The sequence below is a fragment of the Pongo pygmaeus genome, chromosome 5 (genome assembly GCF_028885625.2).
Source record: "Pongo pygmaeus isolate AG05252 chromosome 5, NHGRI_mPonPyg2-v2.0_pri, whole genome shotgun sequence".
NCBI classification, from domain to species: domain Eukaryota; kingdom Metazoa; phylum Chordata; class Mammalia; order Primates; family Hominidae; genus Pongo; species Pongo pygmaeus.
Genome location: NC_072378.2, coordinates 169,643,258 through 169,715,346, shown reverse-complemented (window position 1 = coordinate 169,715,346; position 72,089 = coordinate 169,643,258). Strand labels below are relative to the sequence as shown.

General features: G+C 42.2%; 1 long non-coding RNA gene across 1 annotated transcript; it reads left to right on the top strand.

Moving 5' to 3' along the window:
* Positions 1–16,635: 16,635 nt before the first annotated feature.
* On the top strand, positions 16,636–68,852 carry LOC129038933 (uncharacterized). The gene is made up of 4 exons (XR_008503258.1): positions 16,636–16,760; positions 23,157–23,276; positions 27,709–27,853; positions 68,749–68,852. It is a non-coding gene; the product is annotated as an uncharacterized LOC129038933 (long non-coding RNA).
* The last annotated feature ends 3,237 nt before the right edge of the window (positions 68,853–72,089 follow it).

The following is a 72,089-nucleotide window of genomic DNA, read 5'->3' as shown; positions in this document are numbered from 1 at the left end:
GTTTTAGCTTTATTGAGGCATAATTGACAACATTTATATATACTTAATACATACAAGGTGATAATTTAATACATGTATGCATTGTGAAATGATTACCACAATCAAGCTAATTAACACACCCATCACATCACATAGTTGTCATTGTGTGTGTGTGTGTGTGTGTGTGGCAAGAACACCTAAAATCTTCTAAGCAAACCTCAAATATATAATACACTATTATTAACTATAGTCACCATGCTATATATTAGATCCCCAAAATGAATCTGTCTTATAACTGAAAGTGTACCTTTTACCAACATCCTCCCAGTACGCAGCCCCCAACAACCAGCATTATACTCTTCATTTCTACGAGTCTGACATTTTTACATTCCACACATAAATGAGATGATACAGTATTTGTCTTTCTGTATCTGGCTTATTTCACTTAGCAAATTGTCTTCTGGATCTAGTCATGTTATTGCAAATGGCAATATTTTATTTTATTTTGAGGCTAAATAATATTTCATTATATAAATCGGGTTTGTTTGGTGTTTTTTTTTCTTTGGTTGTGAGCATGGCCAGGCTGGCTGGAGTACAGTGGTACAAACATGGCTCACTGCAGCTTTGACCTCTCAGGCTCAAGTCATCCTCCTGCTTCAGCCTCCTAAGTAGCTGGAACCACAGGTGCACGTCACTATTAGGTCCTGGGCTTTTCTTTGATGAGAGACTTTTATTACAGCTTCGATTTTGTTACTTCTTGTTTGTTTGTTGAGGTTTTCTATTTCTTTATGGTTCAATTTTGGTAGGTTGTGTGTTTCTAGGAATTTATTCATTTCCTCAAGATTTTTCCATTTTGTTGGCATATAGTTGTTCAAAATAGTCTCTAATGATTGTATTTCGGTGGTCTCAGAAAGGGCTCCTTTCTTGTTTCTAATGTTATTTGAATCTTCTGTGTTTTATTTAAGTCCAGCCAAAGGTTTGTCAATTTTGTTTATCTTTTCAAAAAACCAACTTTCTATTATGTTGAACTTTTGTATTTTACTTTAGTCTCAACTTCAGTTATTTCTGCTCTGATTTTCATTATGTCTTTCCCTCTATTAATTTTGGATTTGGTCTGTTCTAGCTTCTCTATCTCCTTGAGGTGCATTATTAGGTTGTTTATTTGAAGCATTGCTAGTTTTTGATATAAGCTTTTATTGCTATAAACTTCCTTGTTAGTACTGCTTTTGCTGTATCCCAGAGGCTTTGGTATGTTGTATGTCCATTTTCATTTGCTTCAAGAAATTTTAAAATTTTCTTCTTATGTTCTTCATTGACTCATTGGTCATTCAGGAGGACATTGTTTAATTTCCACGTGTTTGCAAAGTTTCCAACAAGCTCCTCTTGTTATTGATTGCCAGTTTTATTCTGTTGTGGTTGGAAATGATTTTTAATATTATTTCTCCTTTTAAAATGTGTTCAGACTTGTTTTGTGATCAAAGATATAGTCTATTCTGGGAATGTTCTATGTGCTGATGAAAATGTTCCATGTGCAGATTTGGGTACAGCCTTGCTTGTGTATTTTGTTTGCGATGCCTGTGTTCTTCGTGACATATCTAAATTCATTGCCACAATCAGTGTCAAGAAGATTTTTCCCTATGTTTTTGCCTAAGAGTTTTATTATTCCAGGTCTTACATTTAAGTCTGAAATTCATTTCCTTTTGAGTTATTTTGTGTGTGTGTGGTGTAAGACAAGGGCTTAATTTGTTTTTGCTTTTGTTTTGCATGTGGATATTCACTTTTCCAAACACCATTTATTTGAAGAGACTATCCTTTCCACACTGTGTATGCTTGGCACCCTGACCAAAAATTACTTAGTAGAATATGTGTGTGGGTTTATTTCAGTTCTCTCTATTCTGTTCCATTAGTCTGTGTGTCTGTTTTTATGACAGTATCATATTGCTTTGTAATGCTGTATCATATTCAGGCTTTGCTGTCAGGAACCCTAATGCCTCGGGCTTTGTTCTTCATTCCCCAGAGTGTCTTGGCTATATATTTATATACTTAAGTGTTCCAACGTTGAGTGCATATGTACTTGTAGTTGTTATAACCTCTTAATGAATTGACCTCTTTATTATTATATGATGACGACTTTGTGTCTTGCGATACATTTTACTTAAGGTCTATTCTGTTTTGTACAAGTATAGCCACTCCTGCTCTCTTTTGGTTACCACATGCATGGAATATCTTTTTGCATTTTTTCACTTCCAACTAATATGTGTCATCAAAGTTAAAGTAAGTCTCTTGGAGGTACCGTATAGTTGAATTTTTTAAAAAGTACTCATTTAGCCATTTATGTTTTTGATTGGAGAATTCAATCCATGTACATTTAAAGTAGTTATTGACATGTAAGGATTTACTACTGCCACTTTGTTAATTGTTTTCTGTTTATCCTAAAGAACTTTGTTTCACTTCTCCCCTCTTGCTGTTTTTCTTTATGATTTGATGATTTTTTGTAGTGATATGTTTGCATCTCTTCTCTTTTTCTTTTGTGTATCTACTGTGATTTTTTTTAATTGTGTGATTAGTGTGAGGTAAATAAAACAACTTATAAATAGTCTACATATAAAAACTCTACATTTTAACCTCTCCGTTCACAGTTAATGCTGTTGATATCACAATTTACATGTTTTATATATTGTATGTTCATTAACAATTATAGTTATAGTTATTTTAATACTTTTATCTTAAACATTTTTATTATAGTAAAAGTAATTATACACCCCCATTACACTAACAGAGTATTCTGATTTGACTGTATTCTTTCCATTAAAGTGAGTTTTATACTTCCATATGTTTTCACGTTGTTACTTGGCATCCTTCCAAATCAACTTGAAGAAGGTTTTTTGCATTTCCTGTAAGCATGTTTAGTAGCGATTATCTCCCTCATCTTTAGTTTGTCTGGGAATGTTTTTATGTCTCCTTCATTTCTGAAGGTCAGTTTTTTTCAGGTAAAGTATTTTTGGTTGGCAGTTTTTTCTTTAAGTCCAACACACTAAAACGATTATGTGTTATCCCTTTCCCCCTCACCTGCAAAATTTTGTCTGAAAAATTTGCTGATAACCTTGTGACAGTTCTCTTGTATGTGATGAGTAGCCTTTCTCTTGCTTCTTTCTAAGTTATTTTCGTCTTTGAGTTTTGACAGTTTATATATAAAGTGTCTCAGAGTAATTTTCTTTGGATTTTTTTATTGGCAATAATTGAGACTCATGAATTTGGATGTCCATATCTCTTCCAAAATTTGGGAACTTTTCACCAATAATTTCTTTAAATAAGTTTCCTGTCCCTTTCTCTCTCTTATTTCCTTCTGAAACCTCCATAATGTTTATATTTGTTGGTTTGATGGTGTCCCATAGGCTTTATATGCTTTCTCCAATTTTTTTCTATTGTTTCCTCTAACTGGCTAATGTTAAAGAAGCTGTCTTCAAGTATACTGAGTCTTTCCTCTATATGATTGAGTCTGCTGTTGAAGTTCTCCATTAAATTTTCAGTCTGTCATTGAATTCTTCAGTTCCAGGATTTCTAATTTGTTCTTTTTATGGTTTTAGTTTATTTATTCTCATTTTATCCATGCATTGTTTTTCTGATTTTTGTTTAGTTGTATATATGTGTTTTTTATACCTCATTAAGCTTCATTAAGGTGATTATTTTGAACTTATTGTCAAGTAATTTCTAGGTCTCTATTTCTTTGGGATAGGTTACTGGAGCTTTATTAGATTCCTTTCATGGTGTCTTGTTTGCATGATTTTTTGAGATTCGTAGAGCCTCTATTGGTTACTGTGCTTTTGAAAGAATAAACACCTCTACCAGTCTTTAAAGATTGGTTTTGGCAAGTAAAGACCTTTCTCTGCCAGTTTCTTGGGCTGATGGAATTACTTCTAGGATTGTAGTAAAGTGGAGTTTGAGGCAGGTTTGGTGACCACTGCTGGGTCTGAAGTGGGTTCTGCGGTTGGCAGACCTGTTATCAGGGACTCTGGCAAGCATGGATCCTGCTTGGTTTATGGATGAATCGAACTGCTTCTGGAAACTTGGTCCATAGGGCTGGTGGACAAAGGTTCATTTCAAGGTCCACAGTTAGGTCTGTAGATTACCTGCCACCAAGTGCACAGGTAGATGTAGTTCCCACTGGGTTACTGGGCAGATCTCTGGGTGGGAAGGTCTTGCCCTGGACTATAGCTGAGTAGGACTGAAATTGGGTGACAGTTACTTTAAGATCCACAGTGGGACTAAGTTTGATGAGCCTGTCTTCCAGAGTACAGAGAGGCACGTTTCCTGCTGGGTCACTGGGCAGGGCAATGCACTTCTTTTCTTTGATAATTGTCCTTGTTCTAAAGTCTGTTTTGTCTCTATTTAATGTAGCTACTCCAACTTCCTTTTGACTAGTGTTAGCATAATGGATCTTTCTCTATCACTTTACTTGTGCTCTATGTAAGTGGCTGTATTTAAAATTGGGTTTCTTGTAGACAACATATAGTTGGATCTTGCTATTTTCATATACTGTGACCATCTCTGCCTTTTAATTTTATCTGGCTAGAAGTCAGAATACATTAAATATTTTATCTAATTGTAGGTGTCTAATTGTTTCTAGTTTTCATGTTTTGGTCTGCAGCATATACTATAAGCTTCTGTAAGTGCTCCTTCACAGAGAGAATCTGTTCCTTGACACTCTTTCTGCTGTAACCCACTGTTATTATATCAAATCCCTGTTAATGTGGTGGTAGAGTATGGGCAGGTACTCTAAAATAATCTAGAATAAACTATTTTATTCTAAAGTAACTGTTTCAGAAGTCCTCTGTTCCTGGACTGTGACTTTTCAAGTGTTTATTTGCTTCCTTTCTTCCTTAAGTGAAACATAAAAACTAAAATGAGCTGAAGTTGAATAACTGTCCTTCCTTTAGCTCTGGAAAGGCTCTTGCAAAGGCCTTACCCTTTCGTTATGTAGAAGGCTCTAGTTGTGTTTATAATTGTTACTCTTTCCATCCCCCTGTCTGAGCCAACAGGAGGTCTTTCCTGAGAAGACTTTTTTTTCAGATCTTCACCAGGAGAAACTGGTTTTCTTCCTGGCTGTAAAGCCCAGGAAAATTTTGAGGTCTCCATAAGAATACGGTTCCTAGAGTCTCTCAGTCTCACGTTTGTCCAAACTCAGCCTCTGATAATTCACCAAAATGCCATTTAAGTTTTGCTATCACTGATAGCACCTGCAGCTTCTGCTGTAGGTAAGTTTATCTCAGCTGTGACACTCTGTATTCATCTCTCTTGAGAGAGATTTGAAGATAGCAATTTGCTCTGCAAATTTAATTCTCTGATTCATCCAAGGGAAGTCAGTGATTTTTAGATTTTTTTTTTCTGTAAAAATATGAGTGACAGTGTCCAAGTTCTTTACATGTTGTGGCTGACATGTTATATTTTTCTTTTTCTTTTTAAGGAAAAAATTACATTTTAAATCTTTGACTTCTTTTATGCAGTATGTTGGAGCTCTGTTTTATGACCTGTCATGATAAAAATGTATTAGCCCATTGTCCAGTTATGAACAATTCCTTTCTAGCTGTTTTGTATGCTTCGTTCTATTTCCACAAAAGTCTCGTTATTGAAATAGTTAAGTTTATGCTAAATTGAGAGTAAAAGTGATGAAATATTTGAGGATGCATTTCCTAAAAAGGCTGAAATAGAATTTAAATAGTCAAATGACTGCACCAAATCTAATGAGGTATTTCTATCTAATGGAAGAATAAAATATTGTATGTATTTCTTTCATGCTGTTTGCTTTGCTAAGTGCTTTTCATGCATTTTCTTCTTTAATACTGAAATGTCCTTGAGTTTTAAACTCTTATTAGCTCATTGTATAGAAGATTATTATCTCTAAATCAGCTAATTGAATATTTAGAGGAAACTTCAGTGAGATTTATGACATTTGTTCTCCAACAACCCTTCAACAATCAAGTTGTTTAAAAGTCGATTTGGCTATTAAAAACAAATATAACAAACCATGAATCTCCATATGGGTTGTTTAAACATGTAGAGAATATATATATGTGTGTGTGTGTGTGTGTGTGTGTGTGTGTGTGTGTGTGTGTGTGTGTGTATGCTTTGGGGGATATAGATTTGGGAGATTCAATTACAGGTTATAACTGAGATCATGGGAATACATGAAATCAAGTTGTGTAGAGATTGCAGAGTGAGAAAATGTGTTAGGTTTGGAATCCTCAGATGTACCTACATTAAACATGAAATTTCTATAGACCTCTTGCAGTGAAAGGCCTAGGATTGGGATTAAAAAAAATATTAAAGAAACAAGAGTCTCCACCTCTATCAAACATGTGTGACCTGAGCCAGAAAAGCAGAATTTTTATAAAGGACAAAGTTAGGTGCATCACACTATCGTTTTGAGGTTCACCAATGATTTGTATTTATCATTTAAGAAAATAATGCCATTTATCTTACTTTCATCCAAAACATGCAAAATAAATTATGCCATATATTCTGCATTGAACACATTTCTTGATTCAATTCAGTAGACACAGTACTAATTTCCATTTTCTTAAAATTAGAAAAAAATAGATAGTTTCATTTGATCAGGCTTGGATATTCCTAAAGGGGATGAGTGGTATCTCTATATCCCTTCCATCACTAGTCTTTATACCTTCATTCTCCAACTTTCACCATTTGATTATGGCAGCCAGTATTACAGAGTGTGTATTAAATGGCCAGTTCTTGTCTTATGAACAAAACAGATAATGAAAGTTGCCCATGAAAAAGTTGTACTTTATCAATTATCTTTAATTAATCATGGGCAGGGAAAATATTCAGAAGAGGCTGAGAGATGAGCAGGGTAGGGCAAATGTCCATGGCAGCCTTGTTCAAATTTAGGTCCTGTTCTTATAAATTGAATGCCAATTAGGAATGTTTAAGGAATGCCATTTGTTCCAGAGACTTAGTGACACCTCAAGAAAAATCTGGTCATTTTCCTAAATGCTCAGTGCAATGATCTAAATTCCTGTAAAATGTTTCACTAGACTGTGTCCTGAAAAGGCTCTTGAATATTCTAACATATTACAACACTAGGTAGGCTTTGACGTTCCTTTAGGAGTGGAAAAAATGATGATACTCGTTTTTCTGGTTAAGCAAAAAGAAACCAAAATTTATTTATGGGAGTTAATTGAAGATAAAATTGTTAAGCAAAATGGAACCATATACATATACGTATACGTGTGTGTGTGTGTGTGTGTGTGTGTGTGTGTGTGTATGGAGAGAGAAAAAGGGAGGAAATGTTTGTGTTTGTACATATATGTGTGTGTGTGTGTGTGTATGGAGAAAAAAAGGAGGAAATGTTTGTGTTTTTATACACATATGTGTATATATGTGTATGTATATGTGTGTGTTTGTGTGTGTGTATGGAGAAAGGGAGGAAATGTTTGTGTTTGTATATACATACGTGTGTGTATGTGTGTGTGTGTGTGTGTGTATGGAGAGAGAGAAAGGGAGGAAATGTTTGTGTTTGTATATACATATGTGTGTGTGTATATATGTGTATGTGTGTGTGTATGTATGTGTATGTGTTTGTGTGTGTGTATGGAGAGAGAAAGGGAGGAAATATTTGTGTTTGTATATACATATGTGTGTGTGTGTGTGTGTGTGTGTATGGAGAAAAAAGGGAGGAAATGTTTGTGTTTGTATACACATGTGTATGTGTATATATGTGTATGTATATATGTGTGTGTTTGTGTGTGTATGGAGAAAGGGAGGAAATGTTTATGTTTGTGTATACATATGTGTGTGTATATGTGTGTGTGTGTGTATGGAGAGAAAGGGAGGAAATGTTTGTGTTTGTATATACATATGTGTGTGTGTATACATGTGTATGTGTGTGTATATATGTGTATGTGTTTGTGTATGTGTATGGAGAGAGAAAGGGAGGAAATATTTGTGTTTGTATATACATATGTGTGTGTATGTGTGTGTGTATGTGTGTGTGTGTATGGAGAGAGAGAAAGGGAGGAAATGTTTGTGTTTGTATATACATATGTGTATGTGTATATATGTGTGTGTGTGTGTGTATATATGGGTATGTGTTTGTGTGTGTGTATGGAGAGAGAAAGGGAGGAAATGTTTGTGTTTGTATATACATATATATGTGTGCATATATATGTGTGAATGTGTGTGTATATATGTGTGCATGTGTGTGTGTGTGTGCACACGTATGGAGAGAGAGTGAGAAAGGGAGGAAATGTTTGTGTCTGTGTACCCTTCAAAATCTATATGTTGGTTGAGGTCCAAATCCTCAGTACCCCAATATGATAATATTTGGAGGTAGGACCTTTGGGAGGTGATTAGGGTTAGATGAGATCATGAAAGTGGAGCCTCCCTCATGGGATTAGTACCTTTACAAGGGGATAAAGAGATCAGAGCTCCTCTCTCTCTCTGTCTGCTATGTGAGGCTAGAGCAAAAGGCAGCTGTCTGCACACCTGAAAGAAGGCACTCACCAGAACCTTATCATGTTGGTGCCCTGATCTCAGACCTCCAGCCTTTAGAAGTGTGAGAAATAAATTTATATTGTATAAGCCAACAGTCTATGGCATTTTTTGTTACTGCAGCCCAAATTGATTAAAACAGAAATTGGTATCAGATGAGAGTTCTGCTGTAACAAATATCTAAAAATGTGGAAGCAGCTTTGGAACTGGGTAATGGGTGGAGGCTGGAAAAGTTTTAAGGCCCATGCTAGAAAAAGCTGATGCTGCTCTGAAGGGATTGCTAAAGGCAATTCTGGTAAGAGCTAAGGAAGAAAAGAAGGCTGCAGATAAAACTTCCCTCTTCTTAGAGATAAAATGTAATCACGTGTAGGATGTTGTTAGAAATATTGTTAATAAACACTCTTCTGATGAGTTCTCAGGAGGAAAATGAAGAACACGTTATAAAGGGGATCTTTGTTACAAAGTGGCAAAGAAATTTGCTGGGTTGTGTTCATGTTCTAATATTTTGTGGAAGGTAGAACTTCTGAGTGTTGGAATTGCATATTTAGCTGAGTGGATTTCTAAGAAAAGTGTTGAAGGAGTGGCTTAGTTCCTCCTGACTGATTATAGTAAAATGCAAGAAGACAGAAATAAAGATTGAATTGTTAAGCAAAAAGGAACCAGAATTTAAAGATTTGGAAATTCTAAACCTGTACATATTACAAAAAATAAAAAAGCATGTCAGGAAGAGAACACTCGAGATGTGGCAGGCTGAGTATTTGATACGAGATTAGTGTGGATATGAGCCCTGGACCTAGTCAAACACACTACCAGGACAATTGCCAATTTTTAACTGAAGGGGACAGAAATGGAACAGAATGCAGGAAGACTGCTGAACTTGCAATCACAGGATAGGGCTATAGAGCTGTTTAGCTGCCTATGTGCACTATCCGTCAAGCAAAGGAAAGAATGACCCAAATAGTAATTCAGAGATGACCAGGGCTGCCTCTTCAGTTTTAAAAGAGTGGGGATATTACCTGGGTCTTAAGAAACAAAATAGCCTACACCCAATGCTGTGGAGATTAGGTCACCTGCAGCCCAGGGGCAGGGCCACCACACATCGGAGTCCTGGGGGCATGGCCCCTGCCCAGCAGAGCTATGTAGACGAGTCTGCTGCCCCAGTGGACCAAAAGTTGGGCCTCTACTTCACCAGGTCCTGCTTGGTACACATCACTCCATTTTTGTCTGCTGTTTGTCCCTTTTGGAAGGGCAGTATCCATGCTATGCCTGTTCCACCGTTGTGTTTTGTAAGCACATAGCTTATTTGGTTTCACATGTTCATAGTTGGAAAGAAATTTCGCCTAGGATAAATTCTACCTCATGTCTCACCTAAATCTGATTTAGAGGTAATTTTGTTGAAGCTTTGGACTTTGGAATTTAGAGTTTCTGATACAACAAGTTCAGATTTTTAAAGCAGTTGAGGTGAAATGAATATATTTTGCATGTGAGAAGAAGTAAAATTTGGAGGGACAGGGTGAAATGCTATAAACTGAAGGATTGTGTCCCCCTAGAATACAGATGTTGAAGGTCTAATCCCCAATGTACTGGCATTTGGAAATGCAGCCTTTAGGAGGTAATTAGGTTTAGATGAGGGCATAAGACTGCAGCCAAGCCCCCATGATGGGATCAGTGCATTTGGAAGGCAATGAAGAGATCAGAGCTGTCTCTCTCTTTCTCTCCACCATGTAAGGTTACAGAAAAAGGCATCCCTTTGCAAGCCAGAAAGAAGGCCCTCGACAGACCCTGACCATGCAGGTGCCCTAATCTTGGATTTCTGGCCTCTAGAATTGTGGAAAATAAATTCCTGTTTTTGTTATAGCAGCCGAAACTGGCAAAGATTGTGCATGTGTGTGTGCATGTGTGTGTGTGTGTGTGTGTGTGTTGGGTATGTCTCCCCAACCCAATCTAGTCTCTCTCAATTTGTGTTTATATAGATACATCTCCATGATCTGTCAAAATCACAAGGGCCGACCCAGTTAATGGCACTAAAGGCTCTTCATGACCTGGTTCCTCCCAAACCCTTGAATGCCAGCTCCACCACTTATTGCCATGCTGGGCTCCACTGATCCAATCGGCTGTTGACCTTAACGTCCGATGCTCGGTGCTTTCATCACTGTGTCTCCGCTGTCTGTAATATATCACCTCTTTCAAAACCTTGATAACTTCCTATCACACTCTATTTTCCTATAACGCATGCTCATTACAGACTCATCAGTGAAGGTATATTACAGCCCATGATAGCTTCCTATCACACTCTATTTTTCTATAATGCATGCTAATTACAGACTCAGAGGTGGAGGTGTATTACAGCCCACCTGAGCAGGTCATTAAAGCCACATATTTTAACACTGAATAGCAGACCTCTTTGCTCCTAGAAGTAAACTTTTTATATTTCCCTTTTCAACTTGGAATGTATATGATAATCAGGTACTGGGATTCCTTGCCTTTTAGCTTCCTCCAATATCCTTTCCCTCAATCTTTAAAATTTCTATTTTTCTCTTACGCAGTGCATTTTAACTATCTCTTAATCTAATACAGGTTCCAAATGATACTTAGGAAGCCTCATAGTCATAACAAAATGCATCAGTGATAGAATGATTTTTAAAATATCAGTTATTTTCTTAAATATAGTCACAAGTCACTTCCCTTTTTTTTAAGACATGGGAAAATATACTATTTTATCTCCTAGGATGATAGAATTTACTAAACTACCTAGTGACGATTACAGATAAAGCTAACTGATCACATAATTCTTATTTCAAAGATTCGTGTAAGAAAGGCCTTATCAAACCAGCGAATTAAAAAGTGTGCAGTGTTACTTCAGAAATGGTAACCTTGACATGAAAACTGGATGTGTTCATAGATCATACATTTTACAAAAATAAAACAAAAAAATTAAATGACATCAAAAAACAAAACAAACATTTAAAAACAGAAAGAAAGCCAAAGAGGCCCAAGGAAGAAACAAAAACAAAACAGGACTCAGTGGAAGATACTCAATGGAAGATAACAGTCTCATTTTTTATTCTCATTTTTGGAAGAAACTTTGGGAGGTGGGTTTGATTTCTCTCTTTGCCACTTGAGCCACTTGCAGAGCCATTAAAACTATGGTCTAGTCTAAGGATAATCAGTTCTCAATGAACTTTTGCAAATATTTTATATGTAAAGTGTATAGTCATTTTTTCAGGGTTGAAGTTTGGGAATATTTCTGAGTATGTCTGCATAGAATATTTATTTTTGATTTTAATGATAATTACAATAAACTAACCAAAAAGGATTATTTCTATTTCATTTAAAGTTGTGTGTATAGAGGTGTGTCCACGTGTGTGAAGAGAGAAAGAGATACCATTAAGATGTTTTAAAAACTACACAGCAGTTTGGAGCTTCTATCAGTCTTGTTGTGCAGCACTTAGCTTCTTCAAAAATGCCAAAGATGAGGTAGAAAATCCACCCCATGTCCATTCCATTCTAAGCATAATAAGTATTCTAAACTTCTGCCATCATTCTTTAAGGCAACATTCAGTTGGAATACCTGTATGTTGTCATTCTTTAAGCATTTGGTAGCACATTAGTTATACTAGCTTGTAAGTTATAGTAACTTTCATCATTTTAGTTCTAATCAAGTAAAAAGGTCAGCAAGTATTTAAAAATAACTTTTCAAATAGAGATAATTACCCCATCGTAAGTGTCCATATTTAGAGAAACAAGCTCAATTCCACAATATGTGAGGAAAGCCTACTATGAATGAAGCCCTAGGCATTTTTAATACAAAAATGATTTGACAATACAAAAACATATTGCTCTGGACTAAAGGACTATATTTTGTGTCACTGAGTAGTTTCCTCGCCAACCATCAAACTTCAACTTAATTTATGTAGTAATAATATCTACATAATATCAGTATTTACATAAACTTTTAATCATTTGTATGAAGATACATACATGAGCAGGCGTGATTCACAGACACGCATGTGCCGATGCATGAGTCACCAACACATGTGTGCTGATCTATCTGCATTCTGTCACCCAGTCTCTCTTCAGTGAAGTCAGCCAAGTGAGTAGAAAGGGGAATGTCACGTGTGACTGGAGAATAGGGTGAAACTAATTGGTCCCACGTGATGAAACTGCAACCTCAGCTTTATCACCATGGTGACCTAACAAACGGAGTTACAGCTACAGCTGCTTTGGTAAATACTGACACACTCATGCTCATCGATAGTTATTTAGAGTCTATTTTAATAGAAAGCAACACTCTCTGTTATCACCTGCCAACCTCACAGAGTCTAGAGCTACTAACATTGTACAGGCAATTCAAAACTTATTAAATTTTGCTCAGTATTCTGAGTAGTAAACATAAAACAAGATGAATAGAACCATCGCCTATATTCATAGTCAATTTTATTATATACAATTTTTAATGTTAGTATATGCTCTTACGTTATGCATTGATATTTTTAAAACAATACATACTTGTAATGTTTGATTGTGGAAATAATAAAAAACATTAAAAGAAGAATGGATGTATAATAACTATCCTTATCTATGAGAATATTCATGAATGGTGAAAAGAGAAAGGCATTGTTGAACGGATTTAGACAAGAGAAACACTTTGTAGATTATTAGAGAGCCTTGGAAGTTCCGGGGGACAAAACACAGGTCTCTCAATCATGGAAGCAGCAGAAGAGGCCTTTTAAAGAATATTAGACTCTCCAAGGTCAAGGTAAGTTCAGCCAAGCTATTAGCAATGGTGGACATGGTGGGATGGATTAGAATCTGGAAGATTACCAAATGAAACAATAATTTGTTTATGCTGAATATTATCCATGGCACAACATCAACTTTATGGAAAAAGGAAAAAAGAAAAAGTCAGTGAAGTAGAAACTGAAAAACAGAATTTGCACAGTCTTGCTTATTCTCATGGTGTGTGGAATTGAGGGCCTGATACAGCTGAACCCAGCCTCTTTCTGGATCAAACACTCTATGATAAAAATATAATAGACTGGTCTTTCCACTGGGGCCACAGTGGGGAAGTGGAAGCCTTGAGGCTGTCCTCAGTGCAAGCGAGCTCATTCTTATGAAAGTAACAGCATAGCACTGGTTCAACATGACTTTTGGTAAAACCTGATGATAACTTCCTCATTTTACTCCACAGACACAGAAAAGAGCTCACATTCTCTGGAAATCAAATAAAAACAAAACAAAACATTAGAATATTTCAATTCCCTTCTATATACAATGTTTTATACACCATTAAAAATTCGGAGGTGTGCAAAATGACATGGGGCTCACAAACAAGAGGAAAAAAAAGGACACTAACAGAATGTTCTTCTGGTTCCAGAATTGGGGCTAGCAAACAGAACTTTGAAGATAATTATTATAAAGATATTCAAGTATTTATAGGGGGAAAAGGAAAGAACAAGTGACCAGATGAAGAATGAGAACAGAGAAAAGTAAGTTAGAAAAAGGAACCAAATGGAAATTCTAGATCACAAAATTATAACATCTGAAATCCAAAAAATACATTTGATAGGCTTGACCACAGAATGGAGAATGCTGAAGAAAGATGATTAAATTTGAAAGTCTGTCTGTAGAAACTGTGTAAATTAAAGCTTAGAAAATAAAGATGAATAAAAACTGAGCTGTGTGCCATCGTCAAGAGGCCCAACTGGCATGTAATCAGGTCGTCAGGAGAGAGTAGGGAAGAGAAAACCATCTGAAGAAAGAAAAGTGGAAATGTCACAAATCTGATGAAAAGCAACAGACAGTACAAGACACTGAAGCCCCAAGGGGATAGATGTAAAAAAATCCACACCTATGCACATCATAAACTGTGAATACATTATCTTTCCTCCACTTTCTCCTCCTCCTGGGTAAAAGTTATTCTAAATTTTGCATAAATCATTCCTTCTTTTTAAATAACTTTGCTGTATATATGATTTCTGAGTAATTCATTATTCAGTTGGTTTTTGACTAACAAATAAACGTAGATATACTATACACATTCTTCTGGAACTTGTTTTTTACTCATTTGGTTTTTGAGAAACATCTGAGATACGTACACCTATAGTTCACTAACTTTCCTTCATATTTAATATTCCATTTTATGACTGCCCCTTTTAACCATGTCATTTGTGATAGTTCCACTTTTCTGCTCTTGCTGACACTGCTTTGCACATTTTTGTGTTTCTGGCAACAAGGACAATAATTCTTCTCAGGCAGCATTTTTCAAATTAAGAGTTTGATCCATTAGTGGATCATTAAATACATTTACTAGGTGGTGAAAATATTATTTAATTAAATAAATAAAATTCAGTGGAAGAGAAGGAAAGGGAAGACAGTGGAGAAAAGAGGAGAGGGGAGGAAAAAGAAAAAAATAAAAATCAGATTGCATTGCACAAAGTAAGCAAAATTAATGTTTTGCAAAACTTTTATATTATATAACTGTGTTTTGTCTTATGATATTAAATCTTTTCTGTTTTTCATCATTAAAAAAGGTTGAAAGCTGTGAGTTGAATTTATATACTTTGGAGTGGGATTTCTAGCTTTCAGTAATGCCAATTTAGTTAAATAAACTAATTTGGTTAGATAATGCAAGTAACTTTGCTATGTAATGGTATCAATTTACATCCATAAGAGGTGTGTCTCAGAGCTTGCTTTGTCTAGATTCTCAACAACTATCTTGTAGTTACAATAACAAAGCACTCTAATAATAACAGTAACTATTTTTTACTAACTTCCAGAAATTTTCATGAATGAGTTCATCTCTTTGGGTCTGTTTCTTCATCTGCAATAAGTAAAGTCTGCAATATGAGAATTTCTAAAGTCCCCATGTAAAATGTTTTGATTACAAAACACTTGTAAAAGAATCATATTGTCATTCTCAAGAAACAGCAAATGTGACTACTGGAGAGAAGGGCTGTTGTGGTTTCATTGTTGTAACCAGCACATAGTAGTCATTCAATTTGCCTGGGTTAAATGAATGATTATGTGCTTTTCACTTGGTAAATATTTAACATATAAACATAGTTCTTTCCCTGGCAGTGGGAAAGGTGCCAGCTGAGCTTATCATTATCCTTGATCTGATTCAGTAACAAAGGTTTGTAAAACTTGCCAGTTATACATATGTTGGGTACTTACTGAATGCAGCATAATTCACTAAACATAAGCAACTAGTAGTTTCTTGTGACCATTGAACAATTCAAGTGACTTGAAAAATACCGATTTTCCACCAAATGCCAGATTGCTTAGGATTTCACCGTGAAGATTTGGCTTGAATACAGATGAGTGGATAAATCTAGAAACACATTTACGAATGGACTTTTCAGAAGGATTATGATTGTGAAGCGAGGAGAAGGCTCATCACCTTGCTCCAGTGCCTGGCTGGGCTGTGTTACGAGTGCTGTCCATGATGCACCTGGAGCAGGCAGTGCCTCTCTCCCAAGCATCCTCACCTCCAGAGCTCTGCGTTCTGCAATGATGGGCCCTCTCTTTGTTCTCCACCTTCAAAGTGATTCACTTAGCTATATCCTAAAAGTACAAAGTCACCTAGCTCTTTCTAAAATGCTTGCGGCTTGAACCGCCTATTGGAATGCTCACTTTATTTGTGAGAGATCATGTTTATTGAGCATTCTCTTGTGCCATTATAAACCAACCAATGAATCAAGAAACCATCCATGAGTGAGGGTCAGAGCCTTGTCAGGAGTTGTTTCTGGAAGATGTGAGGGTGGCAACGTTGCATTCGCCAGTGCTAGTTTCTGTCCAGATGGCAACTTTGCCTCAGTGTAATCCCAAATTACAAGTCCAATTTCCCTTTCTGAACTCTTGAATTTTTCCAGGGAGAAAATGTGGTTTTGTCCTTCTTTTAGAAAATTGATGTTTCTGTGCTTTTGCTTTGCTAGTGCATCTGAAAACATATGGACACTTCTGGCTAAAAAAGGAAAAGAAAGTCTTTTCTGATTCATTTAGCTAAAACATGAATTTTCCAAATTCAGTAAAAAACCCTTTTATAAGACACTTTTGTCTACCATAGATTCCATTAGACTACGGAGCAGATCTTCTCCCGGGACACACAGTCATGCTGTCATCACAATTCCCAATGTTCCGGAATGCTAGACACTTCCTGAACTTTATGCCTGATACATTCTTTGAGAGAACTTCTCCACCTACCCTGTCACCTGGATTGGATCACTGACCTCTCCCAAGAGGGGCCTGGCTTCCTCCTCGCTGGGGAAATGGTAGGGAGCTCCCCCAGGTAAAGCCTCTAGGGAGAGTGGCCAGGAGCCGGGTCAGGAAAGGCTCTGGTGCCCAAAGGGCTGCCCGCAGAGGCTGAGGTCCCTGCAAGTGCACAGGGAGGAGAGGTGAGATCAGATTCCAGCCGAGTCAGGCTTCCATGTCAGACTGGGTGTGTTTATGCAGAGGTGCAACTCAAGAATTACTGAGGAAAAAGTACAGGGCCAATTTAACCTCCTCTGAGAGACCTCTAACCCTGCTCATCACCACTCCTCGCTAAAAAGGGCCCTCTCCAGGGAAGAACCCAGAGGGAGAGCGGGAATTCTCCTCCCCTTGGAGGAAGAGTGCTTCCTCTACCCTTAACGTATCAACTGACAAAAATTCAAACAGAAGGAAACTAGGGTGTGACAAATAAAGGAAGCCTTTTCATACTCTATGTCCACTGGTGCCGGGCAAGCCCCGGTGGAAGTCCAAGGAAAAGAGTCTAAGACCCAAAAAGATGGTTTGAGCCAAAGTTCTAAAGTGTATCAGACGTGAATAAAGGTATGTTAATTCTAAAAGGAACTAAAATAGAAACATGATATGGTTTAGACTCAGGTATTAAAAAATGAGCCGTCTCAGAAGTGGAGAGCAACTGAAAATCTTCCTGTATAACTTCTATAACTCTTCGATGCCTCTATGTTTGGTTGATTTTTACCAGTTTTCCCAGTCTCCAATGAACCTGATTCTATAGGCAGTTACTCTGTGTTCTTATTGATGGGATTCTAAGAAGTGAAGAACAGCATAGGAACCAATTTGCTGTGTAAAATCAGAGAGAGCTCGACTCACTGTGGGTTAGAAACAAAGGGAGACTCTCCATTGAAAACAGGCTCCCTGAAAGCAGACATCAGCTATAAACTGGTCAGGAATTTATTATGAATTTCCTTTGCATTCTGAAGCGGAAGGCTTAAAATTAGGCTCTAAGTCAGAACCCACAGTACCCATTTCCCACAGTATGACAAGTTTATATGGGCAACACATATATTTTAGAGTAATTTGATTGTCCCAGGCACTACCTGGAGTGCTTTACACATGTAGCTGTTTAGTCGTGGCCCCTTATGGCCCTCTGGGTTGGAATGATAAGTTGCCAGAGGGTGAAGTCACTTTTGGATCATCACGAACACTCAGAGTCGGAAGACAACGCCAGAGGGTGACGTCACTTCCGGTTCATCATGAACACATGGAGAGTCGGAAGACGACCCTGGGCTTGTCTTCACATTTTCCATGTTCACTTGCCAGTCCTTTGCAAGCCGACCCTAGATGTACACTGTCTTGCCGGGACCTTTCTCTTCTCTTCCCCTGTGACCACGCAGGTCTTTGATTCCCTGCCCCCTGTCTCCCCCCTGCCCGAGGACCAAGCTTCAGAAGAACTGCACACGGGAGGAAATACCAACCGTTTAACTTCTTCAGAGACAACCTCTAACTCGGCTCACCACCACGCTAGCTAAAAAAGGGCCCTCTTCCAGGGAAGATCCCGGAGGAAGAGTGGGAATTCACCCTCCGCTTGGGGGAGGAGTGCTTTCTCTACCCTTAATTTATGAACTGAGAAAAATCCTAACAAGCCTACTATGAAATAAAGATGCCCTTAACCCATTTATGCCTAGTGTTCCAATAATGGAACACTAAGCTTGTGGGAGTTATTTATATCCTACTGCTCAAAACCATTGCCAAGGTCTGATTTTTCACACAAAAAAATTTGCAACCTTCGGTATAAATGGGTTAATTCCAAAGCCTAAAGCAACCTAAGACATCTCAGTCTACAGTGAGCCCAGCCTCCAGCTGCAGGTGTTGGCTTCCACACAGCGCAGGACCAAGCAGTTTTGTGCTGAGTCCATCTCTGTGGCCATCGGCCACCCGGTGTTGGGGCTGGTCCTCAGCTCATCTGCACAGGGGTAGACACGCCGTGGAAGGGGCCAGAGGCGGCCTGGGCTCTGAATTCCACCAAGACCTGGGGAATAGACCTGGTAGGGGAGCGAATGCCAGGGCCGCTGGTGGCCTTGGCTCTTCTGCACTGCAGCAACTGTGGTGGCCTGAGAGTAAGGAGTTACCATAAGGACGTAGAAGTAGATCACCGGAGCTGCATCCAACCCAGAGATAGACTCACACATCTGTGGTGTGTTCATTTCAACAAAGATGCAGAGATAATTCCATGGAGGAAAAACAATAGCCTTTCAACAAATGGTGCTAGAACAATTGGATATCTTACACAAAAAATTAACTTTTATCTGTATCTCATATTATGTAAAAATGGAACCAAAAGAGATTATAAACATAATGTAGAATATAGAAGTAGAAATTATGGTAAAAATGATAGGAAAAAAATCTGTGCGACCTTAGTTAGGCAAAGATATTTTAAATTTGACAGCAAAAGTACAATCCATGAAAGAAACGGATAAATTGGACATACTCAAAGTGAAGCACATATGCTAGTCAGAAGACACTACTGTTAAGAGAATAAAAAATATAAGCCACAGATCTGGAGAAAGCATTTGCAAACCATATATCTGAAAAAAAATGGCTTGTACTTCACATCTAAAAAGACTCAAAAGTCAATAATAGGAAAAAAGACAATTTAAAATGGGCAAAATAGTTAAAAAGACAGATCAGCCAAGAAGATATATGGATGAAAATTAAACACATTAAATACATCCGGTGTCAATAACCCTGCTCCCTACCGGTTAGACAGCTAATGTCAGGAAGGCCCGCCCCACCGCGCATGCGTGAGCACAAGTGGGCAGGAAGAGGAAATGCCACGAGGATGCTTAATCAAACCTGCCTACGTGAAGGGCTGAAGACGCGGCATTTCCTGACAGACGTCGCCACGTCTAGCAGCATGAGCCTGTCCATGAAGGCATGAGGGGAGAAGACCTCTTCTCTACCTTGTCCCAGGTCCTCCAGGATGGGCATCTCCTTTGAGAAGCAGGACTGCTTTTATAAGTAAGAAAAATATCGGTTCTTCATTTTCAAAATAACGTCTCAGCTACGTGCCCAAGTGTGTCACATTGCAACAACTGCCCAGCTGTGGGACTGGTCTTGGGGAGCAGAGGGGACTGAGGGGCCTGCCTCATTACGAGCTGCAGAGGAGGGCTGAGCTTGCATTAGTAGCTTCTCCCTCCAATGCAGGAGAACGCATTAAGATTTACGGTTCATCTGAAAGTAGCTTAGAAAGAAACCATATGCTCTTATCATCTCTTGCAGAAGTTGCAGACAAGTTATTTAGAAATCTCATTTTCTTAAACTGTCTTTATTGCAAAGAAAAGAGCCTCTGGGATCCACTTCAAGTAGTCATTGTGGAGGGTACAGCAAGCCAGCCCCGGGCTAAGCATTTACCCCGCTAATTCACCACCACAGCAAGGTGGAGAGCCTTGAGTTTTTGCCTGTGTTTCACAAATGAGGAATCTGAGGAGCAGAGACCTGAAGTGACGTGCCCAGGATGCAAGAGTGAACCCAGGGACAAAGCCAACCCGCTCTTCTGGGGCCAGTGCCTTTCCACACTCCTCTGTTTCTATATTTAAACCAAGTGAAAGGAGACATGGAAAGTACATTAGCCCATTTGGAGGTGAATTTGATACACTCTCATTTGTCATAGAGGGTAGAAAAAGATGGAAAAGAGAAACGGGCTGGTGGGGAGGAGGGAAGAGCAGAGACCAGGGCCTCAGCCCAACCTTTATCCGCTTCCCACTTTCTCTCCCTGTCCCTTTCCTGGAGGCCTTGCTTGCTCCTCACAAAGCTGTCATTCTTATGCCTTGCATGGATTTGGGTATTTTAACTTGTCTATTAAAAATATAATTCTGGCCCCATATATATGCTTAATTAATATTATCATGTATCCCCTTCAGAATACTCTGTGGCCAAAGTTTGTGCCCTTTTATGCAGGATCGGGAATGGATTCCCTAATAAATGTCTTGCATTTTTTCCCATCACAAAATGTAGTTAAATTAGCGTCTCTTCATCCTAATTTTATTTCTCCATTTGGACAAAGCATCTTCACTTCCAATAGCTGAGCTTTTCAAATATATTTATTTCTGTGTAGAATTAAAAAAAATTGTATATTACCATTTCTGAAAATAAGTAACTCAAAACTTTCCTTTAAAATTATTGCAAAAGTTTCATAAATTCAGTTAGATATATGCTTAGGGAAAATACACAGTTTGAAGGAATTTTAAAAAAACCACATATTCTATAATTCTATTTATATGAAAGTTTTAGAACAGGCAAACCCATGGAGACATCGAGTAGATTGGTGGTGGCCAGGGACTGATGGAGGGAGGTGGCAGGCAATAGAATGGCTGCTGACAGGTATGGGGTTCCTTTCAGAGTAAAAATGTTCTAAAATTACCTTGTGGTTGTGGTTGCACAGCACTGGGACTATACTAACTGGCATGTATGGTTTATTAATTATATTTCAACAAAGCTATTAAAATGTTCAGTTTCCAAAAATATATCAGTGCATGTAATTGCAATATGTTTAGATCTACTGGAATTTAATGAAATCTAATAAGTAATGTCTAGTTAATACACTTCCATGGGGATTTGCATTTTATATGTGTTTAAGTTACTCTTCTGAATTTTTTTTTTTCAGTTCTTATCAATGCTTCACAAGGTTGGAATTCCAGCTGTTAAACTTACTATGGGCCGGGTGCAGTGGCTCACGCCTGTAATCCCAGCACCTTGGGAGGCCAAGGCGGTCAAATCACTTGAGGCCAGGAGTTTGAGACAAGCTTGAGCAACATGGCAAAACCCTGTCTATACTAAAAATACAAAAAACTAATTAGCTGGGTGTGGTGGCATTTGCTTGTAGTCCCAGCTACTTGGGAGGCTGAGGCAGGAGAATCACTTGAACCCAGGAGGTAGAGGTTGTAGTGAGCTGAGATCACACCACTGCACTCCAGCCTGGGCAACAGGAATGAAACCCTGTCTGAAGAAAACAAAACAAACAAACAAAATCCAAAAAACTTACTATGTAGCTTTGGGCAAAGTGACTTTTCAAAGCCTTGTATTCTTTATTCTCAAATAATACAACCAGCACCTCCCTCATTACACACATACACCAGTGTACACACACACACAGACACACACAACCAGCACATAATTCTTTTTTGCAAAGACTTCTTAGAAAGATAAAAAAGAGATAAGTACTAGTTTTTCATCCATGTGTATGCTACGAGAACCAATCAATAAAATAAAACAACAAATAACATACATTGTAGCTTCTTAAGAATCTTCAGCTTTTAAAGTCCCAAGTCTCTCCAGGGCTCCCAGAGCCCCAGTGACTCCTCCTCAACAGAGATGGGATCCTGGAAGAGCCAGGATCATGGTTGGAGGGAGGAAGATAAGGAGACCCCAGTCTGTGCCAGAAGAATTTCCTGAATTAACGTTTTTGTCGGGATTAAGTGTGGATTATCAACCACACAGGAACCAGAGTTTGTTAGAATAAATGGTAGGTTTAAGTGATTCTTTTAAGATGAAAATTGATTAGGATTGTGTAAAGCCTGTGATGTGATCATGTAAGGTTTGTGGACAGAAGACAAGAGTTTTGAAGTGAGCCTTCACAAGAACATTGCTGTTTGGTAAATGAACTTTTTGCTCAGATTAGCAACATGTTGTCCTGATAGAAGTTTGCACAGATAAACAAACTTTGTCTTGATAAACTGATTTATAGGAATGCCTTGAAACAAATATTAGAGTTGCATCCAAAATGTCACTTCATGTTTGAGTAAAATTACCCAGAAAACCAACGTATATGTCACAAGACACGGATACCAAGAGTCTGGCTGTTGCACAGGGACAGTGAGACCAAGCCTACGAGTGATTCTGATAGTCAGAATGAGCCCCATTGTGAGAATATCAAACCAGAAATTAGACTCATGACAAGAAGCCACTAGGGATGAGCTAGTGGCTCATCATAGTAGGGGGAGGAACATTATAGATGCCATTGCTGAGAGGCAGCAGGTGCCTGTTAACAGAAAAGAACTGTACATAGGCAACATGCCAAGAAAATGCCCAGGAAAATGGAAGGAAAGCCCCCAGATTCGAGGATGACACTCCAGAGCCAGTCATCTGGCACACTTGCAGTGGGTATTGGCGGAAACTTCACTTCTCACAATTTTCTCTTTCTTCTGAAATAAGTTGTCTTCATCTGTGTAATGTGAGTTCTCCAGAACATCATCTGCTCTGGTACATTCCTGACCATCTTTGCTGCCAAGGTTTCTGACGGGACAGGGGCCCAGGTGTTGTACCTGGGTGACATAACTCTCAGGTTAATTGTGGACTAGTGGCCAAAAGCAAAGTATGGTGTTCTTTCCAGGTGACTCTAGGGCATGTTTTTCTTTTCATCTTTTCTTAAAAGACAGCATTTCCAGGTCTTAGGTCTCGTGGAAGCTGCCTCAGAGCCATGGAGAAAAGGCAGCCTGTGCCGATTGACCATGAGCCTGAGTACACTGCATGAACCTTTGGAAGTACCTTTTCTATGTCTGCCTGAAGTAAGATAAAGTTGAAAAATCTGGGGGTAAATATTTTGCATAATGGCGAACCTGTGATAGTTTCACATGGTGAGAGTTTATAGGGCTGCCAGGGAGTGTGGACTCAGTGACGTCTTCACCAGGGAAGCCACGCCAGATGCTTTGGATGGCTTTAGCTCTATGGTGCCACTGGATGCCTCAAGGTTCTGAACAGGCAGAAGGCTTCTTTCAGAGCTCTTCAGTGACAACTCCAGCAAAACTAGAACAATGAATTCATTCTTTACATTGGGAGCCAGCATAGTTATGCTTATTTATATGTTTGCTTTCTCTACTTATACAGTCCATAAATCTCCGATCAGTAAAACTCCAAGTAAATTCTGAGAAAAATTAAACAATGACCAGGACACAGTCAAAACTTATTATACAGTGCAGTCATATGAAATTCAAAAAGGGGCCCAGGTTCTGTGTGTAGAGGCTCGGGCTCCTGTGCTTTTTCTGTTTTTCAGTGTTATTGGTGGCATGCTGTTGACCCTTAGACGTGCTCCAGGATTGTGTTCAGCAAGTGTGGCAGTGTCCTCACTGGTATTGATTGAGTGCAGTGGCTGAGCCTTCTTTGCTGTCTGGGTAAGTTACGTAGTCATGTGCAAGGTTCTATTGGAGGTCCTCTGGCGCCACCAAGTGGCTGGCCTGACAGCCCCCAGCCTGCCCGGCTGGGTTCCCCACCAGATTCACACTTCTCTTCTCTGATTCTGGAGCAAAATTTCTGAGTTGTGTCATCATTTGTAATCAGTTAGATTCATTTGTCACAGTCATCCTTCTAGTTTGAGATTTCCTCAACTCCTAGTTGAGTTTTTATTTACTTTGCATACAATAAATTTGACTTTTTGGCTTTTCTATGTCTTTCCACAACTCAGAAATGCAGTCAAAAATCTTCCACCCACTACCACACAGAACAGTTCCATCACCCATCAACCCATCCCCAAACCCTTAGAAGCCCTGCCCCCTTTTCTGTCCCTACATTTTTGCCTCCTCCAGGATGTGATATAAGTGGAACATATAATATGCAGCCTTTGGGGGCTGCCTTTTTCACTTACCAAAATGCAGTTAAGATTCGTCTACATCATGTGAGTCGGTTGCTCACTCCTTTCACTGTTGAGTAGTCTTACGTTGTGTGAACACACCACAGTCTGTTTCTCCACTCGTGTTGAAGGACAACTTGATTGTTTCCAGTTTGAGGTGTTATGAATAAAACTGTTATAGACATCTGCAAATTGCTTTTTGTGTGAACACAGTTTTCCATTCACTTAGATAAACATCTAGGACAGGACTTCATGGGCCATGAGATGATTGTATGTTTATCTTTATAAGAAATGGGCAATCTGTGATCCAGGGTGTGTGAACGTCCAAGTAGAATACTACTTTCGCATTCCCACCAGCAATGGGAATTCTTGTGGTTTCACATGCCTATCAACATTTGGTGTTGTCAATTTTATTTTAAGCTTTAATTTTAGCAGTACTTGAGGGTGATAGGGAGAGACAGAAAAAATTCTGGATATAAGTACTTTATCAAATATGAAATTTGCAAGTAATAGCACCAAGTCTGTGGCTTGCTGTTTTACTGTATTTACAGTGTCTTCTTCAAAGCAAACACTTTAAATTTTGTTAAAGTCAAATTTTAAAAATTCTTCTTTCATTGAGCATGCTTTTGGTATTATATCTTAAAACTCACCACCAAAACCAAAGCCATGCAGCTTTTCTGTCATGTTTTTTTCTAGAAGTTGTGTGGTTTTGCATTTTACATTCAAATCTATAATCCACTATGAATTAATGTTTGTATATGAAAAAGGTATATATTGGTCGTATTTGGGACATTTGCATATCAAATGTTCCAACACAATTAACTGAAAGGATTCTCTTTTTTCCTAACATGACTTGTACCTATGCCAAAAGTCACTTGTCAATATAGGTCTGAGTCAATTTCTCTATTCTTACTTTTGTTCCATTGATTGCCTGTCCCAACGCCAATGCCACATTTTATTGTTTACTGTCGCGTTATAGTGTCTTAAAATCAAGTTATGTGAGTAGTTTACCTTTGTTGTTTTGTTCGTTTTCCAGAATTTTGTTTTGTTTTTCTTGCAGAATTTTTATGATTATTATAGTTTCTTTGCCTTTCTACGTGAATTTTGATTCAGCTTGTTGTTATTTACAAAGTAGACTTGCTGGAATTTTATTGAGATTGCATTGCTCAAATCAGGGAAAATGACAGAATGGACATCTTTGAAATATTGAGTCTCAAATCCATGAAACTGCATATTTCTTCATTTACTTAGATATTTTTTTCTTTCATCAGTGTTTTGTAGTTTTCAGCATATGGACGCTGAACCTATTTTGTTATACCTAATGCTTCATTTATTTTAGTACAATTTAGTGCCTTTTAAATAGTATTGTGTATATTTGAGGTTTACAACATGATGCTATGAAATATAGATGGTAAAATGGTTACAATGGTGAAACAGATTAACATATCTATTATCTCACATACTTTTTTGTGACAAAGGCAGCTAAAATCTACTTATTTAACAAAAATCCTTAACATAGTGCAGTTTTATGAAGTTTGGCCCTCATGTTGTGCATCCAGTCTCCGGAACTGTTGTCCCACGTACCTTCTATGATATTTTGATTCCTTTAACCTACATCCCCCCATGTCCTCTTGCAACCCCCACCCATGGAAACACTGTTACATGCTCTGTCTCTGTGTGTTTTAGGGTTTTTAAAAAAAATCTCACATATAAGTGAGATCATTCAATTGTTTTCTTTCTGTGTCTGGGTTATTTCACACAGAATCATGTCCTCCAGGCCCAGCCATGTTGTGTAAATGACATTTTTTAAAATTCAAATTCCAAATGTTCATTATTGCAGGTAGAGACATTTTAAATTTTCATGTAAGTTGTTTCCTTTTGGGCATAGAGATGTTTGTAATATTACTGATTTTAGATGTTTCCTGATTTCTATTACAAACACTTAGTATTCTACATTTCCCTCAAAGCACTGCTTAGCTGCATCCTGATAATTTTGATATATTGTATTTTAATTTTTATTTGATTCAAAATATTTTTAGTTTAGTGTAAGACTTCAGTTTTGACCCATCATTCATTTAGAAGTGTGTTGTTTATTTGCCATATATTCAGGGATTTTCCAGATATATTTGTTTATTTTCAGTTAATTTCATCATGGTTTCAGAACATACTTTGCTCGTTTTTCTACTCTTTTTTCATGTTTAAGGTTTAGTCTGTGGCACAGACTATCAGCTATCTTGGTAAATATTTCAATTTAAAGATATACTTTGCTGCTATCTGGAAGAGTTGTCTATAAATGCCAATAATAATTAGTTAATAGCATTTATGGAATAAAAATAGGACATAAGATTAGTGATCTTCTGTTTGGCAAAGTTTTCCTAAAGAGGTCACAAGAAATTATACATTATAAATTTAAAAAAATGAAAATTATAATCTTTTATTCTTCAAAAGACATCATTAAAATTATTTAATAGACTGAAAGGAAGTATTTGCAAAATAAATGTCTGAAAAAGAGCTTTTGTTCTGAATATATAAATAATTTACAATGTAATGGTAAGAAAACAAATGACTCAGTACATTTGTGGACTGAGTTGGACAAATATTTTAATGGATATTTCAACAACAACGACAAGAAAAGATGCACAAATCACAAATAAGCAACGGAAAAGATGCTCAACAGTACTAGTCTTTAGGGAAAAGGAGGTTAATACCATAAGAGCAATACCATAGCACACATGTGAGAATATCTAATATTTAAAAGTATGATCATAGCAAACGCTGGTGAGGATGGAGAGCAATTTCAACTCTTATACACTTCAGCTGAGAATGTAAACCGTTTTGGAAAACAGTGTGGTCAATTTATAAAACATTAAACATTCACCTACCATATGACTCAGATATTCTACTCCTAGAATTAATACATTTGAGACCCAAATTTTTGGATACAAATGCTCATATCACTTTTTATTTTTAATAACCAAAACCTGAAAATAATATAAATGTCCATTAGCAGGTAAATGGGTAAATTGTGCTGTGCTCATGCAATGAGCAATGACTCAGCCCTAAAAAGGAACAAGCTACTGGGGGATGCAGTGAGTGGATGATGCACCTAAAATCGTTAGGTGAAATTAAAGCAGCCAGGTTAAAAGTAAGAAAGAGCATGCACTGTAAGACTCCATTTACATGAAATTCTGGAAAATGAAAACTATTTTACAGTGGCAGAAATCAAACTGACAGTTGCCTCAGGACAGGAACAGAGGGCGGAATGGACACCAAGGAACATGAGGAAGCCTTTTGGTTACAGAAACACATGTTTTCATGGGAAATCAATATGTCACTGTATCAGTATTCATCGATACATGAAACTTATTTTACAGCAATCATACCTCATTAAACATAAGATGAAATAAAGACATTTCAAGTCAGAGAAGAGTTGATCAATTTCCTACCACAGAATGACATTAGAAATAAACAGTAAAAGAAGTTTCTTGAGCTGAAAGAAAAGTCCAGAAGATCCTAAAGGTAAGCAGAGATCATCAGGAAGGAATGAAGCACTCCAGAAACTGTAAAAATAACAAAAACTGTTTAAAACAACAACTATAAAAATGTAGTGCAAGTTTTATAAGGTATGCATAAGTAAAATTTTATATTAGTGCAAAATGGAGTTAACTATTGGAAGCTTCTTGTATTTTCAGAGAAATATTAAAATTACCACTTTAAACATTAGCTACTCAAAGATGCTTAGGGTAGTTACCAAGAGAATAATAAAATAATGTACTAAAATATAATGAAGAAGAAAAATCAGTGCATGAAAATACTTGATTTATCTGAAAGAAATTAAGAAAAATGGAACAAAGTAATAAAAACAGATAAGACAAATAGAATAGTAAGATGGTAGACTTACTTAAACATAATTATTTTAGTAATTAAATGTATAAAACTGAACAATCTAATTAGAAGACAAAGATGGTCTATATGAAAATCTCAGAACCTAACAATATGAAATTTGCAGCAGGCACATTTTAGATAAAATCATACAGACGGCTGAAGATAAGTGTCTATAGACTGGGAGTCACGGACACATTGTGTTTAAGAGGCAGCTGAGATAGCTATAGCGCTACGAGACAGTTGAATTTAATTAAGGCAAAAATATTCCTAAAGATAAAAGCTACATTTCATAAAAACAGGAAGATACAAAACTCATAATTGTGTGTATGTGCCTAATAACATTGCTACACATGTATAGAAAAAAAAAAAAGACCTAACTAAGCAGAAGAAGAGAAATATCCAAAAGCACAGTTGAGGATTTTAACACCTGTTTCAGAAGCTGAGAGAATAAACAAACCAAAAAAAAAAAAAAAAAAAAAAGTATAAAAATAGCCTTTGAGGGACACAACTAAATGATCCTAATTGGTGTATACAGAACACTGCACCCAACAACTGCAGTGCAAACTCTTTATCAAGGGAACAACGAACACTTACCAAAACAGACTGGACCATAAAACACATCTCAACAAATTAAAAATAAAAAGATAAGTAAAATCACACAAACTGTGTTTTCCTGCACAACACAATCACACTGTAACACAACAGAAAGTTGACTGAAATAATCACACAAAACACTTCCACGTCGTTACGCATAGAAGGAGCACGATGGACATTGAAAATGTTTTGAATTGAAAAATAATAAAAAGTGTCGTATCAAAACATGAGGGACGATGCTAGAGCAGTACTTAGAGAAAATTATATAGTAGCTTTGGTTGCATATATTTAATAGGAAGAAAGCTTTGGAATAAAGGCTCAGAGCTTCTGCCTCCAGAAACTAGGAAAAGAACTGCAAATTAAACCCGAAGATATAAGGAAGGAAATTATAAACTAAGTTGGAAAACTAAGAATTTTCTGGTTTGAGCAGGTAATCGTTTGATTTTTCATTGCTCCAATTAAAAAGCAACCAAAATTCTTTTTTAATAGTTCTAATTAAAAAGCAGCCCAAACTGTTTTAACTCACACACTTACATGTTCCAGGCATCGTGTTGAGCTTGCAAGAAATATCAAGCACAGTCTATCTGAGGAGTCAAAACGAACCCATTAAACCTTCAATAACAGCACAAGAGAGTAAGGGATACAAGAGTTTCCACAAGGCGACTTTAAAGAAAACGATAAATCCTGTTGTGAACCATCCGACATTGCAGAGGTGGTGTGTGAGCACAGCTGGGCTGGTGAGGAGCGGCTCCTGCCTTGCTTTGCCGGGGCTGCTCTTGGGACACTGAGAGGGTCTGGCTGTGCCGCCATCTGTCCTGTCGGGAACAGGTCTGATACGTCCACCCAAGAACTGTTGGCTTCTTCTCTATTTTTAAAAGCTAAAGCAATTTCTTTGATCTTCCTACCACCACACCCCTGCTTCAGGATGGGGAAGGTAAAAGTTGTTCTCCCCACTGTAAAGACGAAGAAAGTGGGATGTGGAAAGGTGATAACCCTGCACACAGCACAGTCAGAGTCAAGACTCAGGACAATCTCCCACCCCGCTCCTGTCCCCTTATAGCAATGGCACTTGGCACTCAGAAGGAGGTGAGGAAGCTGCAGCCTGGAGACCATTCAGAGGCAGCCGTGGAAAATCCCAGCTTGAGCTGGACTGGGCAGCTGGCGAGTGCCGGGGCAGAAAAGCGTGCAGGCTGGGCCAGTGGGGGAGCACACACAGCTGCACACAGGACAGAAGGCCCACGCATCTCAAGACACGCACATGCATTCAGTTTCTTCCTTCATAAAGTCACTAACTAGGTAAATCTGCCACGTTTAGTCATCACCAGCTGCATCAGTGCTGCAGAGTTTGGCCCACATATGTGTTCTATCACCCAGAAGACTTGGATACGATGCCGGCTCAGTCGTGGCAACTTCACACTGCAGGATTGAAATCACAGGTTCTTCACAGAAGGGTGCAGGGGTCTGGGTGTGAGCAAGGCCAAGAGACCAGAGCCACGGCCTCCAGGGCTGCACAGCCTGTGAAACTCACTCTGGCCATTTTTGCTTAGGCCAGCAATAACCTCCCTCAGCAGAGGGACATCAATTTTGTTTTAATATGCCATAAATCTTTTGTTATTCCTGACTGGTGACTAGACATAGATTATTGCCATATTATATGCCATACTGCAAATAACAATAAATAACCAGGCTCTATCACTGTGGTGAAATGCAAATCCTAGATTTAAAACTGTTTTTCAACATAAAGTCATGGGAATGGAAGTTCAAGCGCCAAAACAAAGTTATATAACAGGAATAATAAATTAAAGATGTCAAGCAGCAGATGCGGAGAAAGAAAGCACACACACTCACTTATGCCTGCTGGAGCCACAAAAGCTAAGGCCGCTGCCACAGTTTATTTAAAATGTATAAGCACGCATAACTCCCAAACCTGGCAAATCACTGCTTAGGCATTTTGACAAGCATTTAGATAAACAGAAAGAATTAGCTGTTGTAGTTCATTTTTTTTTATAACTGGCTCAACAAACAAAAGAAAAATACTGAAAGTGTTTCACAGCTGAGGCTGCAGAAATTAGGGCAGTAACAATGCTCACAATTGTCAGCTTCTGTGACTTAGAGGAATCATAACACTGTGAAAGCAATCCATGGACTAAGTGCCAAGAAATATGCAGTAACTTTCACTGCTCCTTTGCTCTAATACATACAGCTCATAGCTGCTTTGAAGGAATGTATTCCTTATTTTCATGTTTCATGAAATTTTATAATTGTTAAGTTTTTCTAATCCCTTCCCTGACATTACTGGCTGTTTGATCTTGGGCAATTTAGTTCCTTTCTCAAAGCCTCTCTTTGCTGATTTCTAAGATGAAATAGTAGTGTCCAACTTATAAAAATACCATGAACATTTATAGAAACGATACATTTAACACCATCTCAGTATGGGGCTTTCCAGTTAGAAGATCTTTACCAGTTCGGCTTTTATTATTTACAGTTTATCATGTCATGTATGATTTGCTTTCTTCTTTAGCTACTCACTTTTGTTAAGTTATAAATTATGCTTTTCTGTGTGAACTAAGCCAGGATAAAGGGAACCCAGAGCATTGCAGTGGGAAGTGGATATACTCTAACTTTAAAGAAAATGACCAAACTTGGGAGTGTGGGTGTGATCTGATGTGGGGTCCTGATTAGGAAAAGGAGCCAGGCTAGGGGGAGCAGGGAAAGCAAGAAGACAAAGCACATAAACTACAAATCTGCCTTTCTTCATGGTCCAGGACACACAGCCCTCCTGCGCAAATAGCCCATCTCACACACAATCTCCCTATGCCTGACTTACCAGCAGACACCTCAGCTGATAGAAAAATGCAAGTTCACTCACTGCAATCTTCGTGTTACCAGTACTGCACGTATCCCTCTCCAGCACAAGCACCATCTTGTAAAATACCCAGCAAGGTTTTGTCTCCTGGAACTCAGCTCCTTTCTTGCTGATCTACCCATTGCATCCTTGCAATGTATTTTCATACTTTCTTTAACAAATCCACCTTTCTTTACCTTGTAGGTAAAGGTAAACTGCCTTTGTAAATCCCTTTATTGTATGCACCACTGCCCCCAGTTAGTCACTACACACAACACTCGATCCTTCTGTTTAGGAAGCTTGGAGAGTGATGCACATGGATATCTGGAAGCACATTCCAGGTAGAAATTATGGCAACTTCAAATTCATGCTTGTTGTTAAAGTGATAGGAAGGAGGATCACCTGGCCAGGCCACGAAAACAACAACAGGGAGGTGCGTAGCAAGAAAATAAGTGCCCTAGCAGGAAGCAGATAGCACGTTCAAAAGAGAAGTATGGAGGTGTGATCAGTGAAGCAAACCATTCCAATCCCTTGGCCTGAAGCAAGGCGAGGTATAACCATGGAGCCCCGCAAGAGCCTGGGCTGTGGGGAGCCCACTGGACAGGATCTGTGGACACATGGAAGAGCAGCCCTTGCCAACACGTGGCCGAGAAGAAGGGAGAAAGAGAGACTTCCCCAGCTTCACCCTTCTCCCACATCCCGACTTCCTCCTGGTGTTTCCAGTTCTAAACCCAGCCGAAAACAGAAAGCAAGGAGCCTGCACCTAAAGGTCATGAGGTTCAGCCTCCTGGCACGTAGCAGTGGGGAAGAATGGAGAGCTCTCTGAGACTGGCAGACAGGACACACCCAGCATTAGATAGAGAAGGAGAGGTTGTGGGGTGTATTACACGAGATCCTGAAAACCCTGCAAGAGATTTCACCCTGATGGAGTGGGAAGCCGTAGGAGACACAGTCAGGAGAGGGACTCCATCCGACTCAGACTTAACAAGGTCCTTCTGGCTGATGTATTGAAAAGGGCAGAAGAGAGAAATGGGGGAAGCAGGATCACATTAGGAGGCTGTTACCGTCATCAAATGAGAGGGACAACGGCCTAAGAAGATGGCTAGCTGGAATAATGCAAAGGAGAGGTTAGATTCTTGATATGTTCTGATGGTAGCACCAACTGGACTTGCTGATGATTGGAGTAATGAGATAAGGAGAGGCATCAGAAGATGACTCCAGGATCTCTGACCAGAGTAGCTGGAAGGGAGAAGTCATCACTAACAAATGTGAGGGATCTGCAGGACGAATTAGTGTGCAGGGAAGATAGAAAGTGGTTTGGACATGTTGAGTTTGAGCTGTTTACATAGCAAAATAGAGACTTTAATGAGGCAAGCTGATACAAGCCTGAAGTTCAAGAAAGAGGTTAAGTCTCAATATATTAATTTAGGAATAATCAGCAAGACAGAACCTAGATTCCTAAAATCAGGGAGCACATACGCATGTGCGTAAGCGTGTATGCCCAGCACAATGTCAGCTCTGCCTAAATCTTTGATATTATTCTTATTCTTAATTCTTCTTCTTTCCCTTCAGTATACTTGATTAGGATTTGTACACTATTTTTTTGTTTTGTTAAAATAAACCTTGACATTCTGTGAGACTATAGCTTTAGCAGAATTTCTGACCTGTTCAAGCTGATACAGACCTGTTTCTTCCTGCTCATACCATAACTACAACTAGAAACTCTGAAAATAATGCAAGAAACAGCCAAAGGAGAACTCTGAATGGTGGCTGGATAAAGGTGAAATGGTTTGGTACCTAAGGACTAAAAAAGAGGAAAACATGAGCACAGCAGCAGGGCATCTGATATACCCCTACCCATACAAGAAGGAGACCCAGAGGCATCATTTCCAGACCCCCAACCAATGGCAGAACCAAGCCCAGGTAGATATGCAAGTGATAAACATCATTATTACAAACATTTTCTCAGGCTGTTATCTTTTTATCTTGGATGCTTTTCCTTAGAGATGCTTTACAATGGAATGTTGTTCTAATCTGTGGATCATGACTTTCCATGCCTTGGTGGTTTTAAAAACTTTAGTCATATTTAGACGCGCTTTTCTCATTGCACAGATTAACTGAGTTAATGTGTGCACAACTAATGGGGGAAGGACGATTTGAACCAAATCCCACAGCACAACACACACCTGTAGGTAATGAAAACAAAGAAAAAACATCCTGAAGTTGGCCAGAAAGAAACCCATTACCTATAGGTGAACAGCAGTTAAAATATAAAGGATTTATCATCTGAAATAATGAAAGCCAGAAAGAAGCAACCCAATATTTTTTTCTTATTTTTTCCATACCATTTAACTGCTGAATGAAAAGAACTTTCAACTCCAAATAAAGACATACTCAGATGAAAGAAAAGTAGAAAGAAAATTGTTGCTCGCAGAAACAGAGATAAGCCCTAATATATCAACAATTATATAAAATGTAAATGGCCTAAATACATCAACCAAAATACACAGATTGGCAGAGTGGATAAAGAAAATACCACTCACCTATATGCACTTTATTAGAAACTCACTTCAAATTCAATTATATGGCTAGTTTGAAAGTAAGAGGATGAACAAAGATAGACCATGCAGCATTAATCTAAAAATCAGAAGTGACTCTATTAATATCTAATAAAGTCGGCTTCAGAGCAAAGAAAATTACTAGAGACAAAGAGGGACAGTACAAAAATAATAAAAAGATAAATCTACCAGGAAGTTATAATAATTCTAAATGTATATGCACCAAACAACAGCGCCTTAAAATATATGAATCAACAACTGAAAGGAGAAATAGACAAACATTATGGTTGTAGATTTTAATACCTCTCTCTCAGCAACTGAAAAATAAGCAGAAAAACAGCCAAGATATATAGGATCTGAATAACACAATCAATTAACAGTATCTAATTGACATAAGCAATACATTCCATATGACAACAGCAGGATATGCATGTTTACAGGTGTCCACAGAACATTCACTAAGATCGACCACATCCTGAGTCATAAAACAAACCTCAATACATTTAAAAATTGTAGTTATATAGTCTATTATCTGACATAATGAAAGCAAACTAGAAATCAATAGCTAAAAATCAACAGGAAAATCTTTAAACATAAGGAAATTAAGCAACAGACTTTTAAATAATCCATGTGTCAAGAAAAAGTCTCCAAAAGTTTAAAAAATACATAGAATAGAATGAAATGAAAATACAGCATTTCAAAATATGTGCAACAGAGCTAAAGCAGTACTAAGAGGGAAATCTATAACATGAATTGCTTATACTACAAAACAGTAATGGTCTCAAATCAATTATCTAAGTGAGTGCCTCAAAAAAAGTAGAAAAGTAGAACAAAATAAACTAAAATCAAGTAGATAGAAGGAAATAATAGGGAGCAAAATCTGTGAAACTGAAATAGAAATTTAATAGAAAAAAATTAACAAAACCTAAAACTGTTTCTTCAAAAAAAAATCAACAAAGTTAATAGACTCTAGCAATACTGACAAAAGAAAAAAGAGAAGATACAAACCAGAAATATCAGGAGTGAAATAAGTGATATCACTACAGGTCCTACCATGATCTAAATAAAATAAAGGACTGCAACAACCAATTTATGTTCATAAATTTGACACTTGGAAGAAATAAACCAATTCCTTGAAAATCACAAACTGAAAAATCTCAACCAAGATGAAACAGATAATTAGAAGAGTTTTATAAACATTAAAGACATTGAAGCCTAACTAAAAATCTCCCAAAAAGAAATTTTCAGGCCCACATGATTTCACTGGAGGATTCCAACAGACATTTAAAGAAGAGCTAACAGCAATTTTATACAACCTCTTCCAGCAAATAAAAGAGGGGAAAATTTTTCAACTTATTTTATAAGCTCAGAATTATCCTGATACCAAAACCCCCAAAGAAAATACAAGAAAAGAAATCTATAACTTAAACCTTTTCAAGAGGAAGACTGGACTTTGGCATTAGGAAATTTTAATTTCACTAACCATTCTTCCAATTTATTTGCAATTGCTTCCTTGTATTTTAGTTGCATATCTTTTAAAATGCCAAGATATATTATTATTTTATTATTATTTATATCATTATGGTTGTTTACATTTAGTCACAGAATCATCACTCTCTTTTCTCTTACTTGTTTTTAGGATTATTTTCTCCTTACTGAAATCCTTCAAAATAATCATTTAGCACTATATATAATAATAATGTTCTCCCTTTAGGTAACTCAGTTTTTTGTTATCTAAAATGTCTTTATATTGCTATAATTCTTGAAGCTAATTTTGCTAGGTACAGCATCTTCAGTTGGTACTTCTTTTCTTACAGTGCTTGGAAAAGGTTATTCTTCTGTCTCCTAATTCTCATTGTTTCTGTTCACTAATCTTTGGGAAGTTGAATTATTTCATTAGAGATGTTTCTCATGTCTCTGTAGCTGTATTTAAGATCTTCTCTTTGTTTTTGCTGTTCTGAAGTTTTATTAGAATATGCATAAGTGTGGATTTTTTTAAATTTTCTTAATATTAGTTCTTCCATAATATGGCTTTCACGCCATTCCCTTTACTCTCTCATCTGTGGCACAGCTTAAACTTAAGCTAGAGTTTTTCAATCGACTTTTTATATATTTTAACCTCTTTTATGTTTACCATCTCATTATGTTTCTGGGTATCTCTGTGTAATTTCTTCAGAGAAATCTTCTATTTTACTTCTCTCATCATTCGTTTTAACAACTATTGAGTTTTTAATTCACTGATTTTTTCTAATTTCTAAAAGTTATCTATTCTAATTATGTCTGGTTATTTTTAATAGTCTCTTTCCTTGGGCTCATTTTTGGTCTGGTTTCTGTGACTCTCATTCCTGGTGCCACTTTTTCCGGTTTCTCTGGTAATTTTTAATTGTGAGCTTCTTTGTGGTTCGCCTTGCTACACAGACATACAAAATGGGCCGAAGAAATGCTCTTCCTCAGAGAGGATTTGCATTTGCTTCTGTTAGAAACCAGGGAATACTGTTTGTTTAGGAGCACTCTGGGCGCTGTGAATCTTCAAGGAGCTCTGACATAAGTCTCTGGCACTGGGACGTGCAGGGTAGTGGTTGTCTTAACTCGAGCCTCTGCTAGGCTCATCCACATCCGAATGCATCTGAAAGATTGATGGGAGGCACCTGCTAAAATCTTGCTTGAAAAAGAATCTAGGAGCCTCCTGGGAAAGAACTTATCCCAAAGGAAATAAAAGCAGGAGTGATAACGGCCAGTCAGTGGGTCTAGGTGGTCAGGGGTGGAGGATTGTCAGTGGAGAGCGCTGTCCGTCATCCGTCCGTCTCCCCTTGTCCAGCCCCAGCTGGCCCCTGCGTGCCTCTGGTGTCCGTCATCCATCCGTCTCCCCTTGTCCAGCCCCAGCTGGCCCCTGTGTGCCTCTGGTGTCCATCATCCGTCCGTCTCCCCTTGTCCAGCCCCAGCTGGCCCCTGCGTGCCCCTCGTGGAAGTGGAAGTGTGACAGGACCCAGGCCTCGGCAGCTGTGATGCAGATTGCGTTCTTGCAGGTGTTAAAACTGTGCATCTGGATATACAGCTTAGACGGCCTCTGCCGTCACCCCAGAGGTTCAGTCACGACTCCAGCTGTCACCCCTCAGTGAAGGTGTTGCTGCCCATGTTCAGTAGGGCACTGAGCTTTTCGAGAGGACCTCAGATATCTTTCCACAGTGTAGATAAAAATACTCTGTCCGCGGTCAAGGCCTGCCGCGTAGCGGGAGCAGTACAACCTGGTGCTTTGGACCGGGTCAGCACACTTTTCCTTTAAAGGACCGAAATATGTATTTTAGGCTTTGCGGTCTTGGTTGCAATTATTCAACTCAGCTGCTACAGCTTTGATAGCAGCTACAGACAATATGTGGAGTGAATGCCTGTGGCTGTGTGCAGTAAAACTGTCGACAGAAATATCTGTGGGGTGGGCTGCAACGACCACGGGCGCCAGCCCCTAGTTTAGGGGCAGATTCGGGAGCTGCCCTGCTGGGTTCACCCGATGCCTCCCAGCCTGTCGCTGTCCTGTGGGCGACTTTGTTCCTCTGTAGCTCCGTGTCCCTGTCAGCAGAACGTGCTTAAGAGCCGCACCTGCCTCCTTGGGTTCTCCTGAGGTCTGAAGGGTGCAGGCCAGTTGTGGTGAACAGCGTGCTGTGTCCAGTCCCATCAGTCCTTACACCTGAGGTCTTAAGCAGCTGACTTCACTTCTCTGAATCTCAGCTTCTTCTGCATAATGAAGAAAACAACAGTAACTTTCTCAAAATTGTGGGGAAACCATAGCCACCGCACCTACTACTGTGCCTGGAACACAGATCTTTACACTGTCATCACCACGAATGGGAGGAGGAGGAGTGAGACCGCCAGACACACAGCTCAGGTGTGTTCCTGGAGAGGACGGACATGCCTGTGAGCTGAGGGAAAGCGAGGAACTGGTGGGTGGTGCGTGGGCTGCTGGGGTGTCTTGGCCTTCCCGACCTAGGTCACAGGGCGGCATGTCTCAGCCAGCGGGAGGAGGCTCAAGCATCACTTAGGAGCCTCTGTGTGTCCACGTGGCTTTAGTGCTACTGGCAGGAGGCACACTCCTCTGGTCCCCAGCGCCATGCATCTGAGCCACAGAGAGGCCAGCCGGCACACAGCATGGTGCAGGGTTTCTCTAAGGGACAAGGTGTCAGACAGAGACCGTGGGGTGCAGAGCTGCAAGAGCTGAGGGAGGACTGAGTGAGCAGGAGGAACATGCACTCCAGACCCCTTGGCCAGCAGAAGGCACTGACTCCTTGACAACACACACAGCTGAGAATCGGGGACTGGGAGGAAAAGACATCACTTCAGGAACCACACGAGGCACAGTCTGCACCTTGGGTGTTCCTACCATCCTCCATCCACCACAGGAAGGGGCACTGCTCACCCCAGACTCCATGAACCAGGTGTTCCCCACCACCCTCCATCACAGGAGGGCTGACTGCATACCTGACCCCATATACATGGTGTTCCCACCACCTTCCAGATCACAGGAGGGCTGACTGCACACTCGACTCCGTGTACCTGGTGTTCCCACCACCATCCATCACAGGAGGGCTGACTGCACACCTGACCCCATGTACATGGTGTTCCCACCACCTTCCATCACAGGAGGGCTGACTGCACACCCGACCCCGTGTACCTGGTGTTCCCACCATGCTCCATCACAGGAGGGCTGACTGCACACCCGACCCCGTGTACCTGGTGTTCCCACCACGCTCCATCACAGGAGGGCTGACTGCACACCCCAGACCCTGTGTACCTGGTGTTCCCACCACCTTCTATCACAGGAGGGCTGACTGCACACCCCAGACCCTGTGTACCTGGTGTTCCCACCACCTTCTATCACAGGAGGGCTGACTGCACACCCGACCCCGTGTACCTGGTGTTCCCACCACCTTCCATCACAGGAGGGCTGACTGCACACCCGACCCCGTGTACCTGGTGTTCCCACCACGCTCCATCACAGGAGGGCTGACTGCACACCCGACCCCGTGTACCTGGTGTTCCCACCACCTTCTATCACAGGAGGGCTGACTGCACACCCCAGACCCTGTGTACCTGGTGTTCCCACCACCTTCTATCACAGGAGGGCTGACTGCACACCCCAGACCCCGTGTACCTGGTGTTCCCACCACCTTCTATCACAGGAGGGCTGACTGCACACCCGACCCCGTGTACCTGGTGTTCCCACCACGCTCCATCACAGGAGGGCTGACTGCACACCCCAGACCCTGTGTACCTGGTGTTCCCACCACCTTCTATCACAGGAGGGCTGACTGCACACCCCAGACCCTGTGTACCTGGTGTTCCCACCACCTTCTATCACAGGAGGGCTGACTGCACACCCGACCCCGTGTACCTGGTGTTCCCACCACCTTCCATCACAGGAGGGCTGACTGCACACCCGACCCCGTGTACCTGGTGTTCCCACCACGCTCCATCACAGGAGGGCTGACTGCACACCCGACCCCGTGTACCTGGTGTTCCCACCACCTTCTATCACAGGAGGGCTGACTGCACACCCCAGACCCTGTGTACCTGGTGTTCCCACCACCTTCTATCACAGGAGGGCTGACTGCACACCCCAGACCCCGTGTACCTGGTGTTCCCACCACCTTCTATCACAGGAGGGCTGACTGCACACCCGACCCCGTGTACCTGGTGTTCCCACCACGCTCCATCACAGGAGGGCTGACTGCACACCCCAGACCCTGTGTACCTGGTGTTCCCACCACCTTCTATCACAGGAGGGCTGACTGCACACCCGACCCCGTGTACCTGGTGTTCCCACCACCTTCTATCACAGGAGGGCTGACTGCACACCCGACCCCGTGTACCTGGTGTTCCCACCACGCTCCATCACAGGAGGGCTGACTGCACACCCCAGACCCTGTGCACCTGGTGTTCCCACCATGCTCCATCACAGGAGGGCTGACTGCACACCCCAGACCCTGTGTACCTGGTGTTCCCACCACCTTCCATCACAGGAGGGCTGACTGCACACCCGACCCCGTGTACCTGGTGTTCCCACCACGCTCCATCACAGGAGGGCTGACTGCACACCCGACCCCGTGTACCTGGTGTTCCCACCACCTTCTATCACAGGAGGGCTGACTGCACACCCCAGACCCTGTGTACCTGGTGTTCCCACCACCTTCTATCACAGGAGGGCTGACTGCACACCCCAGACCCCGTGTACCTGGTGTTCCCACCACCTTCTATCACAGGAGGGCTGACTGCACACCCGACCCCGTGTACCTGGTGTTCCCACCACGCTCCATCACAGGAGGGCTGACTGCACACCCCAGACCCTGTGTACCTGGTGTTCCCACCACCTTCTATCACAGGAGGGCTGACTGCACACCCGACCCCGTGTACCTGGTGTTCCCACCACCTTCTATCACAGGAGGGCTGACTGCACACCCGACCCCGTGTACCTGGTGTTCCCACCACGCTCCATCACAGGAGGGCTGACTGCACACCCCAGACCCCGTGTACCTGGTGTTCCCACCACGCTCCATCACAGGAGGGCTGACTGCACACCCCAGACCCTGTGTACCTGGTGTTCCCACCACCTTCTATCACAGGAGGGCTGACTGCACACCCCAGACCCTGTGTACCTGGTGTTCCCACCACCTTCTATCACAGGAGGGCTGACTGCACACCCCAGACCCTGTGTACCTGGTGTTCCCACCACCTTCTATCACAGGAGGGCTGACTGCACACCCCAGACCCTGTGTACCTGGTGTTCCCACCACCTTCTATCACAGGAGGGCTGACTGCACACCCCAGACCCTGTGTACCTGGTGTTCCCACCACCTTCTATCACAGGAGGGCTGACTGCACACCCCAGACCCTGTGCACCGGGCACCCCCACAGTGGCATACATAGTGAGGAATAACAAGGAGAGCATTTAAGGGACTGGATTATATTTTAAACTGCATAGAAAAAAGGGATTTTAAAATGTACTCCAACTCCTAAGGGAAGCCTTTTGATAAACATCAATTTAGTTCTAAGCTCAATACGGGGGCTCTGTGGTCCCTGTGCCTCCAAACTCTGTAAAATGTGTGCTTCTGCTTCTCCAATGGCACCAACACTTGAGAGGCCATCCGGGCACAAGTGCACAGCCTTGGTTTCCTCTGATAGTGCCTGACCCAGAGAGACGAGGGAGGCAAGGGAGGTCTCCACTCTGACGTCCAGCCAGGCAGCCTTCTGCTCTGGAATCTGAGGAATTGTGCCATGCAGGTAGGAGTTATGGCTCCATAGCTAGTTGGCTCAAACCATTTCCAAGCCTGTGTGAGACAGTCATCTTGCAGAGGGCCAAGATGTGATGTCTTAAACTCCCGCACAATCTGGGCTTTTATTGTTAGCATGACCCTGTCTCTTTATTCACGGGTTAGTGAGGCATCCTGGGTTATCCTGATGTTGTGATTTTATAATTGTGTGTGTGTGTTATAGAATCCTTACTTCAAACACAAATGGAAGCCCAATGTATAAAAACAAATCCAGTACTTTGCTTCCCTCTCTCCTTGCTGTCCCTTCCTCCATCCTCTTCAGTGGATCTCAGAGGAGCAGTGTGTAAGGCACAGGGTCTCTTGACCATGGATGGGAACCATGACCCCAGCATGATGTCATCCAGTGGAGGGCAGGACGTCACCAATGGCAGCCACAGGAAGTATCAGGGCATCCCTGTTATGCCCAGTGGGATCTGCCCAGAGCTTCAACTCCAAATATAAAGTATGTCTTCTCATCCAGTGGGGTTTAAATTGCATTTCTATAACCACAAATATAAAACAAACCTGCAAAGACAACTCAAAAAGGGATAGAGATTGAGACAAAGAGAAAACCAGAACAGCACAGAGCCACCTTCTTCAGGGAAAACTGCAGAAAAGAAAAGGTTCCCCATCATGAAACTGATTAAAAAGCTGCTCCTTCAACACCACACTTGGAAAGTGTGCAGGAGCCATCGCCAAGGACATTCTGTAATTTCTGGTAAGAGAAATACCAGGCAAAACAGCCCAAACCGTAAATACCAGATACATGCTATTACAGCTACTTTCTGACACATGTATGTGTCATTGAGATGGGCACAGCATAGGTGGGTATTAAACAGGGTGGGTGCATTGGACACCATTGAGATGGACATGTCATAGGTGGGTATTAAGCAGGGTGGGTGCATTGGATACAGTTCTGATTCCACTGTGCGTGTGAGTGCATTGGATACAGTTCTGATTCCACTGTGCGTGTGATGCATTGGATACAGTTCTGATTCCACTGTGCATGTGAGTGCATTGGATACAGTTCTCATTCCACTGTGCGTGTGGATGCATTGGATACAGTTCTGATTCCACTGTGCGTGTGATGCATTGGATACAGTTCTGATTCCACTGTGCGTGTGATGCATTGGATACAGTTCTGATTCCACTGTGCATGTTGGTGCATTGAATACAGTTCTGATTCCACTGTGCATGTGGGTGCATTGGATACAGTTCTGATTCCACTGTGCGTGTGATGCATTGGATACAGTTCTGATTCCACTGTGCATGTGGGTGCATTGGATACAGTTCTGATTCCACTGTGCGTGTGGGTGCATTGGATACAGTTCTGATTCCACTGTGCGTGTGATGCATTGGATACAGTTCTGATTCCACTGTGCATGTGGGTGCATTGGATACAGTTCTGATTCCACTGTGCGTGTGATGCATTGGATACAGTTCTGATTCCACTGTGCGTGTGATGCATTGGATACAGTTCTGATTCCACTGTGCGTGTGGGTGCATTGGATACAGTTCTGATTCCACTGTGCGTGTGATGCATTGGATACAGTTCTGATTCCACTGTGCGTGTGATGCATTGGATACAGTTCTGATTCCACTGTGCATGTGGGTGCATTGGATACAGTTCTGATTCCACTGTGCGTGTGGGTGCATTGGATACAGTTCTGATTCCACTGTGCGTGTGATGCATTGGATACAGTTCTGATTCCACTGTGCATGTGAGTGCATTGGATACAGTTCTGATTCCACTGTGCGTGTGGGTGCATTGGATACAGTTCTGATTCCACTGTGCGTGTGATGCATTGGATACAGTTCTGATTCCACTGTGCGTGTGGGTGCATTGGATACAGTTCTGATTCCACTGTGCGTGTGATGCATTGGATACAGTTCTGATTCCACTGTGCGTGTGAATGCATTGGATACAGTTCTGATTCCACTGTGCGTGTGAGTGCATTGGATACAGTTCTGATTCCACTGTGCGTGTGAATGCATTGGATACAGTTCTGATTCCACTGTGCGTGTGAATGCATTGGATACAGTTCTGATTCCGCTGTGCATGTGAGTGCATTGGATACAGTTCTGATTCCACTGTGCGTGTGGGTGCATTGGATACAGTTCTGATTCCACTGTGCGTGTGAATGCATTGGATACAGTTCTGATTCCACTGTGCGTGTGAATGCATTGGATACAGTTCTGATTCCGCTGTGCATGTGAGTGCATTGGATACAGTTCTGATTCCACTGTGCGTGTGGGTGCATTGGATACAGTTCTGATTCCACTGTGCGTGTGATGCATTGGATACAGTTCTGATTCCACTGTGCGTGTGGGTGCATTGGATACAGTTCTGATTCCACTGTGCGTGTGATGCATTGGATACAGTTCTGATTCCACTGTGCGTGTGAATGCATTGGATACAGTTCTGATTCCACTGTGCGTGTGAATGCATTGGATACAGTTCTGATTCCGCTGTGCATGTGAGTGCATTGGATACAGTTCTGATTCCACTGTGCGTGTGATGCATTGGATACAGTTCTGATTCCACTGTGCGTGTGATGCATTGGATACAGTTCTGATTCCACTGTGCGTGTGAATGCATTGGATACAGTTCTGATTCCACTGTGCGTGTGATGCATTGGATACAGTTCTGATTCCACTGTGCGTGTGATGCATTGGATACAGTCCTGATTCCACTGTGCGTGTGATGCATTGGATACAGTTCTGATTCCACTGTGCGTGTGATGCATTGGATACAGTTCTGATTCCACGGTGCATGTGGGTGCATTGGATACAGTTCTGATTCCACTGTGCGTGTGATGCATTGGATACAGTTCTGATTCCACTGTGCGTGTGATGCATTGGATACAGTTCTGATTCCACTGTGTGTGTGATGCATTGGATACAGTTCTGATTCCACTGTGCATGTGAGTGCATTGGATACAGTTCTGATTCCACTGTGCGTGTGATGCATTGGATACAGTCCTGATTCCACTGTGCGTGTGAATGCATTGGATACAGTTCTGATTCCACTGTGCGTGTGATGCATTGGATACAGTTCTGATTCCACTGTGCGTGTGAATGCATTGGATACAGTTCTGATTCCACTGTGCGTGTGATGCATTGGATACAGTTCTGATTCCACTGTGCGTGTGATGCATTGGATACAGTCCTGATTCCACTGTGCGTGTGATGCATTGGATACAGTTCTGATTCCACTGTGCGTGTGATGCATTGGATACAGTTCTGATTCCACGGTGCATGTGGGTGCATTGGATACAGTTCTGATTCCACTGTGCGTGTGATGCATTGGATACAGTTCTGATTCCACTGTGCATGTGGGTGCATTGGATACAGTTCTGATTCCACTGTGCGTGTGATGCATTGGATACAGTTCTGATTCCACGGTGCATGTGGGTGCATTGGATACAGTTCTGATTCCACTGTGCATGTTGGTGCATTGAATACAGTTCTGATTCCACTGTGCATGTTGGTGCATTGAATACAGTTCTGATTCCACGGTGCATGTGGGTGCATTGGATACAGTTCTGATTCCACTGTGCGTGTGATGCATTGGATACAGTTCTGATTCCACTGTGCGTGTGATGCATTGGATACAGTTCTGATTCCACTGTGCATGTTGGTGCATTGAATACAGTTCTGATTCCACTGTGCATGTGGGTGCATTGGATACAGTTCTGATTCCACTGTGCGTGTGATGCATTGGATACAGTTCTGATTCCACTGTGCATGTGGGTGCATTGGATACAGTTCTGATTCCACTGTGCGTGTGGGTGCATTGGATACAGTTCTGATTCCACTGTGCGTGTGATGCATTGGATACAGTTCTGATTCCACTGTGCGTGTGATGCATTGGATACAGTTCTGATTCCACTGTGCGTGTGATGCATTGGATACAGTTCTGATTCCACTGTGCATGTGGGTGCATTGGATACAGTTCTGATTCCACTGTGCGTGTGATGCATTGGATACAGTTCTGATTCCACTGTGCATGTGGGTGCATTGGATACAGTTCTGATTCCACTGTGCGTGTGATGCATTGGATACAGTTCTGATTCCACTGTGCATGTGGGTGCATTGGATACAGTTCTGATTCCACTGTGCGTGTGATGCATTGGATACAGTTCTGATTCCACTGTGCATGTGGGTGCATTGGATACAGTTCTGATTCCACTGTGCGTGTGGGTGCATTGGATACAGTTCTGATTCCACTGTGCGTGTGATGCATTGGATACAGTTCTGATTCCACTGTGCGTGTGATGCATTGGATACAGTTCTGATTCCACTGTGCGTGTGATGCATTGGATACAGTTCTGATTCCACTGTGCGTGTGATGCATTGGATACAGTTCTGATTCCACTGTGCATGTGGGTGCATTGGATACAGTTCTGATTCCACTGTGCGTGTGGGTGCATTGGATACAGTTCTGATTCCACTGTGCGTGTGATGCATTGGATACAGTTCTGATTCCACTGTGCGTGTGATGCATTGGATACAGTTCTGATTCCACTGTGCGTGTGATGCATTGGATACAGTTCTGATTCCACTGTGCGTGTGATGCATTGGATACAGTTCTGATTCCACTGTGCATGTGGGTGCATTGGATACAGTTCTGATTCCACTGTGCATGTTGGTGCATTGAATACAGTTCTGATTCCACTGTGCATGTGGGTGCATTGGATACAGTTCTGATTCCACTGTGCGTGTGATGCATTGGATACAGTTCTGATTCCACTGTGCATGTGGGTGCATTGGATACAGTTCTGATTCCACTGTGCGTGTGGGTGCATTGGATACAGTTCTGATTCCACTGTGCGTGTGATGCATTGGATACAGTTCTGATTCCACTGTGCATGTGGGTGCATTGGATACAGTTCTGATTCCACTGTGCGTGTGGGTGCATTGGATACAGTTCTGATTCCACTGTGCGTGTGATGCATTGGATACAGTTCTGATTCCACTGTGCGTGTGATGCATTGGATACAGTTCTGATTCCACTGTGCATGTGGGTGCATTGGATACAGTTCTGATTCCACTGTGCGTGTGGGTGCATTGGATACAGTTCTGATTCCACTGTGCGTGTGATGCATTGGATACAGTTCTGATTCCACTGTGCATGTGAGTGCATTGGATACAGTTCTGATTCCACTGTGCGTGTGGGTGCATTGGATACAGTTCTGATTCCACTGTGCGTGTGATGCATTGGATACAGTTCTGATTCCACTGTGCGTGTGGGTGCATTGGATACAGTTCTGATTCCACTGTGCGTGTGATGCATTGGATACAGTTCTGATTCCACTGTGCGTGTGAATGCATTGGATACAGTTCTGATTCCACTGTGCGTGTGAGTGCATTGGATACAGTTCTGATTCCACTGTGCGTGTGAATGCATTGGATACAGTTCTGATTCCACTGTGCGTGTGAATGCATTGGATACAGTTCTGATTCCGCTGTGCATGTGAGTGCATTGGATACAGTTCTGATTCCACTGTGCGTGTGGGTGCATTGGATACAGTTCTGATTCCACTGTGCGTGTGAATGCATTGGATACAGTTCTGATTCCACTGTGCGTGTGAATGCATTGGATACAGTTCTGATTCCGCTGTGCATGTGAGTGCATTGGATACAGTTCTGATTCCACTGTGCGTGTGGGTGCATTGGATACAGTTCTGATTCCACTGTGCGTGTGATGCATTGGATACAGTTCTGATTCCACTGTGCGTGTGGGTGCATTGGATACAGTTCTGATTCCACTGTGCGTGTGATGCATTGGATACAGTTCTGATTCCACTGTGCGTGTGAATGCATTGGATACAGTTCTGATTCCACTGTGCGTGTGAATGCATTGGATACAGTTCTGATTCCGCTGTGCATGTGAGTGCATTGGATACAGTTCTGATTCCACTGTGCGTGTGATGCATTGGATACAGTTCTGATTCCACTGTGCGTGTGATGCATTGGATACAGTTCTGATTCCACTGTGCGTGTGAATGCATTGGATACAGTTCTGATTCCACTGTGCGTGTGATGCATTGGATACAGTTCTGATTCCACGGTGCATGTGGGTGCATTGGATACAGTTCTGATTCCACTGTGCGTGTGATGCATTGGATACAGTTCTGATTCCACTGTGCATGTGAGTGCATTGGATACAGTTCTGATTCCACTGTGCGTGTGATGCATTGGATACAGTCCTGATTCCACTGTGTGTGTGATGCATTGGATACAGTTCTGATTCCACTGTGCGTGTGATGCATTGGATACAGTTCTGATTCCACTGTGCATGTGGGTGCATTGAATACAGTTCTGATTCCACTGTGCGTGTGGGTGCATTGGATACAGTTCTGATTCCACGGTGCATGTGGGTGCATTGGATACAGTTCTGATTCCACTGTGCATGTTGGTGCATTGAATACAGTTCTGATTCCACTGTGCATGTTGGTGCATTGAATACAGTTCTGATTCCACGGTGCATGTGGGTGCATTGGATACAGTTCTGATTCCACTGTGCGTGTGATGCATTGGATACAGTTCTGATTCCACTGTGCGTGTGATGCATTGGATACAGTTCTGATTCCACTGTGCATGTTGGTGCATTGAATACAGTTCTGATTCCACTGTGCATGTGGGTGCATTGGATACAGTTCTGATTCCACTGTGCGTGTGATGCATTGGATACAGTTCTGATTCCACTGTGCATGTGGGTGCATTGGATACAGTTCTGATTCCACTGTGCGTGTGGGTGCATTGGATACAGTTCTGATTCCACTGTGCGTGTGATGCATTGGATACAGTTCTGATTCCACTGTGCGTGTGATGCATTGGATACAGTTCTGATTCCACTGTGCGTGTGATGCATTGGATACAGTTCTGATTCCACTGTGCATGTGGGTGCATTGGATACAGTTCTGATTCCACTGTGCGTGTGATGCATTGGATACAGTTCTGATTCCACTGTGCATGTGGGTGCATTGGATACAGTTCTGATTCCACTGTGCGTGTGATGCATTGGATACAGTTCTGATTCCACTGTGCATGTGGGTGCATTGGATACAGTTCTGATTCCACTGTGCGTGTGATGCATTGGATACAGTTCTGATTCCACTGTGCATGTGGGTGCATTGGATACAGTTCTGATTCCACTGTGCGTGTGATGCATTGGATACAGTTCTGATTCCACTGTGCGTGTGATGCATTGGATACAGTTCTGATTCCACTGTGCGTGTGATGCATTGGATACAGTTCTGATTCCACTGTGCATGTGGGTGCATTGGATACAGTTCTGATTCCACTGTGCGTGTGATGCATTGGATACAGTTCTGATTCCACTGTGCATGTGGGTGCATTGGATACAGTTCTGATTCCACTGTGCGTGTGATGCATTGGATACAGTTCTGATTCCACTGTGCATGTGGGTGCATTGGATACAGTTCTGATTCCACTGTGCGTGTGATGCATTGGATACAGTTCTGATTCCACTGTGCATGTGGGTGCATTGGATACAGTTCTGATTCCACTGTGCGTGTGGGTGCATTGGATACAGTTCTGATTCCACTGTGCGTGTGATGCATTGGATACAGTTCTGATTCCACTGTGCGTGTGATGCATTGGATACAGTTCTGATTCCACTGTGCGTGTGATGCATTGGATACAGTTCTGATTCCACTGTGCGTGTGGGTGCATTGGATACAGTTCTGATTCCACTGTGCGTGTGATGCATTGGATACAGTTCTGATTCCACTGTGCATGTGAGTGCATTGGATACAGTTCTGATTCCACTGTGCGTGTGGGTGCATTGGATACAGTTCTGATTCCACTGTGCGTGTGATGCATTGGATACAGTTCTGATTCCACTGTGCGTGTGGGTGCATTGGATACAGTTCTGATTCCACTGTGCGTGTGATGCATTGGATACAGTTCTGATTCCACTGTGCGTGTGGGTGCATTGGATACAGTTCTGATTCCACTGTGCGTGTGATGCATTGGATACAGTTCTGATTCCACTGTGCGTGTGAATGCATTGGATACAGTTCTGATTCCACTGTGCGTGTGAGTGCATTGGATACAGTTCTGATTCCACTGTGCGTGTGAATGCATTGGATACAGTTCTGATTCCACTGTGCGTGTGAATGCATTGGATACAGTTCTGATTCCGCTGTGCATGTGAGTGCATTGGATACAGTTCTGATTCCACTGTGCGTGTGGGTGCATTGGATACAGTTCTGATTCCACTGTGCGTGTGAATGCATTGGATACAGTTCTGATTCCACTGTGCGTGTGAATGCATTGGATACAGTTCTGATTCCGCTGTGCATGTGAGTGCATTGGATACAGTTCTGATTCCACTGTGCGTGTGGGTGCATTGGATACAGTTCTGATTCCACTGTGCGTGTGATGCATTGGATACAGTTCTGATTCCACTGTGCGTGTGGGTGCATTGGATACAGTTCTGATTCCACTGTGCGTGTGATGCATTGGATACAGTTCTGATTCCACTGTGCGTGTGAATGCATTGGATACAGTTCTGATTCCACTGTGCGTGTGAATGCATTGGATACAGTTCTGATTCCGCTGTGCATGTGAGTGCATTGGATACAGTTCTGATTCCACTGTGCGTGTGATGCATTGGATACAGTTCTGATTCCACTGTGCGTGTGATGCATTGGATACAGTTCTGATTCCACTGTGCGTGTGATGCATTGGATACAGTTCTGATTCCACTGTGCGTGTGAGTGCATTGGATACAGTTCTGATTCCACTGTGCGTGTGATGCATTGGATACAGTTCTGATTCCACTGTGCATGTGGGTGCATTGGATACAGTTCTGATTCCACTGTGCGTGTGATGCATTGGATACAGTTCTGATTCCACTGTGCATGTGGGTGCATTGGATACAGTTCTGATTCCACTGTGCGTGTGATGCATTGGATACAGTCCTGATTCCACTGTGCGTGTGATGCATTGGATACAGTTCTGATTCCACTGTGCGTGTGATGCATTGGATACAGTTCTGATTCCACGGTGCATGTGGGTGCATTGGATACAGTTCTGATTCCACTGTGCGTGTGATGCATTGGATACAGTTCTGATTCCACTGTGCATGTGAGTGCATTGGATACAGTTCTGATTCCACTGTGCGTGTGATGCATTGGATACAGTTCTGATTCCACTGTGCGTGTGATGCATTGGATACAGTTCTGATTCCACTGTGCGTGTGATGCATTGGATACAGTTCTGATTCCACTGTGCGTGTGATGCATTGGATACAGTTCTGATTCCACTGTGCATGTTGGTGCATTGAATACAGTTCTGATTCCACTGTGCATGTGGGTGCATTGGATACAGTTCTGATTCCACTGTGCGTGTGATGCATTGGATACAGTTCTGATTCCACTGTGCATGTGGGTGCATTGGATACAGTTCTGATTCCACTGTGCGTGTGGGTGCATTGGATACAGTTCTGATTCCACTGTGCGTGTGGGTGCATTGGATACAGTTCTGATTCCACTGTGCATGTGGGTGCATTGGATACAGTTCTGATTCCACTGTGCGTGTGGGTGCATTGGATACAGTTCTGATTCCACTGTGCGTGTGATGCATTGGATACAGTTCTGATTCCACTGTGCATGTGAGTGCATTGGATACAGTTCTGATTCCACTGTGCGTGTGGGTGCATTGGATACAGTTCTGATTCCACTGTGCGTGTGATGCATTGGATACAGTTCTGATTCCACTGTGCGTGTGGGTGCATTGGATACAGTTCTGATTCCACTGTGCGTGTGATGCATTGGATACAGTTCTGATTCCACTGTGCGTGTGAATGCATTGGATACAGTTCTGATTCCACTGTGCGTGTGAGTGCATTGGATACAGTTCTGATTCCACTGTGCGTGTGAATGCATTGGATACAGTTCTGATTCCACTGTGCGTGTGAATGCATTGGATACAGTTCTGATTCCGCTGTGCATGTGAGTGCATTGGATACAGTTCTGATTCCACTGTGCGTGTGGGTGCATTGGATACAGTTCTGATTCCACTGTGCGTGTGAATGCATTGGATACAGTTCTGATTCCACTGTGCGTGTGAATGCATTGGATACAGTTCTGATTCCGCTGTGCATGTGAGTGCATTGGATACAGTTCTGATTCCACTGTGCGTGTGGGTGCATTGGATACAGTTCTGATTCCACTGTGCGTGTGATGCATTGGATACAGTTCTGATTCCACTGTGCGTGTGAATGCATTGGATACAGTTCTGATTCCACTGTGCGTGTGAATGCATTGGATACAGTTCTGATTCCGCTGTGCATGTGAGTGCATTGGATACAGTTCTGATTCCACTGTGCGTGTGATGCATTGGATACAGTTCTGATTCCACTGTGCGTGTGAATGCATTGGATACAGTTCTGATTCCGCTGTGCATGTGAGTGCATTGGATACAGTTCTGATTCCACTGTGCGTGTGATGCATTGGATACAGTTCTGATTCCACTGTGCGTGTGAATGCATTGGATACAGTTCTGATTCCGCTGTGCATGTGAGTGCATTGGATACAGTTCTGATTCCACTGTGCGTGTGATGCATTGGATACAGTTCTGATTCCACTGTGCGTGTGATGCATTGGATACAGTTCTGATTCCACTGTGCGTGTGAATGCATTGGATACAGTTCTGATTCCACTGTGCGTGTGATGCATTGGATACAGTTCTGATTCCACTGTGCGTGTGATGCATTGGATACAGTCCTGATTCCACTGTGCGTGTGATGCATTGGATACAGTTCTGATTCCACTGTGCGTGTGATGCATTGGATACAGTTCTGATTCCACTGTGCGTGTGGATGCATTGGATACAGTTCTGATTCCACTGTGCGTGTGATGCATTGGATACAGTTCTGATTCCACTGTGCGTGTGATGCATTGGATACAGTTCTGATTCCACGGTGCATGTGGGTGCATTGGATACAGTTCTGATTCCACTGTGCGTGTGATGCATTGGATACAGTTCTGATTCCACTGTGCATGTGAGTGCATTGGATACAGTTCTGATTCCACTGTGCGTGTGATGCATTGGATACAGTCCTGATTCCACTGTGTGTGTGATGCATTGGATACAGTTCTGATTCCACTGTGCGTGTGATGCATTGGATACAGTTCTGATTCCACTGTGCATGTTGGTGCATTGAATACAGTTCTGATTCCACTGTGCGTGTGGGTGCATTGGATACAGTTCTGATTCCACGGTGCATGTGGGTGCATTGGATACAGTTCTGATTCCACTGTGCATGTTGGTGCATTGAATACAGTTCTGATTCCACTGTGCATGTTGGTGCATTGAATACAGTTCTGATTCCACGGTGCATGTGGGTGCATTGGATACAGTTCTGATTCCACTGTGCGTGTGATGCATTGGATACAGTTCTGATTCCACTGTGCGTGTGATGCATTGGATACAGTTCTGATTCCACTGTGCATGTTGGTGCATTGAATACAGTTCTGATTCCACTGTGCATGTGGGTGCATTGGATACAGTTCTGATTCCACTGTGCGTGTGATGCATTGGATACAGTTCTGATTCCACTGTGCATGTGGGTGCATTGGATACAGTTCTGATTCCACTGTGCGTGTGGGTGCATTGGATACAGTTCTGATTCCACTGTGCGTGTGATGCATTGGATACAGTTCTGATTCCACTGTGCGTGTGATGCATTGGATACAGTTCTGATTCCACTGTGCGTGTGATGCATTGGATACAGTTCTGATTCCACTGTGCATGTGGGTGCATTGGATACAGTTCTGATTCCACTGTGCGTGTGATGCATTGGATACAGTTCTGATTCCACTGTGCGTGTGGGTGCATTGGATACAGTTCTGATTCCACTGTGCGTGTGATGCATTGGATACAGTTCTGATTCCACTGTGCATGTGGGTGCATTGGATACAGTTCTGATTCCACTGTGCGTGTGATGCATTGGATACAGTTCTGATTCCACTGTGCATGTGGGTGCATTGGATACAGTTCTGATTCCACTGTGCGTGTGGGTGCATTGGATACAGTTCTGATTCCACTGTGCGTGTGATGCATTGGATACAGTTCTGATTCCACTGTGCGTGTGATGCATTGGATACAGTTCTGATTCCACTGTGCATGTGGGTGCATTGGATACAGTTCTGATTCCACTGTGCGTGTGGGTGCATTGGATACAGTTCTGATTCCACTGTGCGTGTGATGCATTGGATACAGTTCTGATTCCACTGTGCATGTGAGTGCATTGGATACAGTTCTGATTCCACTGTGCGTGTGGGTGCATTGGATACAGTTCTGATTCCACTGTGCGTGTGATGCATTGGATACAGTTCTGATTCCACTGTGCGTGTGGGTGCATTGGATACAGTTCTGATTCCACTGTGCGTGTGATGCATTGGATACAGTTCTGATTCCACTGTGCGTGTGGGTGCATTGGATACAGTTCTGATTCCACTGTGCGTGTGATGCATTGGATACAGTTCTGATTCCACTGTGCGTGTGAATGCATTGGATACAGTTCTGATTCCACTGTGCGTGTGAGTGCATTGGATACAGTTCTGATTCCACTGTGCGTGTGAATGCATTGGATACAGTTCTGATTCCACTGTGCGTGTGAATGCATTGGATACAGTTCTGATTCCGCTGTGCATGTGAGTGCATTGGATACAGTTCTGATTCCACTGTGCGTGTGGGTGCATTGGATACAGTTCTGATTCCACTGTGCGTGTGAATGCATTGGATACAGTTCTGATTCCACTGTGCGTGTGAATGCATTGGATACAGTTCTGATTCCGCTGTGCATGTGAGTGCATTGGATACAGTTCTGATTCCACTGTGCGTGTGATGCATTGGATACAGTCCTGATTCCACTGTGTGTGTGATGCATTGGATACAGTTCTGATTCCACTGTGCGTGTGATGCATTGGATACAGTTCTGATTCCACTGTGCGTGTGATGCATTGGATACAGTTCTGATTCCACTGTGCGTGTGATGCATTGGATACAGTTCTGATTCCACTGTGCATGTTGGTGCATTGAATACAGTTCTGATTCCACTGTGCATGTGGGTGCATTGGATACAGTTCTGATTCCACTGTGCGTGTGATGCATTGGATACAGTTCTGATTCCACTGTGCATGTGGGTGCATTGGATACAGTTCTGATTCCACTGTGCGTGTGATGCATTGGATACAGTTCTGATTCCACTGTGCATGTGGGTGCATTGGATACAGTTCTGATTCCACTGTGCGTGTGGGTGCATTGGATACAGTTCTGATTCCACTGTGCGTGTGATGCATTGGATACAGTTCTGATTCCACTGTGCATGTGGGTGCATTGGATACAGTTCTGATTCCACTGTGCGTGTGGGTGCATTGGATACAGTTCTGATTCCACTGTGCGTGTGATGCATTGGATACAGTTCTGATTCCACTGTGCGTGTGATGCATTGGATACAGTTCTGATTCCACTGTGCATGTGGGTGCATTGGATACAGTTCTGATTCCACTGTGCATGTGGGTGCATTGGATACAGTTCTGATTCCACTGTGCGTGTGATGCATTGGATACAGTTCTGATTCCACTGTGCATGTGAGTGCATTGGATACAGTTCTGATTCCACTGTGCGTGTGGGTGCATTGGATACAGTTCTGATTCCACTGTGCGTGTGATGCATTGGATACAGTTCTGATTCCACTGTGCGTGTGGGTGCATTGGATACAGTTCTGATTCCACTGTGCGTGTGATGCATTGGATACAGTTCTGATTCCACTGTGCGTGTGGGTGCATTGGATACAGTTCTGATTCCACTGTGCGTGTGATGCATTGGATACAGTTCTGATTCCACTGTGCGTGTGAATGCATTGGATACAGTTCTGATTCCACTGTGCGTGTGAGTGCATTGGATACAGTTCTGATTCCACTGTGCGTGTGAATGCATTGGATACAGTTCTGATTCCACTGTGCGTGTGAATGCATTGGATACAGTTCTGATTCCGCTGTGCATGTGAGTGCATTGGATACAGTTCTGATTCCACTGTGCGTGTGGGTGCATTGGATACAGTTCTGATTCCACTGTGCGTGTGAATGCATTGGATACAGTTCTGATTCCACTGTGCGTGTGAATGCATTGGATACAGTTCTGATTCCGCTGTGCATGTGAGTGCATTGGATACAGTTCTGATTCCACTGTGCGTGTGGGTGCATTGGATACAGTTCTGATTCCACTGTGCGTGTGATGCATTGGATACAGTTCTGATTCCACTGTGCGTGTGGGTGCATTGGATACAGTTCTGATTCCACTGTGCGTGTGATGCATTGGATACAGTTCTGATTCCACTGTGCGTGTGAATGCATTGGATACAGTTCTGATTCCACTGTGCGTGTGAATGCATTGGATACAGTTCTGATTCCGCTGTGCATGTGAGTGCATTGGATACAGTTCTGATTCCACTGTGCGTGTGATGCATTGGATACAGTTCTGATTCCACTGTGCGTGTGATGCATTGGATACAGTTCTGATTCCACTGTGCGTGTGAATGCATTGGATACAGTTCTGATTCCACTGTGCGTGTGATGCATTGGATACAGTTCTGATTCCACTGTGCGTGTGATGCATTGGATACAGTTCTGATTCCACTGTGCGTGTGATGCATTGGATACAGTTCTGATTCCACTGTGCGTGTGATGCATTGGATACAGTTCTGATTCCACTGTGCGTGTGATGCATTGGATACAGTTCTGATTCCACGGTGCATGTGGGTGCATTGGATACAGTTCTGATTCCACTGTGCGTGTGATGCATTGGATACAGTTCTGATTCCACTGTGCGTGTGATGCATTGGATACAGTCCTGATTCCACTGTGTGTGTGATGCATTGGATACAGTTCTGATTCCACTGTGCATGTTGGTGCATTGAATACAGTTCTGATTCCACTGTGCGTGTGGGTGCATTGGATACAGTTCTGATTCCACTGTGCGTGTGATGCATTGGATACAGTTCTGATTCCACTGTGCGTGTGATGCATTGGATACAGTTCTGATTCCACTGTGCATGTGGGTGCATTGGATACAGTTCTGATTCCACTGTGCGTGTGGGTGCATTGGATACAGTTCTGATTCCACTGTGCGTGTGATGCATTGGATACAGTTCTGATTCCACTGTGCGTGTGGGTGCATTGGATACAGTTCTGATTCCACTGTGCGTGTGATGCATTGGATACAGTTCTGATTCCACTGTGCGTGTGATGCATTGGATACAGTTCTGATTCCACTGTGCATGTGAGTGCATTGGATACAGTTCTGATTCCACTGTGCGTGTGGGTGCATTGGATACAGTTCTGATTCCACTGTGCGTGTGATGCATTGGATACAGTTCTGATTCCACTGTGCGTGTGGGTGCATTGGATACAGTTCTGATTCCACTGTGCGTGTGATGCATTGGATACAGTTCTGATTCCACTGTGCATGTGAGTGCATTGGATACAGTTCTGATTCCACTGTGCATGTGGGTGCATTGGATACAGTTCTGATTCCACTGTGCGTGTGATGCATTGGATACAGTTCTGATTCCACTGTGCGTGTGGGTGCATTGGATACAGTTCTGATTCCACTGTGCGTGTGATGCATTGGATACAGTTCTGATTCCACTGTGCATGTGGGTGCATTGGATACAGTTCTGATTCCACTGTGCGTGTGGGTGCATTGGATACAGTTCTGATTCCACTGCACATGACCCATCAAGGCTTGAGGCACAGAATCCTTCCACACGTTTTTCATGAGAAACCTAAACTAAGTGGATTATGCCCAATTACCACAAATATGTGCTTAACGGGAACATGTTTAAGTGGCACAAATACCAAGCTAAATAGTGCCTTCCTGCGGTGTTTATAGGAATGGGGTCAAAACAGGCTAGGACTGCACTGCAGAGGACCAACATGAGTGACAGCAGTCAGCTCACACATGAAAAGCAGTTCACGCATTTTAATTATTAATGGTCGTCTCCTAAAGCTGCGTGTGTTTACTTTTCAGGAGAACTTTTCCATGGCTTTCCCACACTCCCTGACAGCATGAGCCAGGTTTTTCTTCTTTGCACAGCTGCAGGCCTGGTGGAGAGGACATAGCAGGCACCCAGTAAACATGGATCAGACGCCCCATGAGAGGATCCAACCCATCAGCACTGACGATGATTTAGGCTCTGTCATTGGAAGTTTGTAAAACCCCAGTTTTAATGAAATCTTGGGCTTCTCCTGAATGAAATGGGTGAAAGCCTGAATCCGCCAAGACTGTTGGTGAAAGCTAAACAAGGCCAAGAGCCCCGAGTTTAGTTGTAAATAGTAGAGAACACTCTCCTGGGTTAAAGGGCAGAGAGAAAAATGAGACCACGAGGCAAGAAAGTGTGGAAAGCATTGCTGCCACCTCTGCTTCTCGTCCTGCTGGTCTCTCCACATTCTGGTCATTAACAGACCTTCCTTCACCACTGCTGGGTGCTTCATCCTCAGGGTCACTCACAGAGGCTGCCGACTGTACCAGGCACCAGGCAAGGATCCCTAGGGTCAGTCACAGATGTTACTAGCTGCAGCCAGGCACCAGGCAAGGAAGAACTGCTGGCCAAAGACTGGCACTTAGCAGTGAACGGCTCCCACTGACAGCTGGGTCTCTACCTCCTTTGCTGTAACTTTGTCAGTTACATGGGAATTCAGCATGAAAGGAGAACTACCAGCAGGATGAGAGGTTAGAATGACTTCTCAGGATTGATTGATTTTGCCTTGAACCTATAAAAGGTCATTTTAATGTCAGGTCACTTAACTCTTCTGGAAAATGGTCAAACTCTCTGCGAGCTCTGGACAGGAGAGTGAGAATAATACTGTCCACTCAGGTCATGTTGACATTTACCAAGTGAGAAATAGCCTCCTGTTTCTCAGTAGGGAACACACATTTAACTCTTCACTGGGCAAATGACACCCGAGTGAAATGTGGCTCTGTGTCTTGGGCCCCTGGCATCTGTGAACCAGTTTGTGACACTCTCCCACAGCTGCGCCTTTGCCGACCCTCTCTTACAGCAGAGGTGAGACAGCAGTTTTCGTGTGATGGGTTTATTAACAAAGAAGTGAACTCATCCTGCGTCACGGGTGAACGTGTCCGGCATCCTGGGGCCCAGCGGCTGTGGGCATAAACCCTCCTGATCCTCAGCTTTAATGAGTACAAGTCCCATCTCGAGTTTCTCAACAGCCAATTATGGATTTTCTCTTTTCCTCCAACAAACCAGATATTATCAAATCATAAGATGACAAGATATGTTAGAATTTTCATGCAGTTACATCAGAACTTTTTAACCAGTTGGCTTATAAAATAATCTATTTTAAAACCCAGACTTTTTAAAATATGAAGCTTGGCTTTATATTCTGTTTAGTGGATGCAAAGGATCTTAGTTACTGGCTTTCTTTTAGAAAATATTTAGTGTATGTTGGGAATAAATCAGCTCCTGAGTCAGACAGACCTGGTGTAAAGCACAGCCCTGCCACTAACTACGCATCGGACAACTTAGTTTAATACTGAGCTTCAATTTTCCTGTGTGCAAAAAGGAGATAACGAAGCCCACCTTAGAGAAGCATTTCTTATGTTCTGAACAGTGTTTCATTTTACTGTAATCCAGAAGATCTTAATTCGGAACTGAGAATCAGAATTACCTGGAGCACTTGTAAAAATGCAGAATCCTTAATTTCCTTACAAACCTGAGTTTTTAAAGAGGAAATGAATGTAAGCAAAAACATATTTTCAGAGTAAGTGGGCCGGGTGCAGTGGCTCACGCCTGTAATCCCAGCACTTTGGGAGGCTGAGGCGGGTGGATAGCTTGAGTCCAGGAGGTTGAGGCTACAGTGAGCTGTGATCGCGCCACTGCATTCTAGCCTGGGCGACAAAGCCAGACTGTCATCTTAAAGTAAAAAAAAAAGAATAAATAAACTCGTAAAGAAGTGTTCAGCCTTATTAACAAGATGTTGAGGTACCATTTTATCTTTTTTTTTTTTTTCGTTTTTGAGAGAGTCTTGCTCTGTTGCCCAGGCTGGAGCACAGTGGCGCAATCTTGGCTCACTGCAACCTCTGCCTCCCATTTTGAAGCAATTCTTCTGCCTCAGCCTCCCCAGTAGCTGAGACTACAGGCGCATGCCTTCACGCCTGGGTAATTTTTGTATTTTTAGTAGAGACGGGGTTTCACCATGTTGGGCAGGCTAGTCTAGAACTCCTGACCTCATGTGATCCACCTGCCTCGGCCTCCCAAAGTGCTGAGATTACAGGCGTGAGCCACCGTGCCCAGTTCCACTTTATCTTAAATAAGTCACTGTATTGTAGTAACCAACACTGTTGCAATCTGGTAGACATCCATGTTCTTTTAATGATTTTAGCAAATTGGACTTTCTAGCATTTAACTTCAGACATCTCTTCAGTCCTGGTCCTGCCAGAGGCCAGCTGCTCAGGTGGCCAGCCCCACTGCTGGGGAATGAGTGAGGTGCCCACAGAGAGGGTCCCTCGGGTACTGGATGGGGAATGCATCTGTACTGCCAGGCATGCAGTAGACGTGCAGTGAGTCATGATTTAATTATAGGATTATTTAAACTGAAGTTTCCCAGTCCTTCCAAAGAGCCCCTCCCCACTTGCTCAGGCTCAGCTCTCTAAGAGCTGAGGAGGTAAGAAACAAAAATGACACTGAGAGCCTGGACCCTATCTCCACGCTGTGCTGCAGGTCTCAGGACTCCGGAGATGACTTTTCCGGAGAGAAATCACGTTCTTCCCAAACTTCTGATCCCTCAACATCACTACGTGTATGATTTCTGTTAAAGCAATGCCCTGATTTAAATTCCTTACGTCTTTTTAAACGTCTGGAACACTGTGACATGGTTAACGTTGGCTGCATCAAATGAAGGGTGCATCAGCCACTGTGTCAAATACATGGAGAAAAACTCTTCAAACACGTTAAGACGTAAACACTGCAAAGGCTCTGAAAAAAGTGGAGAGACACAGAGCCAGATATATAATAGTAGATACTTTTGAAAAATATGAGCTTGAAATTAAAAAGCAGTGCAGGCACAGACCCCCTCGCAAATCGCACATGTGAGAGGTGGCGCCAGATTACTGTAGTTCCCAGGAACCTGTCCAAGACCTCCAAACCATCTACACTAAAGAAGATAAGCCCAAGAAGGCAGCTAAGCATTGGCCCTGTTTCTCTTCCTAGCTTCTAATTGCAGATTTTACTTTGGTGTTGGAATACTTTTTCCTTTGTTATTCAGTTTTTATCAGGACCTACCTCATTACAGGATCACGCACTTTTTAATGAATCTGGGTTCATCTATATCCTGTTTCTTTCCTTCTTCATCTCATAAATATTTGCATTAATACATATTCATTGGACACTTACTCTGTTTGGTTATTTCTTTAGCTATTTTGGGGGAAAATGAATTAGACATAATCTCTGCCCTCAAGAAATTTCCAGTCGCCCACTCACAGGATCACCGAACTCTCTTCATTTTCATCTACGGGAAGATTTCCTCTTCCTTTCTCCTTCCTTGACACCATCTTCTTCCCTTCCCTCTGCCTCTAAGTCATGAGCATCAACTCTTTACCAGGCCTAGTCTTAGGCTAAAACCACAAGTTATTTTCTGTCTTGAAAACAAACAGGAAACAAAAAAACCCTCTAAATCAATAAATGGAAAAGGGCTTCTATTCCTATCTGAAACAAAGAGAAAACATTATGAAGAAAGAATGCAAATTTACATTTTATATGTTTTTTCTGCCAAACCAATTTGCCTGAATTCGAGGCAGAAACTGTGGTGTCTGAGTCTGTGTAACCCCTGGATTTTCAGAAAGAGGAAATGCTCTGCCGACAGCCAGATCTCGCTGTTCCTAATTGAGGACCATCCAGGCTCAGAGGGCAGCAGCGATGCTGAGCTGAGACCAAACCACGGCAGGGCCTGGAGCAGGAGGGAGGCAAACCCACCACACATCAGACACCACCCGGCAGCCCCCTCGGACTAACAGGGATGGCTGCCACTTCATCCGTGGCCACGCACACCCCACTCGAATCTCCCCTCTCGGGATGAAATGTATGGAGGTATCTTCACCCATCAAGCATTGGCTCCCCTCTCCTTAATCTCTCCTTGGGATCACCTAGCACAAGCCCCCATCCTATCAGAAGCCCCTCCACTCCCCCTTATTGAAAGGGTTTCCTGGTTCATCTTAATTCCACTCTTCTTTGTCTCAGAAAGTTAAATAAATTTAATTTTTTGGACACAAGTGTTTCTGGTGTCTTTGGATGAAGAAAGTGAGTGTAATTGGAACCTGATAGCCAGTTTGCTATTGGGCAATACCATGAAATCCAGATCTGTTTGGTTCTTGAGTTCAGACAGTGAAAGTGTTTGGCAAGCCAGAGGTGCCTGTCACCGTTCCTCCGATCTTTACACATCTAACCCCACTGCCTCCAGGATGCAACAACCAATACGATTTCATGCCAACCTGAGCACCGCTGCTTTTTGAGTTAGTGTCTTTCTTTCTGAAAGCAGTTGGAATTTGGTTCCTTCCCTCTGGCTCCCTAACTTCATCCTGGATGCTTTGAAATTCACAAGACTGTACACAGGCGTGTGCTATGACATGTACATACTGCCGGTCACTTACTGATCCCCGAAGGCCTGTGCCTTCCTTCAGCACCAGGGAGTGACCTCCTGAAGCGTGCTGGTCACAGGCACCCTCGGTAAAAAACGTGAGACAGAGTTGAGAGCACCCGCTGGGGTGTCAGGTTGCCTGGTTTTAAATGCTGGCTCCACCACTAAGGACTGTGGGATCCAAGACCTCTTAGTTAAATGTGCCATGCCTCAGTTTCCCTATCTGTAGAAGGAAGATAACAGAACCAACCTAAGGTGTTTGGAGAAGTATACTTCTCAAGCGCCTGGGAGCCATGAAGCCATGAAGCCTTAACAGGTGTTCGTCTGTTTTCCCCGTTAGAAGCGTTTACGAGCCGGCTCGTCTCATGTCTCCCCTGCCTCGCCTCACGTCTCCCCTGCCCCGTCTCACATCTCCCCTTCCCTGTCTGCTGTCGCTTTGTCCTTTGCATTCAGTTTTCAGACAGATCCTCGGCACCTTTCAATCCTCACCAAATATTCTTTATGACTATTAATGGAAATAAATGTTAAAAATGTATACACAGAAAAGAAATATCTCCCCAGCTCAGAGTTTTTTTAGAGATGTGTTCTAGTATTCATTAAATGAGCAAATAACTGTATAACCACACATATTCTTCCAGAGACCGGGAAATGAGGAACACTCCCCAAATCACTGAATATGATATCAAAATCTTAGCCCAGCAAAATATAGCATAAAAATAAAACATTACATGTCACTTATTGATGAATATAGATGCAAAAGTAATAAACAAAATGTTAAGAAAGAAAATCCAGAAAAAATATACTAAAATATTTACATCATGACATAGTTGAGTACATTCAAAGTCAAGAAGACAAAAACGTTGGAAAACCTATTAATGCTTTTCAAAATTTACTATGGCAACAAAATCAAGGAGAAAAAAATCCTACATGGTGAGATTAAAAAAAATTAGCAAACTAAAAATATAAAGGAACACTCTTATTCCAATAAGGTATGGCTAACTAAAGTAACCATGTCAAATATCAGAACTTACAGTGACATGGAAGCAACATTCCCCAGAAGACTTCAGATGAAACCAAGGAAGCTCATGACCCCAGCTTCTATTTGGTGTTATGCTAGAGTGCATGTTAGCACTGAGCGGGGAACACAAGGTGCAGGATAGGAAGAGAGGATGTTGTAATCACTCCCGAGCTACCCGAGAGTTAACTTAGAGAACGAGCAGCTTTCCTTACTTTTTAAACAAACATTTATGTAGTATTCAATATAGAGCAGGCACTATTCTAAATAGATTAATAGGAAAAATTAAAATAGTTATCAATCACAGTTAAAATTCCATTATACTCCCTTGCACCATCAAAAAGAATAACTGAAGACTTAGAAACATTACATGTAACAGAAAAAAAACCCATAAAAATAGAAAGTAACTAACAAAATGTTCATGAGATACAAATGGAGAAAATTACAAATTTTTGAGGCATATTAAAAACAGATAAGTGAATGGAAAGATTTACCATGTTCATGGATAAAAGATTCAATATTGTGAAGATCTCAAAACTCTGCAAATAATTTATAGATTTCATGCCCTTCTCATTATAATCTCAGCAGGATTTTTTTTTACAAAATGTGGCAAGATTGACTAGGCCTTATAATAAAGAACAAAGGTCATAAAGTAGTCACAAAAATACAGGCACAAAAGAAAGAAGACAAAAAGATGATGAAAATTATGCTACAAGATATCACAATTCGTTATGTCAGTACTTTTAAAGCAACATAATTGTGATGGCTAATCTTATGTGTTAACTTGACTAGGCTGAGGGATGGTCAGAAAGTTGGTAAGATGTTATTGTGGATGTCTCTGTGAGGATGCTTTTGGATGAAATTAATGTTTGAATCAGTAAACTGAGTACAGGATATTCGACTTTACCAGGGAAAAGAAATACACATTCTCTCTCTCCCTCCTCCCTCTCTCTCCCTCCCTCCCTCTCTCTTCGTGGGCTGGAACACCCATCCTTTCCTGCCCTCGGACACTGGAGCTCTAGGTTCTCTGGTCTTGGACACCTCAGTCAACACCAGCAGCTCACCAGCCTTCAGGCCTCAGATTCAGACTCAGCTACACCAGAATCTTTCCGGCTTGCAGACGGCAGGTCATGGGACTCCTCAGCTTCTATAGTTATAGGAGCCAATGTTCGTAATCCATCTCCTCTTATATCTCTCTACGTCCTATTGGTTCTGTTTTTCTGGAGAATTTGGACTAATAAGTAAGTTTATGAACAAAATAGAAACCTGGAGAAGCTTAAGGGAACTGTTCCACATTCCTGGGAGTGCGATTCCTGCAATGACTGGGAGACAACGTGGCTGCGTCTGAAGTTGGAGATGTGCGTTCCTGTGGCTCCGTGGCCTGGCTATTCCACTCCTAGATTTCCAGTGTGTTCCTGTGGCTCCGGGGCCCAAATATTCCACTCCTAGATTTCCAGTGCGTTCCTGTGGCTCCACGGCCCAAATATTCCGCTCCTAGATTTCCAGTGCGTTCCTGTGGCTCCGGGGCACAAATATTCCGCTCCTAGATTTCCAGTGCGTTCCTGTGGCTCCGGGGCCCGGCTATTCCACTCCTAGATTTCCAGTGTGTTCCTGTGGCTCTGGGGCCCGGCTATTCCACTCCTAGATTTCCAGTGTGTTCCTGTGGCTCCGGGGCCCGGCTATTCCTCTCCTAGATTTCCAGTGCGTTCCTGTGGCTCCACGGCCCAAATATTCCACTCCTAGATTTCCAGTGCATTCCTGTGGCTCCATGGCCCAAATATTCCACTCCTAGATTTCCAGTGCATTCCTGTGGCTCCACGGCCCAAATATTCCACTCCTAGATTTCCAGTGCGTTCCTGTGGCTCCGGGGCCCGGCTATTCCACTCCTAGATTTCCAGTGCGTTCCTGTGGCTCCGGGGCCCAGCTATTCCACTCCTAGATTTCCAGTGCGTTCCTGTGGCTCCACGGCCCAAATATTCCGCTCCTAGATTTCCAGTGCGTTCCTGTGGCTCCGGGGCCCAAATATTCCACTCCTAGATTTCCAGTGCATTCCTGTGCCTCCGGGGCCCAAATATTCCACTCCTAGATTTCCAGTGCGTTCGTGTGGCTCCACAGCCCAAATATTCCACTCCTAGATTTCCAGTGCGTTCCTGTGGCTCCGGGGCCCGGCTATTCCACTCCTAGATTTCCAGTCTAGAAGAAGTCCTTCCACAAGGGTTTAATGGGATGAAATATTGGAAACAAGTAAAAGTATATGAAAACAGGAGACTGTGTGAATAGTAATGCATTCATTGATGTGGTAATAAATAAACAGTATCTACACACCTCAACCTGAATTATTCTCACGAGGAACATGTTTAACATACGAAGCCAGTCATGAAAAATGTATAATGTAAGATTCCCCTTATACACATTAAAAAAATAGATCAATATCAAATATTGCACAAGCCTCCATACGTTTGTAGTAAAATACAAATAGATGTTTGGGAAGAATAAACACCAATGCAGTCAGTGATAACTTGAGGAATGGGAGAAGGCAGCGAAGGAAGTAAAGCCTTTGCTTTGCAGCATTTGCCACATTTCATGTCTTCTGCTAGTGGCTTATACTCATCTATTACCTCATTATTCATAACTGCTTTGAAATTTTCATTAGACCTTTAAAATAAATACTGTTAGTCAAAGAGACAAGAGGTTCAGCAAATGAGCAATAGATAGACATTGGAGAGAGAATCTTAAATGGATAAAGAAACAGGCTCCTATTTTTGGTGTATGCTCTGAATACAACATTATTTCAGAGAATAAATTGGAAAAATTCCCCAAAACATACCACAAAATTAAAACAGTGTTTTAGTATGACACAATCAATAATGGTTAGTTGTTTTGTTTTTGTTTTCATATTTATGCTTTTTTGTAACTGCATTTTAAAATATATATGCTGTTGGGCTTCACAATTTGTCTATTGGCACAGGATGAGAAATAGCCAATGAAATAATTCATCTAAGTAACTTTTAAAAATTAATTAAAACGTGAAATGCAGACAACCTCCCCATCCAGTCAACCTCAAGGAGACCCAGCTGCTGACGAGAGCTGACCTCAGTGTCTGGTTGAAGACGTCAAGAACAAGCTGTTCTCATGCGTGGTCCTTGTTTCTTTCCTCCATAAAACAACTAATTGAATTTGTCTGTGCTTGGTTTTGTCTGTCTCCACCCAATCTCTGGTGCCTGTCGGGGGCTTGGCCCACAGTAGGTGCTCCCTGTCCATTAGCTAAACAGATGACAGTGGACATGGCAGCCGATGGTGGTTAGAAGCTGGCACCTGCCAGATGGAGAGGAGAAAGCCTGGGTGAGATGCCGCTGTTCCCTGGCTCTCGGGCACCATCTGCATGCACAGCGTATCAGAGCCTCTCCAACAGCAGTCATGATTCGTACTGGAGCCGTGCAAAGAGGGAGGGTTTTGTTACTTTCATGACATGAAATGCCCAGATGTCTCTAAGTTCCTAAATAAATATTCTATTTATAACTAAGTCTAATCTTTAAATTTCTGATACTCCCAAATATTAAAGAATGTCATGGGCCTAGACTATTACTACCAATAATAGTTATCTTGTAAGCATTAAAGTCTTTTTTAACAGATGACCAGAAAAACTGTAGATGGGACTATTTCCTATCATTCCAGTTTCCAGCAGCTCCTTTCCTGAGCTGGGCCTGCAGCCACAGACCCTCAGCTCAGGCAGGAGGCGTAGGAGCTGCCGCCATGTGGAGCCAACGACTCTTTGTCTGAACCTACCTGTATTAGTGTGTTTTCACGCTGCTGATAAAGACATACCTGAGACTGGGCAATTTACAAAAGAGAGGTTCAATGGACCAGTTGTGTGTGGCTGGGGAGGCCTCACAGTCATGGCGGAATGTGAAAGGCACGTCTCACATGGTGGCAGACAAGAGAAGAGAGCTTATGCAGGGAAACTCCTGTTTTTAAAACCATCAGAGCTCGTGAGACCCACTCACAATCATGAGAACAGCCCAGGAGAGACCTGCCCCCATGATTCAATCACCTCCACCAGATTCCTCCCACAACATGTGGGAATTCGAGATGAGATTTGGGTGGGGACACCCAAATAATCTTATGATTTTTCAGCCTCTATATTATCCACATGACACCTTCTGTTACTGATGCTTAAGGAGTAGCTTTCTCATTCCTGTGGCATGTGCCTTCATCAGCTCCCCAAACAAGGGGTCAGCTCGAGCTGCACTTTCCCAGCCTGCAGGGTTTTTGCACCTGAAGCCTCAGTCTCTCTCCTGAGCAGAACATCCTTGACAAATGCCATGTAGGACTTTTTAACAGGGCCATCTTGCTTCTCCTTCTGAACATGAACACACGGAAAAGTTGGCAGCAACTCAGATCCACAAAATGAGCAAAGGACTTTCTGTGCAGGTGATCTGTTTGGCGACTGGTTTACCCCTGCAAAGAGAGAGCTCCAACACATACTTCAAGGGCGCAGTGAATTTGCCACTACTGTTATTTCGTCTTATTATAGATGTCTAAAAAAAAATATTTTGGAAGGTGTTCCAGTCTTAATGGGAAATAAGGCCTATAAATTTAAAAAGATAGCCAAGCAGAGGGATCCACAAAGTGGCAGAAATGTGAAACCCCTTTTACTAAATATACAGTATGTCTTTAAAACAGTACACATGCAGTATATACCACTCATTGTATATTGGTCATTGAGGAAAAAATTCAGATAGATAAATATAGATAATTAGTACATGTAGACATATTTTAAATTATTTAAATATATGAGGAAAACATATCTTTGATTAGGTAAAAACTGAGCCTCTACTAAGCAGCATTTAAAATGTTTTTGAAGCATTATTTCCTAATTCCTTTTGGCAACTCCTTTTTAAATATCTGATTCCATTCACTTAAAACCTTGCCAGTGTTACAGTTTCCATGGAAGAAGGCATTTTCATTACTCTGACACTAAATTAAAATCTTTCTTTGTCCTTCTATCTAATGTAGAGCACCGGCATTGCCAGCCTGGCACAGTGGCACTGAATGACAGGGACTCCACCAGAATCATGAGGGCAGCCATCCTGGGAACAGGGGAAAAGGCACAGCATTTGATTGGCGAGTCTGTTTCTTGTCTCCAGGCTGCTTTATGCTTTTCCCTCCGGTATTGTGGCCCCTCCATCCCCAAGTTTATAGCATTCTGCGAGCCTTGGGTAATAGAGTATTTCCATCACTGGCCCTGTGCATGAAAGCCACACTGCCAACTTGTCATTATCACCAGTCTGGGTTCCTTTCTGATGGAGTAAGGGAAACTCCAGGCCTGGACTGGAAGAAGCTTATCTCCGCCGGGGAAATGTCTGCAGGTGACTGAAGCTTTCATTCCACCATAGCACATTTCAAGAGCACATATTCACTCACCCCAACACTTAGTAAGGACCCGTTTACAGGAAAACATTTATTTTGAAGCATACGTCTCAGCCAATAGATACAGAGTGCTAAGATGTTCCATTCCTTTTTAAGGAGATTCCACTGGCCCTTTAAGCAAGAAATGACTTCACAGTCGAAACCTTGGTTTGGAAGACTCTTGTTTCTAATCTCGGCAGCATCCAATGAGCCCTCCTCATGAGCTGGTGGTAAGCACCTAGGACTTGGGCCAGTAGAACGAAGGAAAGAAACACAACCATTTCGTAAAAAGGTACTATAAAACATCGGATCTGCCGTTTGCGGCTGTGGGTGTTTTGGAATGTGCAGACACACGGGGTTTTCCTCTCCCTGCCACCTCCTCCTTCTCGTCTCCCTCTTCACATAGAAGTAGCTGCATATCAAGAATTGGTCTTCCCAAAGCCTAAGTCTTCAGGAGAACTTGGGAGTTTTCAGACAAAAAAGAACAGTGTTTGTAAACCAGGTAAGTCTTGGAAAGGGCATCTTGGAAGTGGGTGGGATAGAAAAAGGACCCTGGTGCTTGCCAGCGCCATGACAGATGGAGACCCCTCCTCCGTGTGAGGAGGGGAGGTTTAAGCATTTGGAGACAGTTGGAGACAGTCCTTTGCTTCCTGGCATGAAATAAAGAAGCATCAGACAGGAATATAAGGTATGTTTAGGAAAACCGGGTCAACAGGCACCTTCACAAAATAGTACTGGGGCCCAGCCTGGTGGGTGTTGTAACTAGAAGGCCAAGCAAGCAGACAGATGGTGGCCTCAGGAGGTCTGACTGAGAGGATGAGTTTTGGGCCAGGCAAGGAGGTCAGATGCCAACTCCCTTCCTAATGCTATGTCGCCTTGGGCAAGTTACTTCACATCTCTGTTCTTAAGCTTCCTCATTTATAAAACCACGCATCCCTCTGAATTTATTGTGAAGATTAAATGAGTTAATATTTACAAAGCATTTGAAGCAGTGACTGACACCGGGTAAGCATTATATAAATACTAAGTAAATAACCTATTGGCCCCGTGCAAGTCTCCTAAACTGAGGCATACATCCCGAGAATAATTAAAGTTAGGTTTACCCCAATCTTAGTGAAATTTGAGCTCAGAAATACAAAGAAATGGCATTTTCAATAATAAGGCTAGTGATAGTTATTGCATACTGAATACATGGACTGAGATTTATAGGCAATATCACCGCGGATACAATGGTTTTGGAAGGTTTCCTTTCGACAATGCCTCAGTCTTTTAGTTGTGATGTGAGTGTGTTTGGGGTTGTGTGCATGTGTGTGCACTGTGCACACTGTGCATGTGTGTGTGGTGTCACATGTGTACATGGTGCTGTGTGTGCGTGTGTGTGCATCATGCACACTGCATGCATGTGTGTGGTGTCACATGTGTATGTGTTGCTGTGTGTGCATGTGTGTGTGGTTTCACAGGTGTCTGTGTTGCTGTCCTTGTGTGTATGTGTGTGTGGTGTCACATGTGTCTGTGTTGCTGTGCTTGTGTGCATGTGTGTGTGGTGTCACATGTGTCTGTGTTGCTGTGCTTGTGTGCATATGTGTGTGGTATCACATGTGTCTGTGTTGCTGTGCTTGTGTGCATGTGTGTGTGGTGTCACATGTGTCTGTGTTGCTGTGCTTGTGTGCATGTGTGTGTGCATTGTGCACACTGTGTGTGTGTGTGGTGTTGCATGTGTACGTGTTGCTGTGTTTGCATGCATGTGTGTGTGTTGCGGGTGTGTGTTCCTGCATGCGATGGTGCCCATTGCTGGGCTCATTCTCAGCCCCTGAGAGACAGTGCTCACAGATAAACTAAAATTCCCACTCCAAACAATTTGGTCAGAATCAATTTACATGTGAATGTGTGGGTAATGTTTCCTTAACCAAAAATGTGAAGAATTGTGCTATTGTTTTCATGCTAAGAGGCAATAAGTAGCAGTGAACTGGTTAAGCTAGTTTTGTTTTCCCCTTGTGCTTGTTTACGGCTTTGTTGGTCAGGGCCTAAAATGTGCCTCAAGAACTGCAGAAGAGCAAAATTCGGCAGAGGGAAGAGGAAGGAGCAGAAGATGGAAAGAGACTGGAAGGATGTTGTCAAACGCATCAGACTCAGAAGTGGCGCCCGGCCTGGCTGTGTTTTCATGGAAACCATTCCCGGTCTTTCTTCATGGCACCATTGCAGCCTCCCTTTTCACAGAGATGGTTCATACCTAAGGAACTTGCCTTTGGAAATGGAAGACACGAGGGAGGTTAGAGGTGGGTCCCGAGACAGATACTGAAGATAGAGAACTGGGAAGGGTGAAGCTGAAGAAGACTAGCACATTTGTGCTCAGAGCTGTCTGTTATCACAAGAACAGGCTCAGGCTCCTGCAAGAACAGGCTCAGGCTCCTGCAAGAACTGGCTCAGGCTCCTGCTGCCAGAGACTGAGGTACAGTTGTTTGGCTTCTTAACAAAAGCAATTCAGCGACCAGCTTTTTTTTTTTTTACCATACCCATGTGTGAACATGTACATATATATTTGTTTAATTGTATTAAAATAACTTTTTGCTTAGAAAAATGTGTCTAAAGTTTTGATAGATTTATGAATAAAGTTAAAAGTGATCATCCAATTTCAATTAATAAAAAAATTTCAAAACTTACTTCTTGATATGTTGCTTTATTTTAGCAACTACCCTGTTCCATCTTATGGGTTGACTGCAGTTACATGTAACTATTCTTGCAACCCATGTTAAATGAAGAAAATTAGATAGAATTTGAAAGCAATCTGATTACAGTGCACACTGCATTAATGGGATTCATGTGGCTTCCCTGTATAGCTTGTCCTTGGGTTGCCATAAAGGAATACCTGAGACTGGGTAATTTATAAAGAAAAGAGGTTTATTTGGCTCATGGTTCTGCAGGCTGTACAGAAAGTGTGGTGCTGATGTCTGCTCAGCTTCTGGGGAGGCCTCAGGAAGCTTCTAATTATGGTGAAAGGTGAAGAGAGGGTGGACATCTGAGGGGGTAAGAGCAGGAGCAGGTGTGGGAGGTGCCATACACTTTAACAACCAGATCTTGTGAGCACCCACTCACTATCATGAGGACAGTGTCAAGAGGATGGGGCTAAACCATTCATGAGAAATCCACTCCCGTAACCCAGTCACTTCCCTTCAACAATATGGATTCCATTCAACAGGACAGTGTCAAGAAGATGGAGCTAAACCATTCATGAGAAATCCACTCCCGTAACCCAGTCACTTCCCTTCAACAATATGGATTCCATTCAACAGGACAGTGTCAAGAAGATGGGGCTAAACCATTCATGAGAAATCCACTCCCGTAACCCAGTCACTTCCCTTCAACAATATGGATTCCATTCAACAGGACAGTGTCAAGAAGATGGGGCTAAACCATTCATGAGAAATCCACTCCCGTAACCCAGTCACTTCCCTTCAACA